General features: G+C 42.7%; 1 protein-coding gene across 3 annotated transcripts; it reads right to left on the bottom strand.

The window, feature by feature from the left end:
- Nucleotides 1-349: 349 nt before the first annotated feature.
- BNC1 (basonuclin zinc finger protein 1) lies at nt 350-37,642 on the bottom strand. 3 transcript variants are annotated; one of them, XR_009151994.1, is made up of 7 exons: nt 37,453-37,642; nt 24,173-24,317; nt 17,989-18,091; nt 15,207-15,442; nt 9,020-10,911; nt 1,961-6,449; nt 350-1,827 (listed from the first exon to the last, which is right to left on the bottom strand). XR_009151994.1 is itself a non-coding variant. In XM_058155948.1 (6 exons), exons 2-6 carry the CDS (start codon nt 24,194-24,196, stop codon nt 5,783-5,785), a joined length of 2,922 nt encoding a protein of 973 aa, XP_058011931.1. In that variant the 5' UTR covers nt 24,197-24,317; nt 37,453-37,642; the 3' UTR covers nt 350-5,782. The 3 variants fall into 3 exon arrangements, 2 of the variants coding, with proteins under 2 accessions (XP_058011931.1, XP_058011932.1); XM_058155948.1 differs by having other exon boundaries at nt 350-6,449; XM_058155949.1 differs by lacking the exon at nt 24,173-24,317 and having other exon boundaries at nt 350-6,449; nt 37,453-37,641.
- Between the last annotated feature and the right edge of the window lie 23,306 nt (nt 37,643-60,948).

Raw genomic sequence — 60,948 nt, 5'->3', positions numbered from 1 at the left:
CACCCCTGGCCACGCCCACCATGGCCACACCCACCCAGCTGGTCATTAGGGTAGAGAACCGGTTGTTAAATTATTTGAATCCCACGGGCATTATCAGAATTCCGGGAGTTGAAGTCCACAAGTTGACACGTTTGGAACTCCTGCTTGGAACTCCTGCTCTCAGATACTAATTTGATAAGCCATTCTGTTCTTTCCCTCACTATCCAAGATGCCGAGGCCACCTCTCAGAGAAAGCAGCTTTTGGATGGTATCTCCCAGCATGTGGACTACTCTGCGTACAACGTTCATCCATGTCCCTCACTTCTGTTTGCAGTGTGGCTTGAGCGAGTCTGGTTAGGATCAACTGAGAGACAGTGTTATACGTTTTTATTAACACATAAAAATTCTGGAGAAATACAAAACAGCGTTACTTTGGCCGAATAGTAAGAAAACGTAAGATGGGAGCAATACAGCTTTCACTTACAACACCCATTTCATTCACTGCATTTCAAAAAAAAAAATCTTAAAATTTAAGTAAGCACGTTTACAACAACATCAACAACAAGGGAAATTAATGAGAGTTGAAATCAATGGAAAAAGATACGATGGGCTTGAATTCTATGTCTAGCTACTTTGACCACGGATGGGGCACATATCGGTGCAATGTGGTCATTAGAAGTTGCAACATGGGGGTTGAGGTACCAATCCTCTTTGGAGTATGTGATTCAGTAAGGCAGGAATAAAGGAGAAAGTTTTTTTTTACTTTTAATCACGAAACAACATGAGATGAGATTGTCCCAACTGTCTTTCAACCGAAAGTCATACCCTGAAAAAAGGAATCCAACCTTGGAATGAATACCTATGTTTGTATACAACAAAACGTTTTAAATTATTCAGATTTATCCTGTTTATTCCTTTTTCTCTGGGTGATTTCTTTGTGATCCCATTTGTCCAACCATCAGCCTAGGAGAACAATGCAGGTTGAACCTGTCCAACTTCTTGTCAGTGCTACGGACAACAACTACACTTTGAGTATGTAGTTACACTCAACGTACACCGTTTCCTTAGATCTGTTTACTAGGGCTGTTGTGTTGAGTATCTGCTAAAGCAACTGTATGCAGTATGAGTAGGTAGTTACACTCAACTTACACTGGTTCTTTAGATCTGTTCACTAGGGCTGTTGTGTTGAGTATCTGCTAAAGCAACTGTATGCAGTATGAGTAGGTAGTTACACTCAACTTACACTGGTTCTTTAGATCTGTTTACTAGGGCTGTTGTGTTGAGTATCTGCTAAAGCAACAGTTCTCCACCAGAGTCACCCGAAATCCCCTTTTCACAGGTTGAGAATTGCCAAATTGTGTGTGAGTGTGTGTGTGGTTTATCTTCCTCTTGACAATGAGCTTTGTTTCCCTGAGATTTTTTTTTTAGGTACCCTTGGTGCATGGTACGGCTACACCCTATTTACAGCACAAATGTTAACTGGTTTTGCTTCATTTAGTCCAGGGGTCTGCAAACTTGGCTCCTTTAAGACTTGTAGACTTCAACTCCCAGAGTTCTTCAACCGAACTCAGACTTCAACTCCCAGGAACTATGAGAGTTGAAGTCTACAGGTCTTAAAGGAGCCAAGACCCCTGATTTAGTCTGTGAGCACTGATGAAAATCTGTGCATAGCTTGGCATATTTAAACAGGAATGGCATCAACCTGGCCACTGCCCATTCTATTCAGACTGGTTTTACTACATCTTCACACCACTTTATGGCAATGCTCTCAAAGTTTATGAAGAGGATTCTCATCGGTAACAGAGTTGGAAGGGACCTTGGAGGTCATCCAATCCAAGGGTCTCCAACCTTGGTCCCTTTAAGACTTGTGGACTTAAACTCCAAGAGTTCCTCAGCCAGTTTTGCTGGCTGAGGGACTCTGGGAGTTGAAGTCCACAAGTCTTAAAGGGACCAAGGCTGGAGACCCCTGATCTAGTCCAACCCCCTGCTCACACAGGAGACCTGTACTAGGGATTTGAACCACCGAACTTTCTGATTGACAAGCTCAGTGTCTTAGCCACTGAGCCACCTAGTCAGGCTGATCATTTGAGCTTTCCTGAGTAACTTCCAAGACCTCCTTTTGCTCACTTGCAGGAGAGAAGGCCTGAAATTCTACAGAATCCACAGTATCTGCTCCTTTTTAAAAAGATGTTCTTATTTATAACAAAACCCGCGGGAATGGGGAAGAGACCTGCCAATGTTATTAACCCTGTTGCAAGTCCCAACTCTTCCCTTGTGGCTTCTGCTAACCTGGCTTATTCACTCATTCCGTTCAACCTTCATGTCAATATCAATGCTGCTGCAACATTAGGATCTTCAAGTCTTGGATGAATTTCCATCCAAAATACACAAAACAGTCTTTGGATTTAAGCATATTGGATCCACACGATAAAGTAGGCGTGTCCAACCATGGCCAACTTAAGACTTATGGACTTCAACTCCCAGAATTCCCAAGCCAGCCCGGGGAATTCCACAAGTCTATAATAGAATAGAATAGAATAGAATAGAATAGAATAGAATAGAATAGAACAGAATAGATTCTAAAGTTGCCAAGGTTTAACATCTCATTGTTTTCTCTTATCCAGTCTTCAAAATCTCATCTTGGAATCAGTGCACAAATCCAATTTGGTTTGAAGGAATCAGTTTATAACTGACCATTTCTTTGGAAATTGCTCAGCTGCTAATACGAACAGTCCCCTTCCTTACGTATCTGGAGCCCCCACCCAATCTAAGTGTTGATTAGACTTTTTTTTTTTTAAAATAAAGCTTAGACTGGATCTGCAACCTTTACACGTCGGAGCAAGAATAATGCAACTGAGTGCAACTGGGTTTTATGGGATAGTACACACTTTCTGGTTTAGAATAAATTAATCACTGAGTATCCAAGATAGATTACCTTGCCCTGTTTATCTGATCTGCAATGTAAAAAAAAAACTATTTTTGTTTAACTTAATATTATTCAGACATTATATAACACGACGACAACAAATAACAGGTTTTCAAATGTAGCCAACTGGAAAAAGAGAGATCTCATGTCAAAGAAACAAACAAAAAGAATTGGAATGATTTTGGTATCATATGTACTTAATGTGCCCTTGGCATCATGCTTGCTGAATACAATGGGTCAACCCATGATATAAATATATATCATTCAAAGGTCTAGTGATTAAAAAAAAAATTGAATTGCTTTCATTGCTCATAGTTATTTCACCAAACATATTTGCACGTGGCGTACACAACCCCAGGAATGCATATCGCCTGATTGGAAATTAATTAGAACAAAAGTGTTCTTTCGATAAAATGTAAGACCAATTCCCATGTCATTAAGTGCATAAGACGTAACACCAAAGTGATGTGCATAATGACCAGGATGCGGAATATTATTCATTTATACTAAATAATGTGCTAATACAAAACAGAACATCATCCAAGTCAGTGGAAGATTCTTATTAAAGTCGTCATAAAATATCGGCCTTCTGCCCAGCCCGCCTGTTATGTACATCAACATAACAGGTAGATATCTATTCATATTCATAGATCCACCCTGTTTTGGGTCGCTTCCTGCTGAATTCTGGAAAATGTTGAATTCATTCCCCACCCCCTGCCCAGGATTTAATTTTGCTCAACGTAGCAATAAAAAAAAGTGCAGTAAAAAACTATACATTGCATTTCAAAATGTCTTACATGTGGTTCAAAATGTCTGAATGCATCTCAGGTGTCGCTGGTCCTGCATATAATTCATGCGATGATCTCAAAAGTCAATGGAGAGTCTTTCCAAAATAATAACCAAATAAAAAAAAAAAAAAAACTATTTTTGTTTAACTTAATATTATTCAGACATTATACAACACGACGACAACAAATAAAAAGAGAGATCTCATGTCAAAGAAACAAACAAAAAGAATTGGAATGATTTTGGTATCATATGTACTTAATGTGCCCTTGGCATCATGCTTGCTGAATACAATGGGTCAACCCATGATATAAATATATATCATTCAAAGGTCTAGTGATTAAAAAAAAAAATTGAATTGCTTTCATTGCTCATAGTTATTTCACCAAACATATTTGCACGTGGCGTACACAACCCCAGGAATGCATATCGCCTGATTGGAAATTAATTAGAACAAAAGTGTTCTTTCGATAAAATGTAAGACCAATTCCCATGTCATTAAGTGCATAAGACGTAACACCAAAGTGATGTGCATAATGACCAGGATGCGGAATATTATTCATTTATACTAAATAATGTGCTAATACAAAACAGAACATCATCCAAGTCAGTGGAAGATTCTTATTAAAGTCGTCATAAAATATCGGCCTTCTGCCCAGCCCGCCTGTTATGTACATCAACATAACAGGTAGATATCTATTCATATTCATAGATCCACCCTGTTTTGGGTCGCTTCCTGCTGAATTCTGGAAAATGTTGAATTCATTCCCCACCCCCTGCCCAGGATTTAATTTTGCTCAACGTAGCAATAAAAAAAAGTGCAGTAAAAAACTATACATTGCATTTCAAAATGTCTTACATGTGGTTCAAAATGTCTGAATGCATCTCAGGTGTCGCTGGTCCTGCATATAATTCATGCTATGATCTCAAAAGTCAATGGAGAGTCTTTCCAAAATAATCACCAAATAAAAAATAAAAAAAAAAGAACTTGGATTGTTTTCTAGGGTTTGTTTCCTTGCAAAGAAAAATACGGGGTTGCTTGCAGAGGTGGGTTTCAGCAGGTTCTGACCAGTTCTGGAGAACAGGTAGTGGAAATTTTGAGTAGTTCGGAGAACCGGTAGTAAAAATTCTGACTGGCCTCTCCCCCCATCTATTCTCTGCCTCACTGATCGGGAGGAAATGGGGATTTTGAAGTATCCTTCCCCTGGATTGGGGAGGGAATGGAGATTTTACAGTATCCTTCCCCTGGAGTGGGGTGGGAATGGAGATTTTACAGTGTCCTTCCCCTGCCATGCCCACCAAGCCACGCCACACCCACAGAACCGGTAGTAAAAAAATTTGAAACCCACCCCTGGTTGCTTGGAAGTAAGTTTCAAGAGACACCCAAGAACTGCTGAGTGGCTTTAGCATCTGGCAGTTCATAGGTCCATCTTGAAGCCAACTCTGACCTTCACATAGAGAAGAAAACCTAAGGAATTGTCCTGTTTTCAAATGTGGTGGGAACAGTCTACAAAAGCCATGGAGCAGAGCAGAACCCAACAACGGGTCTTCTTCAAACAGAATTTCTACTGCCACCAAGGACTCCAGAATCAAATGCTACAGTTTTTCTTAAATCTGCCACCTTTCTGTTCCCCAGGCATACAATAATAAATTATGGAGAAATTGCCGCATTAATTTAATACTGTCAAGTCAGCTGGAAGGAGGAGCTACGCATTAAAATAAAAGACAGGACTGGTGCCCAAAATGGCATCTGGGCGTCAAATGCAAAATATTGGTGTCACCAGGTGGACTTAGTTTTATAACGGAAGAGTGAAGAGGGGGAAAAAAAACCCTGACTCATTTTGTGGGCTAGCTTTGTATCTCGTTTATATTATAGTGGAGTCCACGTTTACAGTATGCAAAAAACCTAACCCACTGAGGTGGGTGCATATTGGAACGAGAATGGAATTGCACCTCATATTTTGAACAGGGTGTACGGACAAGCAAGTGAAACTGTGCCTCTTTCTAATACTTAACAGCAACGAAGAAGAAGAAGAAGAAGCTGAACTGATAAATAGAACACAACACAGCAACTGAAATACTGAGCTATTGTTACAGAGGGCTGTGGGACGACCTGCTCAAACTCTTGTGTAAATTGGGATTTTGGCTGTGTCGGTTCCTGCTACGAACGGAAGAAAACATTGTGTTGCAGCCCGGGATTTTGCATTTGTGCAGCTGACGTAGGTGCACGGTTTTGTAATGGGCTCGGAACGTTCCTTTATTGCTGTAGCTTTTTTGGCAGAGGTGACAGGTGATTGGCAGGCAGGAAGGTGCGGTTGGGAAATTCGGGTTAGAGGCTTCCACCGGACAACAGTCTTGGTAAAGTTCTTCATTGGGTGTCAAGCAAAGACTTTCACAGCTTTCGTTGCTGTCCTCTTCGTTGCCTCCATCCGAATCCCAGGAGGAGCGAGTTCCGCTCTCGGATTTAACGCTAGACGTGGTGCTTAAATCCAGAATGGCCCCCTCGTTGGGGTCGTGCCCGAAGCTCTCGGGACAGCCTTGTGCGATCTTGCTCATTGGGAAAACCAAGCTACCAGTTCTGTTTGTGCTTTTGAAAATGACCGAGGTGTGTTGCTCCAGATGTCCTTTCAGGCAGGCTTCTGGGCAGACGTCTTTGGCCATGTCCTTCAAGAGATCGATCGCGTTGAAATGGTTCTTGTTGATGTCCAAAGGATCTTTCGTTAAAAGTTTATGGTGAAGGTTTAAATTGGAGCTGTGTCTGGAGAAGGAAAAAAAAGAAATATCTAGAGTAAAAAAAAAAAAGAGGAGCAGGGAAGCTTCCTGTTTAGGAAAACAAAATAAACAACAGTTAAAAGTTGTTAAATGTGAAAAAGGGACCGGAGGCTAAAACATACAATGAACAGTGGCAGGAGCTGGGCATGGCTGGTCTAGTGAAGAGAAGATCATTAAAACATAAAATTCTGCAGCTAAAGGCAAACAGATGTGATCCTGAACGGTAATCATCTTCCGTGTTAATATTATTTCAAGCCCTATTGCACGAAACCGGTAAAGTGACTTGTTGCATTTTATAAACACAATCATTCCAGACAAAAATACTGTTATCAGCTGCACAAAATATTATCTTCAAGGAGGGGAAAATGTCGCTGAAGAACTGGAAAAGAATAGGAGCTGTGACAATTCTGATTGTCAATGAACGGTTGCAGGAACCGGGCATGGCTAGTCTAGTGAAGAGAAGGACCAGGGGAGACTTGATAGCAGGGTTCCAATATCTGAGGGGCTGCCACAGAGAGGAAGAGGTCAAGCTATTTTCCAAGGCACCTGAAGGCCAGACGTGGAATAATGGATGGAAACTGAACAAGGAGAGATTCAACCTGGAAATAAGAAGAAATTTTCTGACAGTGTGAACAATCAACCCATGGAACAGAAGTTGCCTTCAGAAGTTCATCACTGGAGCCTTTCAAGAAGAGACTGGACTACCATCTGTCAGAAATGGTGTAGGGTCTCCTGCTTGGGCCGGGAGTTGGACTAGATGACCTACAAGGTCCCTTCCAACTCTGTTATTCTGTTTTAAGTTATTTTTGAAACGAGTGGAATGGAAAAGAACAGGGTGTGTGGAGCTCTTCCTGTGAATGCTGTGCCAGGTAGAAGCACACCACAGCGACAGAATTGTAGGAATCAGAAAACCAGGGAAAAAAAATGCAAGCTGGGATAGGAATACAAAACTAGCATTGAAGATCACACGGAGGTGGTTGATTTGCAACAGTCATTTGTTTAGTGACTGTTTGAAGCTACCACAGCACTGAAAATAAGTGACTTACGGCCGCTTTTTACACTTACGATTGTTGTAGCATCCCCATGATCACCTGATTAAAATTTGCACACTTGGCAAACTCATGTATTTATGATGGCTGCAGGGTCCCGGGGCAGTAGTGGGTTTCACTTACCTTCACTACCGGTTTGGAACTGTGAGCGCACTTGCGCGTGGCGCTTCTGCGCATGTGCAGAACCCTCCCGCCACTGCCGCTACCGGTTCACGCGAACCGCGGTGAACCGGTAGAAACTCACCACTGTCTTAAGGTCACGTGATCCCCTTTTGAGACCTCCTGACCAGCAAAGTCAATGGGGAAGCCAGATTCACTTACCAACCCGTGTAACTAACTTAGAAACTGCAGTGTTTCACTTAACAACTGTGTCGAGAAAGATCATAAAGTTGGGGCAAAACTCCCCATTTTATGCAACTTCCATTGCTTGGCAATGGAAATTTGGGGGTTAATTGTGGTCGTATGTTGAGGACTACCTGTAACCTATTGGCTTAGAACTAGAAACACATGTTCTTTTATGTAGAACAGGGATGGGGAACTATGGCTCCTTTATGATCCGTGGACTTCAACTCCCAGAATTCCTGAGTCAGCCAAGTGAGAACTAAAAATAAATAAAAATACAGAGGAATCTTCCACTGTGATTTCTAGAAGGACATTATTCTTCATCCTTACTCGATAACATGGATAGAAAACTTGGCAAGGAAAAAGAACCCCCATAAGTAAAACAAGGCAGAATATGAAGCAGTACTTAACCTCCTTCATCTTAATCTTAAAAATGCATTTCTCTTCTAGTTTCATCATCTACCAACAATATAGCCACCTCCTTGCTTTCTGAAAAGAAGAATTTAGTTTAACGATGAGATGTTGAAACTCTAGAAAGAGTGCAGAGGAGAGCAACAAAGAGGATTAGGAGACTGGAGGCTAAAACATATGAAGAACGGTTGCAGGAACTGGGTATGTCTAGTCTGATGAAAAGAAAATATGATAGCAGTGTTCCAATATCTCGGGGGCTGCCACAGAGAAGAGGGAGCCAAGCTATTCTCCATAGCACATGAGGGCAGGACAAGAAGCAACAGATGGAAACTAATCAAGGAGAGAAGCAACTTAGAACTAAGGAGGAATTTCCTGACAGTTAGAACAATTAATCAGTGGAACGACTTGCCTCCAGAAGTTGTGAATGCTCCAACACTGGAAGTTTTTAAGAAGAGATTGGATAACCATTTGTCTGAAGTGGTGTAGGGTTTCCTGCCTAAGCAGGGGGTTGGACTAGAAGACCTCCATGGTCCCTTCCAACTCTTTTATTCTAAGAGACAATTGGATTTTGATAATGGATTTTCATTTTGATGCTGTTCTGACAAAAGAGTGTAATGGGCCCAGTATAGCAGGCATGAACAGATTGTTGCTTCCCTCCCCAAAACATAAAATAAACCCTCTTGTGTAAACCCATTTATTTTAAACACGAGGGGGGGGGGGCGGACACATTGATTTTGTTCCCACCCATCCTTACCTGTCTCGGCTTCTACGCGAGGGAAACGCGGCATTGCATCCCTCCACAACGCAAGTGTGCATTTCTTTGAGATGCACGTTTTTAAAATGCATTTTGACACTGTAAGGGTTTTTAAAGGTCTTCAGGCAGATGTCGCAACGAAAGCGGGCGTCTTCCTGCGGAAGGCCCAGGGCCTGGGGAGGGCCGTGTTCCATCTCTTTGCATGCTTCAAACTCAGGAAGAGCCAGACTCCGGTTGGATAGCGTGCTGAAACTGCTTCCACTCAACAAGTGGTAATGCAGTTCGGGCCAGCTGTTCATTGGGATCCTGTAATTCAATGGTTCTCTAAGGTAGCTGTAGGGCTCAGGTGCTGCTTTGGTCACATCGTGGCATTGGTTGGGTGCTTCGGCTGCACGCTCGCAAGAGGCTATTCTCAGCGATGGGTCTTGGTCCGGCTTATGCAGTTGGTCCATTGCAGCGCACTGGTTATCTGCCTCGACAGCCTGCAACGTTTTGAGCCCTCCAACCTTGGAAACGGACGTCCCCAACGCCTCTGAGTGCGTCTGCTTTTCCATGAGATGATTGGCATTTTTTTCTATCCTAGACACCCCCATCTCCACAGGCCCTTCACTTACCGCCTTTGAAGTCCCATCATCTTCCGAACTGGCCACTTCGTTAGCTGGGCTAGTGGTGTCAACGGCTTCTGTCTCTATCTTGATGGGCATGCTAGACTTACGGGATTTTTTCTTAGGCAATGGGTCAAAGGGCAACTCGCTGGACCCCTGCGGTTCAGGTACCGACGAGGAAACCAGAGGTAGAGAAGGAAGCGTACCTGGTGTGTTTGCAATTTCGGCCGGGGTGACCGGGCTGCGGTAGAAGGGAAGCACTGGTTGCACCGTCTTCAAATTGGGGAAGAGGACACCGTTGTGTCCGCTGGGGTGAAAACCCGGCTGGATTTTGGCCTCGGTACCAGAACTCCCATAGATCGGAACTGATCTGTGATCGGGAGGCAAAAGGGTAAAATCGGTCCTTTTGTTCTCCTCCAGACCTCGGAGGGACAACCCGTTGCGGAGATCTTTATCCCGGTTGTTGCGGTTCATGGGCATGTGTAGTCTGGGGTTGGGGTTGGCACTGTGACGGTTTCGGCTCCTCAACGAGCTGAAGACCATGTTGCAGCCTTCGATGGTGCATTTATGCTTGATTTTCAGATGGACGGCGTTGTAGTGGATCTTCAGAGTGCCCTTATCGTAAAAGGTCTTCTCGCAGGCCGTGCAGAAAACGCGCCCTTTCCTTATTCCGGCCCCGTTTTTGTCAACGGACTTCATCTTAGTTTCTTGAGATACCTGGCTTGTTTCCAGCTTGGAGGACACGGTCTGAGTTTTCAAACCCCTCGGTGAAACGTCCTCTTTCAGTTTCAAAGGGAGGTCCGGGCTGATGGTCCCCTTCTCCTTTTCTGGGTGAAACGACGGACTGGAAGTTAAGAAGCCGTTTTCAGCCAACGGCATGTAGTTGTCTTGTTTTAAGTCAGGGCTGTGATCTTGAGAGGGCTCCATCAAGAGCCTCTCTGGGAGCGAACCAATCAGAGGTGGAGGAACGGGGCTGTAAAACTGAAACGGCAACATAAACGCCATGTTGTTGACCACATTTTCAAAGTGATGGACGTGGATGGGGTGCATTTTGTCTAAAGAAGTGGAAAGGTTGGAGTTTCTCTGATTGCAGCTTTCGATGAAGGCTCTAATATCCATACTGGCTGTGGTCGTGGGGACAGTGATGGATTGCCCTTCTTTCTCCTGAATGGCCATCAGCTCCACAATGGACTTGGTTTCCCCAAAACGTAGAAACTGCTGCAAGGTAGCCAGCTCTTCTTCGCTGGACATGATACTCCAGTGATCCAGGACTTTTCCTGAAGCATCCTTCAAAAAGACAAATAACAACAGTAACAATACACTTGAAAGGGAAACATTCTAGCCTCAAAAGAAAAGTAGATTAGTTCATTGAATTGGGTTGACTTCTCCAGGGTGACCAAAGGGAGAAATGTTCTGTTTAGTTTCTAACAAGTAGAGCACTCTCAATTACCCTGTAAAAGAGGAGAGAGACTAGATGTTGGTCTTATACCCAAGCTGCTCTTCTTCTTCTTCTTCATTTATCTGGTCTACTTGCTGTCCAACATAACTGATTGTCAGGAGTACAGCAGAAAGAGAAGTGAAGACAACTGGGCAGAGCATGAGAAAGAAGAATTGGGAGACCCTCCATGTGCTTCAATGACCCTCTAAAAGGATGCAAATGACGAGCTGAAATCCTTCCATTCCCCACCATCCAATCAGAGCTGGAGAAACTTCTTGGAGAAGAAGCGAAACGTCTTCAAAGAAAGTGCAAGAAAGATCAGTTGCCTCCTGAAAAAGCACTTTTGGGACAACCATGACCTGGATGACTGAAAACCTCAAGAATTGGGAGATCTTCTCTCTTCTTTTTAAATAGCAATAGCACTTAGACCTATATACCGCTTCACAGTGCTTTTACAGTTCTCTCTAAGTGGTTTACAGCAGGGGTCTCCAACCTTGGTCCTTTTAAGACTTGTGGACTTCAACTCCCAGAGTTCCTCAGCCAACTCTGGAAGTTGAAGTCCACAAGTCTTAAAGGGACCAAGGTTGGAGACCCCTCATTTATAGAATCAGCATCTTGCCCTCAGCAATCTGGGTTCCTCATTTTACCAACTTCGGAAGGATGGGAAGGCTGAGTCAACCTTGAATCCGAACTGCCAAACTGCTGGCAGTCGGCAGAGTTATAGCCTGCAATACTGCATTCCAACCACTGGGCCACCACGGCTCTGAAAATCCTTGGCCTGGCATCAAAAGGGCAAGATGGGAACTCTAAATGTGGCCCCAAAATGTGGCAATTACATTTCTGCGCTTCTTTTTCTGCTTCTTTTTCCTTTTCAATCCTGACTTTATAAAAAAAAATCAGGGATGGGATTCAGCCTGTTCCGACCGGTTTAGGCGAACCGGTGCCTCCGACGATCAGCTGAGAGCGAATCGGTTCACTCCGACGATCAGGTGGGCCCGCTCGCCCGCCCCCCGTGCTATACTGACCTGTATTTCCTTTGTTTGAAGCACAGGTGATTAGCGCGGCAGAGCGGATCGCCGCGCGTCAGCTGTTTTACTCACCGGGGCTGCAGTAGAAGATAAGTTTTAGAGCTGTTTACAGTGGCTGAATCCCACCACTGAAAACAATCAAGTTGCAAACGGCTTTGGAAGCCTTCCTTCGTATATAGATTTGTTCCACAAAGCTGTTTCAAGAAATCCAGCAGGAAAGGAACAGAAGGTTGCCAGCCAGACCCCATCCAAACAGCTACCCTTGTCTTAGGAGCCAGTTTAGTCTCTGCTAGTTGCTGACCTCAGACAGCTTTCTGCGAGATCAGGACTTCTGTCTAGCACAATCCACATAATTGATCTACCTGCGGGCAGGTTGCCAGCACACCTTTGCTGCATGTTATTCTTGGTTTTCAATCACCTTGGCCCGAGTTCTTTCTACAGTCATCCTAACAGATGATTGAAAAGGTGTTTTTTGACCATCCCAATAATGTTAGGATATGTGCCGGCGGAACAAAACCCAAGTACAAGGCAACACGGTGGAGCAATCGAAAGGAGATTTAGCCTCACTTCTAAGTTGAGTATTCTTTCTTTGCAACTTTAATCATATTCTGCGCTAAGATCAGAAGAGCAAATGAACCCGAATCGATCTGTCTCCGGTTCACAGAGCACAGCTGTAATTACACTAGAGTGTTGGAGTTCTTTCAAGCTCCCAACCTCTACCAAACTTTTCCCAATAACTACAATAAATATTTTATTACAGAACATGTATTTGATGGCCCACTGAGAAATTTCACTGGGCATGCAAGAGGTTTTCTAAAGACAAACGTATCGTCATCAATTTTTCATGCAAAAGAGGTTCAAGGTAATTGAACCCGTGTTTTTTTTTCATCTTAACACTAAAAAGCAAGATTATCAAGTGGCATTAAATATTTATTGAGGGCATAATGTAAATCATAGTTTACATTAAAGGAAGGAAGCACAACGAGCAGAGAGTTGGGCAATGGGTATTGTGTAGGAGTGGACGTCTATCCTTGATGCAGGTCAAATCTAAAACGATGTCACTTGGGCAAGAGTGAAATCCCACAGGTTCTGACAAGTTCTGGAGAACCGGTAGCAGAAATTTTGAGTAGATCGGAGAACCGGGAAATGCCACCTCTGGCTGGCCCCAGAGTGGGATGGGAATGGAGATTTTGCAATATCCTTCCCCTGGAGTGGGGTGGGAATGGAGATTTTGCAGTATCCTTCCTCTGCCACACCGACCAAGCCACAGAACCGGTAGTAAAAACATTTGAATTTCACCACTGCACTTGGGTCAGTAATTACGCAATGAATGAATGACATTTGGTAATGAAGCCTGTGACATCCTTGGTTATTGCTGCTCTGATGCCATCAAGAATATCGCATGGACTCTGCACCAGTTCAGCAAACAAAGTGCTAAAACTTTGCAACAGAGCATCATCTGTAAAGGAGGACAAAATCACCAATGCAAGTCATCCTCGACTTACGACTGCTGTGGAGCCTCCCCTTTATTGGTTGTAACTCAAGATGGTCACAAAGCAGTTACCCATGCAACCGATCCAATTTTATAAAGATGCCTTTTTTCAGGAGACAATTGGACTTCCTTGCTTTTCCTTTGAAGACGTCTCACTTCTCATCCCAGAAGCTTCTTCAGCTCCGACTGGATGGTGAGGGAATGGAAGGATTTATATTCCTCGCAGACAGCTGGTCATTTGCATCCTTTTAGAGGGTCGCTGAAGCATTTGGAAGTTTAGCTGTGCCCTCAGGGTCACCTGAGTGGTACTCCTGGTTCCTGCAGTCTGCAATTTTTCTCTGGAAATCCACTCCTGCTCCCACTGTTGGATTGGGCGACGGAAGAGACGGACATGGTTCTTCAGTAACAAGCTCTTTATTAGCAGACCAGTACAACCCAACAACAGGGCTTGTGTGACAGCTTGTCCTTTTATAGGGAGCTGCCAGGTGGCCTAACCAATGAGCTTCCAGTATTTTCCCGCCAGTTTTTTGGCGGACCTGAGTGAAGCCTACAGCTCACTCCTTATTTGATATGTAATACACACCATTCAAAGGGTGTTCATGGGAGTAGGGAGGGATTTCCAGAAAAAAAAATGCAGACTAGAGGAACCAGGAGCACCACTCAGGTGACCCTAAAGACAGAGATAAACCTCCAAGTGCTTCAACGACCCTCTAAAAGGATGCAAATGACCAGCTGTCTTCCATTCCCTCACCATCCAGTCGGAGCTGAAGAAGCTTCTTGGATGAGAAGCGAAACGTCTTCAAAGAAAAAGAAAGAAAGACCCGTTGCCTCCTGAGGAAAAAAAAAAAAAGCACTTTTGGGACAATGATGAACTGGATGACTGAAAATGTTTACAGACATATATATATATACATATGCGGTGGTGGGTTTCAAGTAATTTAACAACTGGTTTTCTGCCCTAATGATTTCTTTCAACAACCAGTTTGCCAAACTGCTCAGAAAGTTAACAACCGGTTCTCCCGAAGGGGTGCGAACTGGCTGAATCCCACCACTGTATATATCTATATTACAATCCTATTGGTCAATCATCCGTATATATTTTAATTTGCATAACTCTAGCTAAAGGCCTTGCAATCCCAATTTTTTTTTAAGATTGCCTTGTATGTCTCCCTACCATAGTAAAAATTGTGCTGCGGTGGAGATAATATCTGGTTCCATCCCTGTTCTTCAAGAACCCTATGGCGGCATGTCTTCTACGTGTCCTGATACCCTGTTTCCCCAAAAATAAGACATCCCCTGATAATAAGCCCAATCAAGCTTCTGAGCACATGTGCTAAAATAAGCCTTCCCCCCGAAAATAAGCCCTCCCCGAAAATATTTAAACAGAGAGCTGAAAATCAGGTAAGACGGCAAAAGGAGTCCCGTCTTGCTCCACGCACCCCAAAATAATAAGACCTCCCCAAAAATAAGGCCAAGCGCTTATTTTGGGGTCCCCAAAAAAATATAAGACAGGGTCTTATTTTTGGGGAAACACGGTATTTTGGATTCCAATGACTCTGTGCTGGCTCCCTTCCTATCCGCCATTTTTTGTCTGTTTAGGAAGAACCGTGAATTTGACCCTTACCTGTAAAACATAACCCCGGATGTAGTCCTGAAGTGTCCAGTCCAGAGCATGGAGGATGTGTATGACCTCTTCTTGCTTCAAGACACTGAAAAGACGATCTAGGAGGATTTTGAGACGGACAGGAACGGCCTGAGTTCCATACAGCATGAGGCTGCTTATATCAAAGACCACATTGGATTGGACTATTTCCACTTGGCTGGTTGGGTACAAGGTTGGGATCCGTAGTTTACTTAAAGCTGAAACGATGAAAAGAAAATGCAGCCACCGATGAATAAGTGCCAAATAACCACGCTAGCAACAGCGGTTCAGCAACTAGGGATTGTTATCCATCTGATCGTTCCGTAATTAATGTTTTAACAGCCATTCCCACATCTGTTCCCTATGGTCTGACAAATTAGAAATATTTGATCAATAGGCAAGAAATTTGGTCTTCCTGCTATTTGCTGAACTACAACTCCCAGCAACCCTAGGAAATGGCTAATGACAAGGGAAACTGGGAGATGTAGTACCATAACATCCGGGCCAGGGGTGAAATCTACTTACCTTCCTTACCGGTTCGGAAGTGCACGCGCCATACAAGCTCGCTTTGCTTGCTTGTGTCACATGCACCCACAAAACCTTTCAGTGCATGCACAGAGGGTACAAAACACATTACTTCCTGGTTAAAACCAGGAAATAATGACAGCTGGGCCGGTGGGCAGAGCCTCGCACCGCGATTGCTACTCGTTCTCTGAACCACTGGCCAAGATTGATACCGGATCAAGCGATCCAATCCGAATTGGGAACATTTCACTCCTGATCTGGGCCCAAGATTGATACCGGATCGGGCGATCCAATCCGAATTGGGAGCATTTCACTCCTGATCTGGGCCCATAGATTGCTCACCCTTGCAATAAATCAGATGCTACAATCTATATAATTTAGCAATAACACTTGGATTTATATACCGCTTTACAGTGCTTTACAGCTGTCTCTAAGCAGTTTAAAGAGTCAGCATATTGCCCCCAACAATCTGGGTCCTCATTTTACTGACCTGGATGGACCTGGTTGAAAATATACAAAGAAATATGTAGAAACCTATACGATTTAAGTCAGGTAGATTTGCATGTAACAAAGATTCTGATAGCTTGGTGGTGGTGTTTTTTAAATCAATCAGAAGTGATAATTTGGAATGCTTGGGAGACAGAAGTCTTAGACCAGGGGTGAAATGCTCCCGGATCGGACGGGATCGCGCGATCCGGTAGCGATGGCGGGTGCTGGTTCGGAGGACCGGTAGCAAAAATCCCTGGCCCCGCCCTCCCTGCCTCTGCTGAGCTGCACCATCTGCAGAGGTGTTTTTTTTTTACTTTTAAAAGCCGGTTTTGCTTCAGCCGAAACAGGCCTTTAAAAGTAAAAAAAAGCCTTTGAGGATCCCACCCCTCAGCTGAGATCGGCAGCCTTTAAACTTAAAAATTAAAATTAAAATTAAAGGCTACTCTGGGGATCTCACCTGAGTTCCTCATCAGCAGAACTTTAAAAAACATGTTAAAAAACATCCTTTTAAAAGAGTCTAAGCCACTTACCTGATTACTGATTACTGATTACTAATTGACCTCATGGCTCTGCTCACAGCCCGAAAGCCCCAGTTTCACTTTTAGCACAAGACAGAACTAATCTAAACTTAGCTAATCTATTTCACCACTGAGTGATTAATGCTGTCTGGCTGAGGAACTCTGGGAACTGAAGTCCACAATAAAATAAAATAAAATAAAATAATAAAATAAAATATTTGTGCAGCTTTCTGAGATTTGGTGTGTTTCTGTAGTGTTTCACTCTAACTACACAAACACACAAAATCTCAGAAAGCTGTATGTGGTATTTTGTGTGTATGTGTGTGTGTGTGTAAAGTGTGAAAGTTGGTTTTTGAGCTTTTTGTGGCTGTGTGAAGTGTGAAGTGCAGCTGCTTTTACATTGTGTGTGAGTCAGCTGTGTTGTGTTGTGTTTGTGTAAAGTGTGAAAGTTGGTTTTTGGTACCTCTTATTGTTTTTTATACTTTGTTTATTATTTTTATTATTTATTGTTATTGGCCACGCCCACCCAGTCATCTGACCAAGCCACGCCCACAGAACCGGTAGGGACAATTTTTAGATTTCACCCCTGTCTTAGACCAATTTTTTCTTTACCTGTCGTCGTCTTTTCCAATCTAAACCCATAGTTTCACTTGTAATAGTTAATGCAGCACATGTTGAACTACAAAGCAGATTACAAAGCAAATTGGCAAATTTGGATAAAATAAAATGTATACCAATTTCCCCTCAAATGAGACAACACCAAATCAAATCAAATTACGTAGGAGAAATGTTCTAGGTTTTTATTTCTTATTCTTATCATCAGCTCTGCCACGCAAAATGGGGATTGGATTTATATATTTATCTAATTGTACGACTAGCTGACAGCTAGACAATAGAGGTGTACAAATCAGCAAAATTTGATTTAATTTGGAAACTAGATCTGATTTCATTCAGTCATCTTAATCCAGTCTTCAAATTGAACTTATTCAATTCAGATTTTTAAATAAGTTTAGGGGAAAAAAACATGTACATGCTTAGAGACAAAACTCATTCAGAAGGATCAATTATACTGTTCAATTATTCAAACAGACTGGCCAATTTGCTTCAGACAACAGTTTTCTAGTTTTAATTTGAGCTGACTTTAAATTAAAACTCCAAATGAAGCTTTCTTACACAGATACATCAACAGCCCCATTACAAAGAATTTTAGTACATCATACTATACTACCTACCATGAGCTACCCATCCATGCCGACACTGATCACAAAGTCGTTGGTTTATTTTTCCAGTCTTAAAACACTGGCAGCTACAGTTTACCAGAGTGCATCGGATGGCCTGCAAGATCAAGAAAACAGATGCAAAAATCAAGAGTTTAGTAAAGATCTCATCAGAACTTCACCCAGCGTGTAGCAGTAAATCTCTTTCTAGAAACTCAACCAATACTTGAGGGTCAACAGATGAGTTGAAGACAAGATTCAGAAGTAGCCGTAAAAGAAGCAAATAAAGACCTCCATTCCTAGGTAAAGGTAAAGGTTCCCCTCGCACATATGTGCTAGTGGTTCCCAACTCTAGGGGGCAGTGCTCATCTCTGTTTCAAAGCCGAAGAGCCAGCGCTGTCCGAAGACGTCTCCGTGATTATGTGCATTGTTACCTTCCCACCAAAGGTTGTTACCTTCCCACCAAGTATTTTTCTACTTGCATTTTTTACGTGCTTTCGAACTGCTAGGTTGCAGAAGCTGGGACAAGTAACGTGAGCTCATCCCATTATGCAGCACTAGGGATTCGAACCACTGAACTGCCAACCTTTAGATCGACAAGCTCAGCATCTAAGCTGCTGAGCCACCACGTCCCTGCCTATAAACCCATTCCCTAGAGGTTTTCAAAAATAGACTGGACAAACATTTGACCAGGATGGAATAAGGTCTCCTGCCTTGAGCATGGGGTTGACTATAAGACCTCCAAAGGTCTCTTCTAGCCCTATGATTCTTTAAACAAGTTCCTTCAAAGCTACTTCAAAATTCAGGAATCTAGCATATAACAAAGCCAGGATTTACACTATTTTATCCTATCTTTATAAGAATACGGGATTCTGATGTCTCACTTCTTAATGCAGAAGGCATCTCAACATGTTTTGATAATCATGATTCTGCCCTTGCAAGCTTCAGTCCTTGAAGATCCAGCTCCCCAGCCTGAAGCCCTCCCAAATGTGTTGGATTGCAGCCCAAATCCCCCCATCTCTCTATCCCAGCTTGTAAAACAGCATGGATTGGATATCTAGCTTAGCAGATTTTCGGTGTCATGAAACAAGATACATGGTTAGTCACTACTGTACTTAATGAAAATAAATCATTAGTACCTTAATATATCATAATTACATTTTTAACTGTCACAGAGGGAATCTGGTGTGCTTTTCTGCATTCAGGTGCCAAAATAATAATAATAATCCAGCCTTAAAACTCCCATCTTTGACGTGGGGAGGAAGTAGGACTCACCGTTCGTAACTTTGCTTGAGGCAGCAATATTTCCCAAGTTGGCCCACCCCTTCTCTTAATAGTTATTACATTATATTATTCTTGCTGAATTGTATATTTTAATTCCAAGGGATTCAATGAAGCCTTCGGGCTTCCTATACACCTCGGATGAGCCGAGGTGGTGCAGTGGTTAGAGTGCAATACTTTAGGCTACTTCAGCTGACTGCTAGCTGCAGTTCGGCAGTTCGAATCTCACCAGGCTCAAGGTTGACTCAGCCTCCCATCCTTCCAAGGTGGGTAAAATGAGGACCTAGATTGTTGGGGGCAAGAGGATGACTCTGTAAACTGCTTAGAGTGGGCTGTAAAAGCACTATGAAGCGGTATATAAGTCTAAGCGCTATGGCTATTCCTATTCATCCTCATGACAAATTTGCCAAGTTGCTACAGATAGCTGTCTTCGACTACTTGAGGATCTATCACAAAGAAGAGACGATTGACTTATTCTCTAAGCAGGGATCCCCAACCCCAGGTCCGTAACATGTCAGCCACTGACAACATAGCAGCATAACATCATATATTTCTCCTTTTTGACCTTTCCAAATGAGATTCTCACTTGTGTGCAATGGAATATTGTCAGGATTCCCAAGCGAGAGGGTGTGCATTATAGAGAAGCAAGAGACAACTCAGTTCTGATAGTCTGTGTGTGAGAAAGAGGGTGAAGATGGTGCTTCTTAGTAGTTCCCTTAATATATGCTTTATGGGGATGTTAGCATGCTGTGGTTTGGCAAGATTCTGTCTATGGGCAAGGAACAATAAAGAAATCTGCTAGGAAAAAATCACCCTCTGGAATGAGCTTCCCCCAGGACTTCAACAACTTCCAGACCTCCGGACCTTTCGCCGCGAGCTTAAAACATATCTATTCTTTTGAGCAGGATTGGCTTAATAGGGTTTTAAATATGGATTTTATTGGGGTTTATTTTATATTTTGTATTGTATTTTAAATTTAGGCTATTGGAATAAGTTTTTTAAATATTGTTTTTATTGAAATGTATCGTTTTTATTTTATCTGCCTGTTCACCGCCCTGAGTCCTTCGGGAGAAGGGCGGTATACAAATTAAATTATTATTATTTATTATTATTACAATGTATCTTTCTTGCTTTGGGGGGGCCCTCCCTCCCTCCTTCCTATATAGTCTGGACATCCAGGAGGGAGCGGCTGCATTCCAGAGGAGCAAGGGACCACTTAGTTCATAGAGTTTGTGTGAGGGAAGAGGGTGAAGATGGCTCCTCCCTAATAGTTCCCAGAGTATATGCCTGTGGTGGTGAACTTATGGTACACATGCCCGAAATAGCACACAGAGCCATGTCTGCCTGGCCGCCTGTTCCTCTTCCGAGTTTCCGGCGCACATGTGTACACGACGAACTAGACTAGAATGATCTTCCGTGTGTGCAGCAGTGCCGGAAATTGGAAGAGCTGGTGCCGGTTCCATTTTCCTGCATGAGCATGTGCACTGGCCAGCTGACCGGAAGACTAACTGGCCAGTGCGCATGTGCTCGCCGGAAACCAGAAGTTCATTTTCAGGTGCGCGCATGGGCCTTGGACAGCTTCTCTTCCAGCTTGTGGGCCAAACAAGGGCACACACTCCCTTTTTGGCCCTTGGTGCCGGTTCGCCAACACTTGTATATGCTTTATGGAGATGTTAGCATGCTTTAGTTTGGCAAGATTCTGTCTATAGACAAGGAACAATAAATATATTTGGTTGGAAGAAGCACAACGAGCCTCTCTTGGTTTTTGGAGCCTAACACTGAGCTCCACATCTGCTTGTAACAACATGAGATTTTATGCACAGGTGGCTCTCTCTATTTTGGATAAAATACATGTCTTCTTTCGTAACACTGGTCCACCCCACCTTCAAAGAACAAGACACCCTTAGAAAAAGGCAAGCAAATTTCACCATCTGCAACCGCATTTCAGAGGGCCCTAAGACATGAAATATCTCAGCGGGAGAGTAATCGAGTACAAATGTTGTAAGATAGATTACATCAAAAGTTGCAAGATAGGATTAGCACGGTTGGTTTATTCATTGGGTGAATTTGCGCAGAATGCTAAGCCAGGAATTTTTTTTACTTATGATTTATTGAACAAGCCATTAAGTGGCTTACTTTGAATCAGAATGTTAAATCCAGACAGGGGCTTTGTGTATCCTACTGTGCCAAAAACTTACACATTTGTTCCCAAGCCAAGAGATTCAAAGGCCTCTAAGTGGTATTCTAAGGGTATATTTCCATGAAATAGTAGGTGGATGCAGCCAGGGCAAAAATGGGATTTCATTCATGACTGATTTCCTTTATATTGTAATCAAATTAGGATTATAACACATGTTATTTTTCTTCAGTAGTGAATTTCGGAATATTTCTCTTCTTAAATATTGCAACGAGGAGTAATGCAACTTGTTCAGGCATCATATACCCATCTAAGATTGTACATCTAGGATTTGAAGAGGAATTGGGGGGGGGGAGATGAATTATAGAAAGGAAAACTGGTTTGGGGAAAGATTATTGATCATGAGCCACAGTGGTGCAGTGGTTAGAGTGCAGTACTGCAGACTACTTCTGCTGACTGCCGGCTTGGCAGTTGACTCAGCCTTCCATCCTTCCGAGATGGGTAAAATGAGGACCCAGATTGTTTGGGGGCAAGAGGCTGACTCTGTAAACCACTTAGAGAGGGCTTTAAACGAAGTGCTATTGCTATCTCTGACTTGTCCATCAGAGATGGCAGAGATAAACAAAGCATAAAACATTTCACGAAATTATATTTCTCTGCCCCTTCAATTTAGTGTTAAACCAAGAAATTTCCAGCAAGCAAGGCTGCCTCTATAAGAAGTAGGGTCTTCCTGGTATAAACTCTGTTCTTTCACAAATAATTGGCCTACATCATCTCATTAATATGATTCCATAAACAAAGGAAGAATAATCTAAAGCAAAGCTTTAAGAGCTGAAGGTCAGCTAAGCTTTCGACTTTCAGAAATAGATTTGGATTTGGGATATACTGTATTGGGATATACCTTCTTGTAATAATAAATCTCTACCATTTCAGCAGGCTAAATCAGTTGTAGGTTTTTTGGTTGGTTTAGGGACAGATTTATATGCTCTTCAGCTGGTGCCCATTTCAATATTGTAAACGTTGTGCCTAGAGATTTTATCATCTGTGCAGAAAACTCTTGCTTAATTATTCCTTTTCATTTTTATAGTGTCTGGCTGCTGCTTTATTATTTTGTACTTTTGCTACTGAATGTATTGATTGGTATGTTTGTTTTATTTCATTTTTGAAGCTGTTTAATTCCTGACTTTATGATATGTTAGACGAAGCACTCAGCACTCTAAATGCAGAGTATATAGCAATTATTTAGATTACTCTTGCTACTTTTTTTTCATTTCAAATGGCCTGATTCTGAAATTTAGTATCTTAATTCCTGGCAAATAAGATGGGAAAGAAATGGAGGTAGTGACAGATTTTATTGTCCTGGACTCCAAGATCACTCGCAGATGGGGGACTGCAGCCAAGAAATTAAAAGACACTTGCTCCTGGGGAGGAAAGTTAACTCCTTGCAAAGTTAGACAGCATACTAAAAAGCAGAGACATCAGCCTGCAAACAAAAGTGCGGGGATAGTCAAGGCTATGGTTTTCCCAGTTGCAATGGATGGCTGTGAAAGTTGAACCGAAAGGAAGGCTGAGCCCCAAAGAATTAAGGCCTTTGAACTCTGGTGCTGGAGAAGACTCCTGCAAATCCCTTGGACTGCAAAGCAATCAAACCGGTCAGTCCTAGAGGAGATCAACCATGACTGCTCTTTAGAAGGCCAGATCTTGAAGATGAAACTCAAATACTTTGGCCACCTAATGAGAAGGAAGGACTCACTGGAGAAGAGCCTAATGCTGGGAAAGATGGAGGGCAAAAAAAGAAGGGGACGAACGAGGTGGCTGGATAGGCGTGAGCTTAAATGGACTCTGGGGGATAGTGAAGGATAGGAAGGCCCGGAGGAAGTTGTCCATGGGGTCACAGACTAACAGCAATAAATAATATTTATCTTAATTGTTTTGATATGGTTATTTAACTAGAAAGAGTTTGCTAATGTCACATGCTGAAAAAGAACATGAAATGTGTCTGTAGTTGACAAGAGAGAGTCACAATAGAAAACAAGAAAGAATGTTCTAATCGGGTCAACAACCACACAGTATTTGGGGATTTTTCATCCCATTATATTTGCGTCATTACCACCCAGTCTGCAGTTCCTCCCTACCATAATGAAATATTCTGTCAAGATGAGTTCAACTCCTAGTAAGGGCATGGACATAACATTCTGGTTTGCAAATGCCTTCTTCAGGGATTTACTTCCTAACCCATTCTACAATCCCAGGATTTCCTAGACAACAACCTCCATCCAATTATTTTTGTTTGGGTTAATAATTTAAGTATTTAATAAATACAGGAGGTCCTTGACTTACAACCACAACTGAGCCCAAAATGTATGTTGCTAAGCCAGACAGTTGTTAAGTGAGTTTTGCCCCATTTTAAGGCCTTTCTTGACACAGTTGTTAAGTGAATCACTGCAACTGTTAAGCCACAGTCGTAAGTGTGAAAAACGGCCATAAGTCACTTTTTTCAGTACTATTGTAACTTTGAACAGTCACTAAATGAACTTTTGTAAGTCAAGGACTATTTGTATAGTAAAAACTAATGCAAACTAGTTTAGCAGAAAGTCCATTAGGTGTTACCAGAAATATCAAAACAAATACTTTATCTCTGGGCAAATAATCCAACTTTACATTCCTTTGTTTTGCTCTGCACAATCTTGACTTTTAAATCATTCCTGTAGCATCGCAGGATTTAATATTTCATCACTCTTTGATATTTAAAAGGAGTCTTCAAAGCTTTCATTAGCTTACTTTATAAAACCCACAGAAAAGCATTGTCAAGGATTTCTTCTCACAGCTATTCCATGTCGAGATCTTTTTCTTGATTTATCTTTTGTATTCACATTTTGGTAATCTCAAGTTTGTTGTCTTCCATGCCAGTCAAACTCTATAATGTCTATGTCAGGTAAAAAAAAAATTTTAAAAAAAAATTCTCATCAGTTTTTAATAGTTTATCCATTGAAATCTATATCCTTTCTTAGATATAAGTTATCAATATCTCAGTCTATTTTTCAAAGGATACTTAACCACAAGAACAAATTATATCTGGTTTAGCCATTGTAATTCTCTTCTATCTGGTCCTTTAGTTTCATCTAGTGCCCATTTGCAACCTTTATTAAACCTCAGTTCTTGATAGCGTTTAGTTCCATTTCAGTAATTTCTCAAGATTATATAGTTGTTTTAGAGCAAAAATTATCAATATCCCAAAACCTCCTGGTTTCTAAATCTATTTCAATCTTTCTTAAATCATTTTGTTTTGTTTTTTTATCAATGGTATATTATTTTAGATTTTTTTGGTCTCTGCTTAAAATTTCCTAACTCTAAAGAAGGTAAAACTTACCAGGTATCAAATTAAACTCACTGTTTTGAAAGTCTCTTTTATCCATAAAGTGACTAAATGGAACATGTGATTAGAAAGTTAGTTTGACTGGCTTAGTATCTTTAGGAAAGGCTCTAGTGCTGCTGAGAACGGAAGATATGTGTTCCCATTCCCCCCAGCTCCTAGCGCTGCTTTACAGTCTCCTCATGAGAAGCTATGATTCAGAGCACTCATGGATGATCTCCCAATCTCTCCTTCTCCAGAGAGATACGAAGGACCTCCTCTCCAGAGCCAGTCTTTCATTCTTCACATTGGGTCATTATCTCACTTATTCATGGAGATGTCTTCAGTCAGCCATGACTCAGATTGGAAGCCCCAGATATTCTATCCAAGTATTAACCAGATACAAAGTCAACTGCAGCTTTTGGACACTCTACAAGCAGCCTATGGCCTTGGAAGCAAAGTTCATCAAGGTAGTTCAATACAAGTAAATTCTGGAAGTGACAGTCCAGCAGCAATCTGGAAGGAGGGCATCAAATTGTCAATATTACAATATTAATCTAGGAGAACCTCTCCAATTTACCATTATTATTCATCTTACATTCCTACTTGGGCAAACCAATAGCCATGATTTGTTGGCTAAGCCACAAGGGCTAGACCTGCACAATGTTACAACTGTCTACCGTGGACCTTTCATGTTTCTTAAGTGGTCCCTAAGGGGGCGGTGCCTACCGTCCCTGTCCTACTGTCCCCATTTATATGTAATCATTCTATGTGTTTATGGCTATGTTTTGCCATAAAGAAGAAGGACTCCCTGGAGAAGAGCCTAATGCTGGGAAAGATTGAGGGCAAAAGAAAAAGGGGACTGACAGAGAACCAGGTGGCTGGATGGAGTCACTGAAGCAGTAGGCATGAGTTTAAATGGACTCCAGAAGATGGTGGAGGACAGGAAGGCCTGGAGGAATGTTGTCCATGGGGTCGCGATGGGTCGGACACGACTTCGCAACCAACAACAGCAACAACAACAACCCTTTTATTTGTGCCAATTTTTTTAATGTGTCCATGTCTATGTCTATACTGTTATAATATCACAACAGAGTTGGAAGGGACCTTGGAGGCCTTCTAGTCCAACCCCCTGCCCAGGCAGGAAACCCTACACCATCTCAGTCAGATGGTTATCCAACATTTTCTTAAAAATTTCCAGTGTTGGAGCATTCACAACTTCTGCAGGCAAGTCGTTCCACTTATTAATTGTTCTAACTGTCAGGAAATTTCTCCTTAGTTCTAAGTTGCTTCTCTCCTTGATCAGTTTCCACCCATTGCTTCTTGTTCTACCCTCAGGTGCTTTGGAGAACAGCCCGACTCCCTCTTCTTTGTGGCAACCCCTGAGATATTGGAACACTGCTATCATGTCTCCCCTAGTCCTTCTTTTTATTAAACTAGACATACCCAGTTCCTGCAAACGTTCTTCATATGTTTACTTGTTTCCTTGTACTTGCTGACAAATAAATAAATGTATCCAGCCATAAAACATAACCAATAAATCATAATAGCTAGACTCTCACAAATGAAATTTACCACGATGTACAAACTCACTTATTTTTGGGATTTGGGGAATTTTATTAGTTATGTTAAGTTTGTTGATGGAGCATTTTTAATGTTCCTTTTACATTTCTTAATTTTAAAGGATAATTAAAATCTGCCATATTGTATTCTCAGGCCTATCTTTTGTTTGCTTCTTGGACTTGATTCAGAAAGTGTTAAAAATATTTGAAGAAAATACAGTGATGGGTATTTTTATTTTAAAAATGGTTGTAGTGAACACTTGCATAGGCCCCAAATTAAAATTGGCCTGAAGAAGTGAAAAAGCATAAGGGTTTAACAAAACTCTTCAGAAGAAACTTGCAGACTAACTTTTGAAGATGAACTAAACACTTCAGATACCTTCAGGCTGGATAGTAAGAAAAAAAGCAGATCCGAATAGCTCATGTCAGTGGTGAAATCCACATTTTTTTCCCTACCGGTTCTATGGGCGTGGTTCTGTGGGCGTGGCTTGATGGGCGTGGCAGGGGAAGGATACTGTAAAATCTCCATTCCCACCCCACTCTAGGGGAAGGATACTGCAAAATCCCCATTCCCTTCCCACTCCTGGGGGAAAGATATTGCAAAATCTCCATTCCCACCCCACTCTGGGACCAGCCAGAGGTGGTATTTCCTGGTTTTCCAAACTGCTCAAAATTTTTGCTACCGGTTACCGGCTGGATTTCATCCCTGGCTCATGTTTACCTTGTTGGAAAGAGAGAGCACATCTTCACTTTGGTGCAGCAGCTCCACTTTTCCTACAAGTTCTACATTTCTCCTACTTCTTAAAAAAAAAAAGCAGCCACCAGAAGAAGAATGTAACTTAAAAAAAACTTGTCTATTATCTGAGGTTTGGTTGGTCTTAAGGAAAACTTTACATGTCTGCTGATTTTGCATTTTATTTTCTATCAGGCCTCCACGAACATCTTGCAGTGTTTTAAAAGTATATCTAGAGGAGGAACAAGGCGGCCTACAGATACACAAGCTATACCCAAAAGTGAAGTGAAGTGAAGTGAACTTTCGCCGTGAGCTGAAAATGCATTTATTTATTCAAGCGGGACTGGCTTAAAAGTTTTATTAAATTTTAATTGGGGTTATTTATGAATTTTAGGGTTTTAAATTGTTTTAAATTTTGGCCATTTATGTAATATGCTTGGTTTTAAGTTTTTGTTTTAATGTGTATATTGTGGGGTTTTTATTATTTGGCTGTACACTGCCCTGAGTCCTTCGGGAGAAGGGCGGTATAAAAATCTAATAAAATAAATAAATAAATAAATAAATAAGCACCTGGAGTAATAAGTAGCTTTGCCCACATTTCTCACTGGCTAGTAAAACAGCTTAATCCTCTGAACAATAAGACTGGTTTCCTCCTGCTATTAGTAAGGAAAAATCAGGAAAGTCTTCCCATTGGTTTGGTGATCATTTACATAGCCCATGGGGAAACCATTAACCTAACCTCTTTCTTGGTTCATTTATTAGATTTATTTTCCATCACTTTGGGTACAGAGGTGGGTTTCAGCAGGTTTTGACCAGTTCTGGAGAACCGGTAGCGGAAATTTTGGGTAGTTCAGAGAACCAGTAAATACCACCTCTGACTGGTCCCGCCCCCATCTATTCTCTGCCTCCCAAGTCCCAGCTGATTGGGAGAAAATGGGGAGTTTGCAGTAACCTTCCCCTGCCACGCCCACCAAGCCACACCCACAAAACCAATAGTAAAATTTTTTGAAACCCACCACTGGTTCAGAAGACCGATCCAAAATGTCTAGGGAGATTCTTAATCATCCAGGTTATGGTTGTAACAAATGTGCTTTTCCAAAAGGCAATTGGACTTTCTTGGGGGTTTTTTCCCTTGGAAATGTTTTGCTTCTCACCCAAGAAGCTTCTTCATTTCTTCACTTCTCTGATGTGAATGAGAAGCAAAATATTTTCAAGGGGGGGGGAGAAACGCCAAGAAAGTCCAGCTGCCTTTTGGGACAATCTATCCCAAATAGGGCTTAGAAGCTGAAATGTTTTGAGGAAGGAAGACCCTTCAAGAGACACCAACCAGATCACACTAGAATCCCAAGTCTTATTTTGGATTTCCTCGTAGAACATTTTCCCACTTCCTGGTTTGTTAATTTCCATGGGCAAAAGAAGAAAGGAGATGGGAAAGTACATAAGGAAATGAGTGGGGGGGGGGAAATGGAGGGAATCCTCCAACGAAGATTCAGCCCCCAAGCCTTTCAGAGTATGAATAGAAGTTGATGAACAGCTTATTATTGGCATGTCAGTCCCATTTTAATAATGCATTTTCTAAGTGCTCTTTATTTCTTATAGGTTTTTTTTTTAATTGATGTTCTTCCAGTGACAGAGATGAGAAGTAGGGAAAAAAACCCAACAATATAACCATTGCATGCACCTTATCTAATTCTTATTTTTTTTTTCATTCTTTTTCCTATGGGTACTCAGGAAGGTACCCGGTAACCCAACAGTGGTTTAGCAAATCTCAGCAAATCTTTGAGAAATGTTGAAACGATGCTTTCCTGAAAAATAATCTTCATGGCAGGTTTGCTCCACACCTGACTGAAATTAAAAGAAGGGGATGCTTTGCAGTCCCACATTCAAAAAGAGGTAAATATTCCAACCGTACAACACGCAGTGGGAAATAAGATTTGTATAAAGATCCATCCAGGTTCTGGATTAAGACTGAAATTTTCTTCACTACATGCAATTTATTTAGATCATTAGAATAACTATATATAAAAATTCTTTATTTCTATATGAAGTGGAATGGCAGCTGAATCTCGCTCTGTCTCTCTCTCTCTGTGTCCCACTCTCTGTCTGAAATTATTAAGTAACCTTAGAGAGAAACAGTAAAATATAAATTAGTGGAAGTCACTTCTTTAGACCTTCCCTTCCCTTCCCTTTCTCCCTCTACAATCATTAGCCTGGAAGGGACCATGGAGATCTTCTATTCCAGCCCCTTGCTCAAGCAGGACACTTTTCCTTTCCTTTTCCCCCTACCCCTTCCTTTCCATTCCCCATTCCCCTTTTTCTTTTTCCTTTTTTGATATTTTACTTTCTAATTCTTTCATTCAAACTCCGCACTGTTTTTAATTCTGTTGAAAAACTACATCAAAATTTTAAAAAATACTCAAAATCTAGCTATTTCCATGAAGTTGAAACACAGACTTTACAAAGAAAATTCCAAATTTGAAATATAGAACAAATCCATGTATTCGATTTGAGAGTCCAGGAACAGTTTCTAATTATATCAGACTTGCTTTTAAGATTTGAAGCTATTCTGAAGGTCAAAGCAAAACTCTCCTCTCCCAGCTTGTTTAACCATTCTTCTAAAGACTAAGGAATCAAACATGAAGACAAACTTTCTTCCAGTAATACATTCCTATTTCCAGGAATAGGAATAGTTTTGTAGCCAAGCTTAGGTTTGGGGAAAATGGAATAAATTTTCAAGGAGAAAAGTACTTCCTCTTCCTCAATTTTCTCTTAACTTTTTATGAACCTGTCCAGTTTTTCCCTGTAAAATATTTTCCAATAGTCCTTATTTTTAAAAAGAACTTTTCTATTTTTTTCTATTAGGCCCATCCATACCTCTGATCCCTAGTCAAAATTCACATATTCTAAACAGTTCACCTATAGATAACTGTAATTTAAACCTGTGATAATGTCTATACAAATAGTGCTGAGCCATAAACTTTCTCAAAATATAAAACATTAAAAAAGTAGAAAATGAAAAAAAACAAACCAGCCCAATTCTAGCTGGATTATAGATTCCTGAGATCAAACAAGACAATTCTTAATAATTTCCTTTAAGGGTTTTTACATACAACAACTATTTGAAGGTTATTCAACGTAGAATTAGAAGTAATTTCAATTTCAAGGTCTTTGCTAAATATTTTGTGGCATAGATACAGAATTATATATTTACAAGTCAGATGATTTGTTTGAGAAAAGTTTAAGCCCGTCTGAATTAATTTGGAGCTAATAATACGCCACCAGTAGAAAACAGATTTAGGAGACAAAAATGTTAGAACAAATATATATTATTTGATCTATATCCACAAAATTCATTTCAGGTCACCTGGTGACCATAGCAATCATGACCAGTTGGAACATATTGACGGTAAAATGGTAGCCATCATTATTCAGGCCAAAACAACTGCAAAGTTTACTGACTTGTTAGGTGGATCTACAGATTTTTTCTCAAGATATTCCAAACTGATGCAGATTTGGGAGGAAGCGGGAACAGAAACACCTTAATTCCAGATAGGCTGCTCATGCCAATTTAGATTTCACTGGGATCTCCTTTGACCTTCATATGGCTGCTTCATGAATGAGAGAACCTCAGTACACTAGAATCCTTTGAACCTTTCATCCCTAGTCCGATCTGGCCTTCATTGTGATAGCCAAAGGACAGCATGCTTGCACAAAAGGGTTTGAGATGGAAATATCTCGCTGACATTCTAAGACAGCTGTTTAGAAGATTGTTGGCACAGCTGGAAGGACAAAGTATGAAGGACTAGTTAAATGAGCAAGGACAACCCTCTATTTCAAAAGCTGCCCGAACCATAGGCGAGTTAAAAATAAGATATTCTCCAAAGCACCTGAGGGCAGAACAAGAAGCAACGGGTGGAAACGAATCAAGGAGAGAAACAACTTAGAACTAAGGAGAAATTTCCTGACAATGAGAACAATTAATCAGTATAACAACTTGCCTCCAGAAGTTGTGGATGCTCCAACACTGGAAGTTTTTAAGAAGAGGTTAGATAACCATTTGTCTGAAGTGGTGTAGGGTTTCCTGCCTAAGCAAGGGGTTGGACTAGAAGACCTCCAAGGTCCCTTCCAACTCTGTTATTCTGTTCTAAAGAAGTCAGAAGAAGGGAAAACTGCTGGGAATTTTGAAAATTTTGCTCATCAGATATGGGATTAAGTATTGATGGATCACAGCCTTCTATATCACGATGAAGCGTTTTTGCATTTGAAATAAAATGACCATACCTGTAGATTCTCCAGATTTGAAACAAATGCATTCTCTGTTTCAAGCTTTTTATTTTTTAAATGGGCAGGAGCATTTCCTCTCCTATCCCAGCATCTCATAACAGATTGTTTCACCTGTTGGGAGATTTACAGTGTGTGTTTCTTTAGGCTGCAGTCTGTTAGATTAACTATTTCTCAAAACTCAGGAGAAACAACTGGACTCTCAGAGCTGAAGAAGCTTCTTGGGATGAGAAGCAAAAAGAAAAACCAGAAAGTCCAGTTGCCCTCTTGAAAAAGCACCTTTGGGATATCCGGCTTTGGAATGTTACGGGAAACTCCCTTAGGTAAAGGTCAAGGTTTCCCTTGCACATATGTGCTAGTTGTTCCCGACTCTAGGGGGCGGTGCTCATCTCCTTCAAAGCTGAAGAGCCAGCGCTGTCCGAAGACGTCTCAGTGGTCATGACTCATGGAACCAAAGGTGGTCCCTATTTTTCTACTTGCATTTTTTACCTGCTTTCGAACTGCTAGGTTGGCCCTGTTACGGCACAATCGACAAGCCCAGTGTGTTAGCCACTGAGCCCCTTACAAACCCCTAAAAGAAGATTCCCAAACTATTTCTACCGTGACAAGGTGTAAATGTTTTAATGCTAGAGGTTTCCAACCAGGGAGCCCATCATCGGTTTAATACTTCAGTTCTCCCAATCTTCAAATCTACAAAATTTAGAGAGTTGCTCTGATTTAGAGAGTTCTGAGAAGGCACAAACTTATCCACAGTCCAGTTAAGTTCGATGTTAACAGGAAAGAAAGCATTTCAGGGATCATTTGAGAAATCAGGGATCCTATCTGTCAAATGATAGGATGCTAAGGGGTTAAAAAATGCTTCGGTCCGGTTGGTGGGGTAGTTTTTCTAATCAAATCCCTTGTGACTGCAATAAAACCCCCCGAAATTTGTTGCTGAAATGAGCATCTACAAGATGCTTCATTTAATCAGGCAACCTCTAGGTGTGTTAGGTTACACAGCCCACCAAACTGCAACTAGTTTTGATCAGTGGTTCTGTTGGTTGGGGGGGCAGACAATGGGCTCGCTGCCTTAGAAGAGTCTCAGGGACGACTCTCATCCTGGTTCCCACTTCTTCATCCTCCTACCTTTGGGATAGCCAGCGGTACAAACAGGCTGAAAAAGAGTTTTTATCCATGGGCTGCCAGACTCCTGAATGAGAAATAACTTCATAACTACATAGTATGATGGGCTTGCAGGGCCCGTGGCAACATGTAACATGTTCACATTGGTGCAATAGGACTGGGTGTTTTGTTAATATGATTTATTGGGTTAGGGATTTTCTGTCTTCACTGCAGTTGTATTGTGTTGTGGGGGGTACACTGAGGGAGCTCAACCAATTAATTGCACTGCACTGGCTACCTGTGGCCTTCCGGGTGCGCTTCAAGGTTTTGGCAACCACCTTTAAAGCGCTCCATGGCATAGGGCCGGGTTACTTACGGGACCGTCTACTGCTACCGAATACCCCCGTGCGGTCTCACAGAGAGGGACTCCTCAGGGTGCCGTCAGCTAGACAGTGTCGTCTGGCGACGCCCAGGGGAAGGGCCTTCTCTGTGGGGGCTCCCACCCTCTGGAACGAACTCCCCCCAGGACTCCGTCAACTTCCAGACCTCCGAACCTTCCGTCGCGAGCTTAAAACACACCTATTTATCTGCGCAGGACTGGACTAGTTTTTAAATTTTATAGGGGTTTTAATTGGTTTTAATATTTATACTATTTTTAATAATTTGGCTTTTTTGAATAAGTTTCTTAATGGTTTTCTTAATTTGTATATATATGTTTTTTATTTGCCTGTGAACTGCCCTGAGTCCTTCGGGAGATAGGGTGGTATACAAATACGAATAATAAATAAATAAATAAATAAATCTCATTGTGTGCACCAACAATGAAGATTTGAATTGAATTTGAATTGCCCTCCATGCTGGCTAGGAAAAAGCATTTGGATGTTACAGGTGTGTGTGGAGGAGGAACAGCTGGTTTACGTCCTTCATAAGGAGGAATTGAGATAAGGACTGGTTTGGGTTGTCTGTTGCTCACATAACCCTATCCTAACTGTGCTAAGGGCCAGATTAAACTAATTGACTGAACAAATTAACTAATTGGTCATCTTCTCTTATTTATCTCCACTATCTAGCAACCTCGGTTGGAGTGCTCCGGAACCTTGAAGAGCTCCTCAACCATCATTGTTAACAGTCGTTTTTTCAGTCTGTCTCTCCTCTAGGAATCTTTTTTTTTTGGAGGGGTCCCCTGGCAGCCTAGAGGGGCCAGTCTGGGAGGAAGATGTGAAAAATAGTAATTTTACACCTTCTACTAAAGAGGATGGATCTTTTCTCTTTTATCTGTAGGCTCAATTCATGCTAAAACGATGACTTGGATTCTGTACCCTACCGTCAATCAGCAAGACACCTAATTGAAGGTAGCAGAGGAAGGTGACCTGCTTCTTAGCAGGCTGGATTCAGGAGTAAAGATTCAATTGTACCAAAAAGCATGAGGACACCATCCCATTGCAAGGGATGCTTTCTAAAACACCGTCTATAAGGTGCATAAGTGCACAAAAGTGCCTATCGTTCCTGTCCTATTGTTTTCTTTCATTATATGTGCTTGTATATAATGTTGTGACCAAAATAAATAAATAAATAAAAATTTTTTGCTTTTCAACAGCCAAGGAAGACAAGGGATTTCAGAAACTGTCCCAATCTTGAAAATCCATCTGAAGAAGATGGGAAGAGGGATAACTCCCGGAAGGAAGATCTTCTGGAGAGAAGATCTTCTGGAATAATAATAACAACAGTAACAGTTGGAAGGGACCTTGGAGGTCATCTAGTCCAAGCCCTGCTCATGCAGAATAGAATAGAATAGAATAGAATAGAATAGAATAGAATAATAGATTTTTTTTATTGGACAAGTGTGATTGGACACACAAGGAATTTGTCTTGGTGCATACGCTCTTGGTGTACATAAAAAATAGAATAGAATAGAATAGAATAGAATAGAACAGAACAGAATTTTTTAATTGGCCAAGTGTGATTGGACACACAAGGAATTTGTCTTGGTGCATAAGCTCTGAGTGTACATAAGGAGAATAAAATACATTCATCAAGAATTCTAAGGTACAACCCTTAATGATAGTTACAAGGTACAAATAAGCAATCGGGGAAACAATCCATATCAATAGGAGACAGGCAACCAATACTAGGGATTCGAACTGCTGAATTGCTGACATTTCTGATCGACAAGCTCAGCGTCTTAGCCCCTGAGCCACCTAGCCAGGCAGACACCCTATTTCCTGTGTCACAATCCTAACAGTGGATAAAAACAGCCTGGCTTGAACCAAGACACCAACACTTTTAGAAAAACCTATACATTCCACCTTTGAGTGGCCGCAATCTGTATTTTTATAGGGGTGGCGGGGGGAAGAGAGAGAACAAGAGCAACTCTTTTCCCATCCCCTCCACCTGAAACTTTCATCTTTTGAGAATTAAAACCAACAATCGCTGGCAATCTCTTCCCTGACTGTTGAAAGTGCACAGTGGCATATATCTGTAGCCACAAAAAGGAGCGCACTCGATGCGAAGAACATGTTTCTACACTGCATTTGAGAAAGTTTGGCTCCGAGCTATGCACTGATTAATATCAGATCTCTTCCTTGACTCGCTCCTTGATCTTGTCACATCTGGCTGACAAATCCTTACAAGCTTTTCCAAACCAGGGCAGCCCCGTCATGCTCGCGGGAGTTGCTGGAAGGAAATGACAAGACCAGCCGAGCGCTGATGTGCCATCACTGAAAACTAATGAAGTTGACTTTTGCTTCCAGGCTCCAGGAAAAGTTCTTTTTTTAAAAAAATAAAATAAAAATAAAATAAAATCAAGGCAACACAACATGCCTCGAGGTTTTGCAACAGGGCAACAGCTCACCAGAAAATAAGACAAACGATCCACCTCCCAAAATTCACGCTGCCAAGCTATTGCATGATCTTAAAAACAGAAAAGGAATGAAAAAGCTTTCTAAACTCCTTACGGGGATAACCTGAACCAAAAACAGCAACCCCTGTATGCGCAATTAAAATGAAAAGAGAAAAGAAATAGCGGAATTGTGCAAAAAAAAAAAAATCTATCTCCCCCTCTTTGGAGAAGGTTGTTTCTTTTCTTTGCATTTTCTTCTTCTTTTCCTCTTTTTTTTGGGTGTATTTTTTAAGAGCGTAATGTTGGATGCTTTTAAAGATATTTTGTTTTCATTTTCTCCCCCCACTGTTGAAATATTCTTTATAGCCCCCCCTTATGCCACATGGACTAATCTCACTCCCTGCTCCCCTCTGCAATGCATTTTTAATATCTCAAAAACAGAAGAAGTTCCACCTAGGTTTACTTCTTTAGAAACATTTCCCGCCCCCCCCCCAATTTGCTACCTTCAGCAATTTAACAGTGCAGACAAAAACATGCAGAGACACAGGGTACACATGAATGTACATTAAACATTGCACCCACATATGACGAATAAACAGAGAACATGCTTGGGACCTTAGATCTGTTCTTTTCTGAAGCATGGTAAATAAAACTTTTAAAAAAATAAAATAAAAATAAAATAAAATCAAGGCAACACAACATGCCTCGAGGTTTTGCAACAGGGCAACAGCTCACCAGAAAATAAGACAAACGATCCACCTCCCAAAATTCACGCTGCCAAGCTATTGCATGATCTTAAAAACAGAAAAGGAATGAAAAAGCTTTCTAAACTCCTTACGGGGATAACCTGAACCAAAAACAGCAACCCCTGTATGCGCAATTAAAATGAAAAGAGAAAAGAAATAGCGGAATTGTGCAAAAAAAAAAAATCTATCTCCCCCTCTTTGGAGAAGGTTGTTTCTTTTCTTTGCATTTTCTTCTTCTTTTCCTCTTTTTTTTGGGTGTATTTTTTAAGAGCGTAATGTTGGATGCTTTTAAAGATATTTTGTTTTCATTTTCTCCCCCCACTGTTGAAATATTCTTTATAGCCCCCCCTTATGCCACATGGACTAATCTCACTCCCTGCTCCCCTCTGCAATGCATTTTTAATATCTCAAAAACAGAAGAAGTTCCACCTAGGTTTACTTCTTTAGAAACATTTCCCGCCCCCAATTTGCTACCTTCAGCAATTTAACAGTGCAGACAAAAACATGCAGAGACACAGGGTACACATGAATGTACATTAAACATTGCACCCACATATGACGAATAAACAGAGAACATGCTTGGGACCTTAGATCTGTTCTTTTTCTGAAGCATGGTAAATAAAACTTTTTTTTAAAAAAACTACGTCTTAAACTTTTTAAAAAAACTAGGTCAACAAAATAATATTCGGAGTCCTGTTTTTGTAGGAGGATAAAGGGCAGAATTCCCATCTCATCCTCAAATTAATGTTCCCAAATCACTTCGGTCTGGTCTCAACATCACCACAACATCATCACCACACAACTGTATCACCACAACCGCGTCGTGTTAAGCGGCTTAAGAGCCCACTCGACTCGGAACCTGCGGGAGACCCAAATCAAGCCTTTCGCATCTACTAAATGCTCGTGCAAAAAACTCGGTAAGGATTAAACGCCGCCAATTTACAGGTGCTTCTGCTTCTCCGGCAAACAGGGACCAGCGAAACTTTGAGCGAAGCGGGTTTTTAAATCACCTGGAAGCAAAAAAACGAAAAACAAAACCCCCCAAGACGTGGGTTCTTTTTGGAACCCACGTGTGCAAAAAAAATAAAATAAATCAAAATCAAATCAAAACCCGTTTTTTCTTGGCCATCCGTGCCCTTGAAACAAATCGGATTTCCACCCTCCACAGCAAGAATGAAAAAGCTGCTGCTACTCCCGACAAATTATTCTGCAAATAACCTGCCGCCGCCCCCCCCCCCCAGTTCAGTAGATCGTTGCAATGCAAGAAGAAGCCACTTTGAAATCTTGCTAGTCCCGGACACTCAAGCTATTGCAAGGAAGGCGAAGGAGGGAGAAAGAGAGAGAGGATCTCGAAGAGGGGTGCGGGAGAGCGTCCCCTCCGAATCCATGCAGGGGCGGTTAAAAAAACAACAACACCCCCCCACCCCCCAAAAACAACTTTTCTTACCTCCGACATTCTTACGCGGCATAGGTTGGAAGAGCTACACAAGTCTTTCCCATCCCCTCCGCTGCGGGTTATACGAAGAGTCACCGGGAAACATTCTTGTCTGTACAAGTAAAAGAGGCAGAGTCATCCTTAGCCTTTGGTCTCTCACCCTCGTCTGAAACGGGGCACCTCCACGCCTGTGTAGGCTCAACGCAGGGGAGTGAAATCAGATCTCTTCCAACACCACTCCGCCTCCCCCCCCCGCACCCACTCCTGGCTCTGCTTGGAGGGAGCCCCCAGTCTGAAGTTGGGACTGCTCGCTCTCCCCCTTCCTTCCTCCCTCCCTCCCTCCCCCTCCCTCTCTCTTCCCCCTCACTTTCTCTTTCTCTATCTCCCTTCCTCTATCTCTCTTTTCTCCCTCCCTCCCTCTCTTTCTCTTTCCCTCCCTCTCTCTTCTTTCTCTCCTTCCTCTCTCTTTTCCCTTTCTCTTCCTCCCTCTAGCTCTTTTCTCTCTCTCTTCGTCTCTTTCTCTTTCTCTTCCTTCCTTCCTCTAGCTCTTTTCCCTGTCTCTCTTCTCTCTCTCTCTCTCCCCTCCCTCCCTTTCTCCCTCTTCTCCCTCCCTTTCTCTTTCTCTCCCTTCCTCTCTCTCTTTCTCTGTCTACCTTCCTCTCCTCTCTTTCTCTCTCTCTTCTCTCTCTCCCCCCCTTTCTCTTCCTCCCTCTAGCTCTCTTCTCTCTCTCCCTCCCTTTCTCTCTTCTCTCTTTCTTCCCCTTTCTCTTTCTCTTCCTTCCTTCCTCTAGCTCTTTTCCCTGTCTCTCTTCTCTCTCCCACTCCCTGCCTCCCTTTCTCCCTCTTTTTTTTTTTGTTTACATTTATATCCCGCCCTTCTCCGAAGACTCAGGGCGGCTTACAGTGTATAAGGCAATAGTCTCATTCTATTTGTATATTTACAAAGTCAACTTATTGCCCCTCCAACAATCTGGGTCCTCATTTTACCTACCTTATAAAGGATGGAAGGCTGAGTCAACCTTGGGCCCAGTTGCAGCCCCTGCAGTCAGAAGCTTAGACCCCTCACAGCTGGCTAGAAAAAGGGCACGACACTCATCTTTCACACAGGTTGGATCAAAAGGAGACCGGAGCACACACACACCCCCCCCAGCTCTGAATGCTGCTGCTGTGTGTGGAGAGAGAAACCCCACCGCTCTTCCAGACCAAGAAGCCATTCGGTCAATGAAGCTAACCTAAGGCCCAAGTTACCTTCCCCTCCCCTCTTTTTTGGCGAAGGTGGGGGGAGGGGGACTTTGCAAGAATCCATAGATCTCTCTTCAAAGTTCTGCGGGAGGACGAGGAGGAAGATGATGATAAAATGATGACGATGAAGATCACTTGGGGGTTTTTTTGGTTTTTTTTTGAGCAAGAAGCACAGCCGGCTAAGCCAAATGTATCGGTAAGGAAAAGTGAAATAAAATGGAGAATATCAATACCCAAATAGCTCACATGAACCCTGCTTTATAGCTATATATATATATATATATTGTTAAAAGTTCCGCAAGATGATTTAAAAGAAAAAAGGAGAGAAGGAATGCAAGGAAACCATCTGCATCAGACCTGACCCAGTTTGGGATAATGGTACGTATCAATTAAAAGGGGGAAAAAAAATAAGAGTAGGTAAATTCAGCTATGGCGCCCCAGACACAAATCTCTACCACATACAGGGTTAAAAAAAAAATGATTTGCCAATGAAAGAGAGATGCAGTTTCATTATCTCCAGTGAAACCTGGATCCACTTAAGAAACCCTCCCCCATTTAGGCATATGACCTGTGAAGGTGTTTCTGCATCAAAAGCATCAATTCTGTTTTCGTGCCTTGAGACTCAAAATGTTTTAGGAGTAGAAAGAGGGATGTCGCTCAGTGATCAATCCCAGGCTTTGTGGTCTAATATCCCAGGTTCAAATCTGTAGCCTCTCTAGATAAAGATGGGAGAAAAGAAGTGTTTACCAGCTAAAGTAGTCTTTCAATGTTTGTCTTCAAGTCACTCCTAGGGACTGCATGAAGTTAGTCCCTGCAGTTTTCTTGGCAAACTATTTCTGGATGTGTTTTGCCATTGCCTTCTTCCTAGGACGGAGAGTTATGGCTGGCCCAAGATCACCCAGCTGGCTTTGTACCTAATAGCTGTGGTGGTGGAGTGGCTAGAATGCAGCATTGCAGGCTAACTCTGCCGACTCCCAGCAGTTCGATCAAGGTTGATTCGGCCTTGCATCCTTACGAGGTCTGTAAAACAAGGACCCAAATTGTTGGGGGGCAATATGGCGACTCTGTAAACCACTTAGAGAGGGCTGTAAAGCACTGGGAAGTGGTATATAAGTCTAGGTGCTATTGCTATACTCCCACCAGCTAAAGCAGGACTAGAACTCACTGTTTACCAGCTTCTAGCCTCATACCTTAACCAGTAGACCACACTATAGAGCAGGGGTCTCCAACCTTGGCAACTTTAAGCCTGGCAGATTTCAACTCCCAGAATTCCCCAGCCAGGAAAGCTGGCTGGGGAATTCTGGAAATTGAAGTCCGCCAGGCTTAAATTTGCCAAGGTTGGAGATCCTTGGTTTAGGGTATGTAAAACAACATCAAAGCAGTCTACAAATAATTTTCAAGGTATCTATAGCACACTCATCTTTAACAAGTGTGAATAATTACAGAGATAACAAGATAGGGTTGTTTTCTATGTTTATTTTAAGGCTATTGGGTGTATTGTTCTCCAAAAATGACCTTTTGTTTTTTTCTCTTTGGAAATGTAACTTAGCGCTATTAATTATCTAGCTTCAGGTAATATCTTTAGGTGTTCATCTAAAATTCTAGCTGAGTACAGGAAAATCTTCCACGGTATGTTTCAGAGCATATTTTTCACCCCGAGATAAAATTTTAAGTGATTCACGGAGAAAGGGGGTGGGAATAAAACGCATCAGAAAATATCAGGAACTGCTTATCAATCTCTCAATAGGTCATCGTTGCTTCCGACTATTTTGCAAATAAATAAATAAATAAATAAATAAATCTATACCATACCCACTGATGTCTGTTGGAGGAGGAGGAGTAAATGGCAACGCAGTGATTGTGGCATCATGATCAAAGCCATGCCCTTTGGGTGTGATGCAACTTTGATGTGTGTACAAATGAGGCCGGGCTTTGATGAGGCTGCCATGTTGCCTTTATTGACCCACTCTGTGGATGCCAGTGATCCTATACCTACATTATATATACAGTAGTGTCTGCCCCTGATATCAGTGAAGCTTCCCCACTGAGTTCGATAACATCTGGCATTTTCCATAAAGGAAGAAATTCAATGGAATGCAGTTACCTGAATCCCATGATTTTAAAATTCTGGCTTATTTTATTTTATTTTATTTTATTTTATTTTATTTTATTTTATTTTATTTTATTTTATTTTATTTTATTATTTTATTTTATTTTATTTTATTTTATTTTATTTTTTTATTTTATTTTATTTATTTATTATTTTATTTTATTATATTATTTGTTTGTCAAACTTGTACAGGATAACAAGTATAGGTACGAACAGGGGTGAAATGCTCTGAAGTCTGCTACCGGTTCGCTTCGCTACCGGTTTGCTTTGCGCGCACATGCGCGGTGCGCCCCAAATGCGTGCTTTGTGTGCGCATGCACACTGCTGAAAAAGGAGGACTAACAAGCCTTTTCTGGGTCTTCAAAGATAAGTAGAAAAGCGGGGGTGGGGGTGGGAACAGCTGTGCCGTGCGATTTAGATTTGCTAGAAAGCAGGATTTCTGGCTTTCTAGTGAATATAAATTGTGCGGCACAGCTGATCGTCGGAAATACCGGTTCACCCAAACTGGTAGCATTTATTACTACTGGTTCGGCCAAACTGGTCCAAACCAGTAGCATTTCACCCCTGGGTATGAACATAAACATGAACAAAGGAAGTAAATACAGATAAATGGGGACAGTAAGACAGGGATGGTAGGCACGCTGGTGCGCTTATGCACGCCCCCTTTATGGACCTCTTAAGAATGGGGTGAGGTCCATGGTAGACAGTTTGAGATTGAAGCTGTGAGGGTTTGAAATCCAGCAGGTTCTGACAGGTTCTGGAGAATCGGTAGCAGAAATTTTGTGTAGTTTAGAGAACCAGCAAATACCACCTCTGGCTAGCCCCAGAGTGAGGTGGGAATGGGGATTTTGCAGTATTCTTTTCCTAGAGTGGGGTGGGAATGGAGATTTTGCAATCTCCTTCCCCCAGGAATGGGGAGGGAATGGGGATTTTGCAGTATCCTTCCCCTGGAGTGGGGTGGGAATGGAGATTTTGCCGTATCCTTCCCTTGTCATGCCCACCAAGCCACACCACACCCACCAAGCCACGCCCACAGAACCGGTAGTAAAAAAAATTTGAATTTCACCACCGGTTTGAAGATGTATCAACGGAATCAGGTAGAGCATTCCAGGTGTTGACCAGTCTGTTGCTGAAGTCGTATTTTCTGCAGTCGAGTTTGGAGTGGCTTATCTTGAGTTTGTATCAATTGTTTGCCCTTGTGTTATTGTGGTTGAAGCTGAAAAAGTTGTTGACAGGCAATTTTGTGTGCCAAGCTTAGAATGGACCACAGGCAGCGCAGTTCCAGATTGTCTAAGCCCAAAATTTCAAGCCTGGAGGCATAGAGAATTCTATTGTGAGTAGAAGACTGGAGTACTCATCTTGAGAAATACCTCTGAACCCGCTCAATCGTGTTAATGTCCAATATACAATGTGGGTTCTAGGCGGACGAGCTGTATTCAAGAACTGGTCTGGCAAAGGTGAGATAAACTCATTTTGTAAAGCGCCAAACAGGCTTCCTTAAAAGCTGTGAATGAAGCCTAATATTGAGCGAATGTCATTCAGTTTTAATTGTCTTTATTTTACATACATTTGATATGAAATGTATATTTTTATTTTTTATTGTGTCACAACAGTATACATAAGCATAAGCATGAAGTAACTATATAATATATAAGCATATACATGAGTATAAGTATGTAATAACTATATAAATTGGATATAATGAAAGGAAACAGTAGGACAGGAATGGTAGGCACGTTTGTGCTCTTATGCACGCCCCTTAAAGACCTCTTAGGAATGGGGTGAGGTCAACAGTAGACAGTTTTTGGTTAAAGCTTTGGGGATTTTGAGTAGATACCACACAGTCTGGTAGTGTGTTCCAAGCATTAATAACTCTGTTACTGAAGTCATATTTTCTGCAATCATGATTGAAGCGGTTAACATTATGTTTAAATCTATTGTTTGCTCTTGTATTGTTGTGATTGAAGCTGAAGTAGTCTTCAACAGGAAGGACATTGCAATAGATGATTCTATGAGTTAAACATAGGTCCTGTTGAAGGTGGCGGAGTTCTACGTTTTCTAAACCCAAGATTTCAAGTCTGGTGGTATAAGGTTTTTTGTTATATTCAGAGGAGTGGAGAACTCTTCTTGTAAAATATTTCTGGACACGTTCAATTGTATTGATGTCTGAAATGTGGTCTGGGTTCCAGACAGGCGAGCTGTATTCAAGAATTGGTTTAGCAAATGTTTTATAAGCTCTGGTTAGTAGTGTAGTGTTTCTGGAGAAGAATGTGGAGAAGAATGTATGTGAAATCAATAGGCTTAAAACTAAATGACATTCACCCAGTTATCGGGCCACATCGACTGCATTTAAGGAAGCTTGTTTGACCCCTTACAAGAGGACTCCTCTCAGTTTCCCCTTCTGTTTATCCAAAAGTCAGAATTTTAAAATCATGGGATTTGGGTAACCGCATTACGCTGAAATCTTCCTATATGGAAAAATGCCAGATGTTGTAGAACTCAGTGGGGAAGCTTCACTGAATATTCGTATATGCTTTATTTCCATGACCTATTTAATACTTATTTTACTTGCTCAGTGTTGAATGTTGTAGGACTATAATTTGAAGGTGCTTCTGATATGAAGCAATAAAACCAACAAAATAATAAAAAGGAAAATGGCATACACCTTCAAAGGGCCTCTGGTGGCTCAGACTGGTAAGACAGTCTATTAACAGCAGCTGCTTGCAATTACTGCAGGTTCTAGTCCCACCAGGCCCAAGGTTGACTCAGCCTTCCATCCTTTATAAGGTAGGTAAAATGAGGACCCAGATTGTTGGGGGCAATAAAAGTTGACTTTGTATATAATATACAAATGGATGAAGACTATTGCTTGACATAGTGTAAGCCACCCTGAGTCTTCGGAGAAGGGCGGGATATAAATTCAAATAAAAAAGAAAAGAAAAGAAAATCTACTGTGGGAGGAAAATGCATGCTGGATAGGACAGTTGGCTGAGACAATTTCCCCTTTTGACGTCTCTCCCCTCTTTGTACATTGGTTCTGGGTTTTTTTAAAAAAACTACTCAAATAGGTGAATACAGGGAAAGAGAGCACACTTACAAGAGCTCTGAATTAAAATCTTGCAATTAGGCTAAAGGTAAAGGTTCCCCTTGCACATATGTGCTAGTCACTCCCGACTCTAGGGGGCAGTGCTCATCTCTTCAGCACTGTCTGAAGACGTCTCCGTGGTCATGTGGCTGGCATGACCAAAGGTGCAGGGAACGCTGTTGCCTTCCCACCAAAGGTGGTCCCTATTTTTCTACTTGCATTTTTTTACGTGCTTTCGAACTGCTAGGTTGGCAGAAGCTGGGACCAGGAACGGGAGCTCACCCCGTTAGGCGGCACTAGGGATTCGAACCGCTGAACTGCCGACCTTTCGATTGACAAGCTCAGCATCTTAGCCTCTGAGCCACCGCGTCCCTCTGCAATTAGGTTAGGATCATGCAAAATAAAACCTGATTTCACATACAGCTTCAACTGCATAAGATGGCCATGTTCTTGAACTAAGTGGAATGCAGCCACCTCTAGAGATCAAAGGTGATGGAGACCAGTGGCAAAATGTTGGATGAAGAGTCTTGTCTGCAAACTCAAGGGATGGTCTTTATTGCAGACGATAACCTGCTGACCTTAGAAAGGTGCTGTCCCACAGATAGTGCTGAAATGGGACTCAACCACTCTTCTGGGGACTGGAGGGTTCCATTGGATTCCCCTCTGCCCTATGATGGGTGGACTTCAATACCCAGAATTCCAAAGAGTTTATAGAAGGTTGGTTGGGGAAATCTGGTCACTGGAGTTCACCCATCTTAAAGTTGCTAATATTAAAACAACAACAACAATCCTGGCCTAAGGAAATGTATTTGTTCAGCTTATTAGTTCCGTAGATATCTATCGCTGTGAACCAAAGGAGATAACCAGACATAGGTAATGTATAGAAATTATGCAATATATTTGGGTTCTTAACTTTTTCTTATTTAAACAGAGAGGAACTAATCTACCCAAAATTGGCAATGACAGTTCAATCTCTGATGCTTAATACTTGGGAGAACTTGACCATTTGGATAAGCCACCATGGATTGATTGATTGATTGATTGATTGATTGATTGATTGATTGATTGACTGCATGAATCTGATATGAGACACGTCAAGAAATGTAGCAATAGTCAAACAAAGTGGCACCGATCCAGTTGCAATATTAGAACAGCAGATGTATTACCAGGAGTAACTTGGTTTTGGGGTTTTTTTTCAGTTGTTCACTTTCCATGGCATTTCCTGGGGGTTTCATGCTTTTTATGGCAAAGTTTGCAGTTCGGAAGTTAATTCATCCCTGTGCCATAACAAGTTCAATGAGTAATCATTTGTCAGTGTGAGGTGACAATTTCTCTTTTGTCTTCCAGCTCAGTCTTTAAGACGCTTTCCCCAGTGACTAAGGCTGCATCAGTGACATTGGCAGGCTGACACAGAGAACAGGGTGTGTATGTGGAATCCTTTGGCACATCATAAAACTATTCGCTATTATTAAAAAAAGTGGCTCCTTATACCTAAAATGTAGGAGAGAAAATATGGAAACCTGAAGAAGGGATTTAAATATATATATTCCCCCAAAAAATATCTCAATTCATTCCATAATGTTATTTATGCTACCTGATGTATGTTATCTCTGCATGTAATGTTTATATTAAAATGAATTTATAATATGTCAGTCACTTTGGCCCAAAGTAACTCAGTTCAGGATGATGGTAAATGAAGAGGAATTCGCATTAACTATGGAAGGGTTTTATAATTTTTTGGGCCTCTAATTGCTATTTAGTTTGGAGAATAGCACTTAGAAATAGCACTTTGACTTATATACCACTTCACAGTGCTTTATACCCCTCTCTAAGCAGTTTACAGAGTCAGCTTATTGCCCCCAACAATCTGGGTCCTCATTTTACCTACCTCAGAAAGGATGGAAGGTTGAGTCAACCTTGAGCCAGTCAGGATCGAACTCCTGGCAGTTGGCAGAGTTAGCCTGCAATGCTGCATTGTAACCACTGCACCACCATGGCCCTTCCTTCCTTCCTTCCTTCCTTCCCATTTAGCAATAGCACTTATATACCACTTCACAGTGCTTTATAACCCTCTCTAAGTGGTTTACAGAGTCAACGTATTGCCCCCAACAATCTGGGTCCCCATTTAACCCATCTCGGAAGGGTGGAAGGATGAGTTGACCTTGAGCCGGTGAGATTTGAAGTGCTGACCTGCAGCTAGCAATCAGCTGAAGTAGCCTGCAGTACTGCACTCTAATCACTGCGCCACCTCGGCTCTAAGTCTTGATTTGAGAAACCCAAATTAAGTTTTGCAACCTCGTAGAAAGTCTTTAGTTAGGCTGATTTCAGAGAGGTGACATAATAAAGAAAGATTTACGGGTTTACTTAGAAATAGGCACTACCATTAGGAATACTCGAGCTAGGGGAAATGGGGAGTGGATCATTTCAGCCTCTAATACCTGCTACGACGGAAAGGGTGCGCAACTTGGGCGTTCTCCTGGATGGACGGCTGTCGTTTGAAGACCATGTGGCGCCCGTCTCCAGGAGAGCTTTTTACCAGGTTCGCCTGGTTTGCCAGTTGCGCCCCTTTCTGGACTGGGATGCCTTATGCACGGTCACTCATGCTCTCGTCACTTCTCGCCTGGATTATTGCAATGCTCTCTACATGGGGCTACCCCTGAGGTGCACCCGGAGACTTCAGCTAGTCCAGAATGCAGCTGCGCGGGTGATTGAGGGAGCACCACGTTGCTCCCGGGTAACACCACTCCTGCGCAGTCTGCACTGGCTACCTGTGGTCTTTCGGGTGCGCTTCAAGGTTCTGGTTACCACCTTTAAAGCGCTCCATGGCTTAGGGCCCGGGTACTTACGGGACCGCCTGCTGTTACCTTATGCCTCCCATCGACCCGCACGCCTCACAGAGAGGGTCTTCTCAGGTGCCGTCCGCCAAGCAATGCCGGCTGGCGGCCCCAGGAAGGGCCTTCTGTTGGAGCACCTACTCTGGAACGACCTTCCCCGGTTTGCGCCAAATATCTGACCTTCGGACCTTTCGTTGGGAATTAAAAACTCATTTATTCATTCAAGCGGGACTGGACTGATTTTTTAGATTTTTTAAATTTCTAAATTTTAAATTTTAAATTTTTAAATCTTCTGTAATTTTATATGGGGTATTTTAGGTTGGTCAATTTGATGGTTTTAATTCGGCCACTATTGAATAGGTATTTTAAATTGATTTTTAACTTTGTATACTTATTGCTTTTTATCTTGGCTGTACACCGCCCTGAGTCCTTCGGGAGAAGGGTGGTATAAAAGTTTAATAAATAAATAAATAAATAAATAAATATGTTTTTGTTGCTGTTTTAACCATTTAGCCATATCCGACTTTTGGTGACTTTATAGGCAAGGGGTTCTCCAAGCTGCTTAGGGATGCATCCCATCCCTCCATTCTTCTGGGAGTTGAAGTCCGCTCGTCTGAAAGTTGCCCACTTTGAAAAAAAATTGGTTTTGCACCTTCTGCTGAAAATAAATAGCATCTTTTCTTTTATGTACCTTGAGAGCGTATGCACCAAGACAAATTCCTTGTGTGTCCAATCACACCTGGCCAATAAAAAATTCTATTCTATTCTATTCTATTCTATTCTATTCTATTCTATTCTATTCTATTCTATTCTATTCTATTCTATTCTATTCTATTCTATTCTATTCTAAATGGAAGAACAGTCAAAGAAAACAGAGCGTGTCTGCCTGGATTCAAAATGGTACATTTTTTTATTATTATTATTTTGCAAAGAATTCTGCCTTGATTGCTAACAGCGAGAGGAACTTTCACCTGACGTCAGAAGAGACTGCCTTTCACTTTTCCCATCTTCCTTAGAGTTGAAATACACGTTGATAAATTTTGGGAGGTAAAGATCTGTCTGCTTTTCTTTGCTTCTCTATAAAATAGCACTTACGTTGAAGATGTCTGACTAAACAAGACTGAATGCTCCTTTACCAGGACAGCTGCTAAAAGCCAGCCGTCGGCTATCCCCTTGTGTTTCTCCTTTAGAAGTGTGATTAATTATTTCAACAACATTCTCTGGCTCAGTCAGCCTTCAAAGCAATGTACATTAAACTGGTTGGACCAGAAAGATACCACCTCCTAGACACACCTATCCATCTTAGACCAAGTGTTTTATATTTTATTTGTATTGCTGGCTGCATCCATCTCCAATCTGTTCTTTTCTAGGTGCGCTATTCTAGGTGCAATTGATATAAAGAACGATGCATTCTACATCGGTGTGGCTCAGGCTGTAAGAAGCCTGTTATTAAACACAGCTGCCTGCAATTACTGCAGGTTCAAGCCCCACCAGGTCCAAGGTTGACTCAGCCTTCCATCCTTTATAAGGTAGGTAAAATGAGGACCCAGATTGTTGGGGGGGCAATAAGTTGACTTTGTAAATATACAAATAGAATGAGACTATTGCCTTACACACTGTAAGCCGCCCTGAGTCTTCGGAGAAGGGCGGGATATAAATGTAAACAAACAAACAAAAAAACAAACGCGAGTCATTGGCCCCGATGGAAGGGGTGCGCAACTTGGACGTCCTCCTGGATGAACGGCTGTCTTTTGAAGATCATTTGATGGCCGTCTCCAGGAGAGCTTTTTACCAGGTCCGCCTGGTGCGCCAGTTGCGCCCCTTTCTAGACCGGGATGCCCTATGCACGGTCACTCACGCCCTCGTGACGTCTCGCCTGGATTACTGCAATGCTCTCTACATGGGGCTCCCCTTGAAGGGCATCCGGAGGCTGCAGTTAGTTCAGAATGCGGCTGCGCGGGTTATAAAGGGAGCCCCTCGTGGCTCCCATATGACACCAATCCTGCGCAGACTGCACTGGCTACCTGTGGCCTTCCCGGGTGCGCTTCAAGGTTTTGGTGACCACCTTCAAAGCACTCCATGGCATAGGGCCGGGTTATTTACGGGACCGCCTACTGCTACTGAATACCTCTCACCGACCCGTGCGCTCTCACAGAGAGGGACTCCTCAGGGTGCCGTCAGCTAGGCAGTGTCGTCTGGCGATGCCCAGGGGAAGGGCCTTCTCTGTGGGGGCTCCCACCCTCTGGAACGAACTCCCCCCAGGACTCCGTCAACTTCCGGACCTCCGAACCTTCCGTCGCGAGCTCAAGACACATTTATTCATCTGTGCAGGACTGGCTTAGATTTTAAATTTATAGGGGTTTTAAATTGGTTTTAATACTTATATTTATATTTTTAATGATTAGGCATTAGAATAAGTTTTTTAATGATTATCTTAATTTTGTATATAAATGTTTTATGTGCCTGTGAACCGCCCTGAGTCCTTCGGGAGATAGGGCGGTATATAAATATGACTAATAATAATAATAATAATAATAAAACAATTCCCTCCTTCCCATTTTCTTTCTTTTTGAAGTCTGCGAATTGGATGTCTTCCCGAAGTTTGCATAGTTTAAATATATATATATCTTCTCATCAGTGGTGGGTTGCCCCCGGTTCGGACCAGTTCTTGCAAACCGATAGTAAAACTGGGGGGGGGAGGCTCCACCCACCGACCCCGACATCATCAGGAAGTTTCTGCATATGTGCAGAAGCAAGCGTGCAAGTGCGATCCCACTGCGAACTGGTAGTAAAGGTAAGTAGAACCCAAGCCTGCTTCTCATCAGTAAAGAGCATATATCGAACGACTAGCCTTGTGGTGCAACCAAAACAATCTGGAACTGAACACACTCAAAACCGTAGAAATGGTGGTAGACTTTAGGAGAAACCCTTCCATACTTCCACCTCTCACAATACTTGACAACACAGTATCAACAGTAGAAACCTTCGAATTTCTAGGTTCTATCATATCGCAAGATCTCAAATGGACAGCTAACATCAAAAACATCATTAAAAAAGGACAACAAAGAATGTTCTTTCTGCGCCAACTCAGTAAGCTCAAACTGCCCAAGGAGCTGCTGATCCAATTCTACAGAGGAATTATTGAGTCTGTCATTTGCACCTCTATAACTGTCTGGTTCGGTTCTGCAACCCAATAAGAAAGACACAGACTTCAGAGGATAATTAGAACTGCAGAAAAAATAATTGCTACCAACCTGCCTTCCATTGAGGACTTGTATACTGCACGAATCAAGAAGAGGGCCGTGAAAATATTTGCAGATCCCTCGCATCCTGGACATAAACTGTTTCAACTCCTACCCTCAAAACGACGCTATAGAGCACTGCACACCAGAACAACTAGACACAAGAACAGTTTCTTCCCGAAGGCCATCACTCTGCTAAACAAATAATTCCCTCAACACTGTCAGACTATTTACTGAATCTGCACTACTATTAATCGTCTCATAGTTCCCATCACCAATCTCTTTCCACTTATGACTGTATGACTATAACTTGTTGCTGGCAATCCTTATGATTTATATTGATATATTGACCATCAATTGTGTTGTAAATGTTGTACCTTGATGAACGTATCTTTTCTTTTATGTACACTGAGAGCATATGCACCAAGACAAATTCCTTGTGTGTCCAATCACACTTGGCCAATAAAATTCTATTCTATTCTATTCTATATTAAGCTTGGACGCAGACAAATGTCTCTTGACCTACACTTCTGTCCAATTTGTCATTTTCAAGTTCCTTGTATGGTCACAATGGAAAATGGGATTCTAGATCAGGGGGGTCAAGTCACTTTCTTGAGAGGAGTCACTTGAGAGTAAGATGGACAGTATATTAAACAAACAAACAAATGTAATGGGCTTTCTCTTAAATAGCTAGATTCCACTGTCTTGTACTTTTACCCCTTATTTTAAGTACCTATAAGAAGCCCACCAGTAGAACACAAATGCAGTATTCATTAATTAGCAAGTAATTAGTAAGAACTAATTTATAGCAACAAACCATGGTTAGCTGAATTTGCTCTCCATTGTTTACAAATTGTAGGGACTGAACTCACAACGCTTACCGGTACTTAGCTCATGTCAAACAACCAAATTGTGGCTTAGTATAATGATGCTAGGAAGTTTATCAACCATAACCATTGTTTTTCCTCCATTAATTAGTCTAATAAATTCTGAAAACAATTCATGTTTATCACCGTAGGTAATGGCAATGAATTCTGTTTATTAACCACACATTGTAAAGTATTTTTAGTTGTTCTCAATATTCCTGGTTTCAGCCAAATTCACTGGAATAATATGAGAATGCTAATAATAAGAGAAATGGACAAAAAAAGTTTTCTACGTAATATTTTAACAGCTCTATCATCTCCGATAGAAGAGAACATTTGTAACTCAGGGGTAAACTGTGGGGTCCTTGGTGCTCTCTGAACTTGGTGACTTTCTTGCAGATGTTTCATTACCCAGCTAGGTAACTTCATCAGTGTTAGAAGTGAGTGGAGTCTGAGACCAAAAAGTGCTATCACAAAAATGTTTTGCCACCCTTGTTTCATTAGATTGCTGTTGGTTTCTGAGATCTTCTTGAATTTTCAGGGTTTTTGTTATGACCCAGGCCCAAGTAGGTAGTAGGAAACTCAGTCAGTGTAAAAACAAACAAATTTTATTCAAACAGATGAGAATTAACTCATTCTCAGTGTAGTTCAACTAAATTAAATCAAATTCCTCCCAACACAAATTCCTCGGTCCTATCGCAAACCTTGGTCCAATTAGGCAAACTGCCAAAGGCCTTTCTTGGCAAACGTTTAGAAGTCACAAAAATAAATGCAAGACATAGACGAAGCAGAAGACGAAGTTACCAACGTTGTTTTCCGGCAAAGCTCAAATGCCGTTGCTGGTCTGTTTTAAGTCTTATGGGAGGGGCCAATCATCTCTTGGCCCTACTCCCAAGTCGTCCTCTTTGCTTGAGCTGCTCTTGCCTTCTGGCAGCTCTTCTCATGCGTGCATTAGGAACAGGCTCCTCCTGTTCCTCTGCCTCACTACCATCCACCTCTGGAGGCTCTGGAGTCCACACATCACTCCCCGATGGCCCTGGCCCCACCTCTGCCTCCGACAAAGAGCCCTCATCCAGGCCTTCCCCAGCCTCCAGGACTGGCCCATGCTCTTCCTCAGCCTCATCGCTGTCCAACTCCGTTGCCAGCTCCACAGGCTGCTGGTGGACCACAACAGGGTTTTTTTTTTCCTTTTGAGACATGGCATCTTGAACTGTACACAGAAATTTCCACTGGCGCTGTGTCATAGCTCAATCTAACCTAATCGATTTTATCTATTTATGCATTAACATATTGGAACGGCTATTTTGCACAGGGAGTTAACTCTCCAGGGATAGGCATGTACGTGTGTGGTATACTGCAAATCTGTCTCACAGGCCTCAGGGGAACATTAGCACATATTGATGTAATGTCATAGGTAGAGGTATTCTTGGGGAGCAGGGGAGTTATCTGTTTGCTGTCTTGTCAAGAGCAAGTAAACACAGCTCAAAGTGCTTTGGGATTATGGAAGAACAAATAATGTAGCATACATGTTCCATAAATAAGGAAGTGGGTCAGTGTCACCCCCCACCACCACCACATACATCCAAGTCCATTTTAGAGATGAGATGAATGCTGATAAACTGAGTTATATAATTTTTAATTTGACCCAAAAAGGAAACACAAATCCACGAAACTTTTAGAATATAACCATGTTAAGTGTACTTAGTTTTCACCATAGAGTGTAAGATCGTGTTTGCGAACCTATGGAAAGCGTGCCAGAAGCGGCACACAGAACCATCCTGTGAGGAATGCACGGCCTCGCTGGCTCCTCTTACCTGTTCCTGTGCACACACACGCGCCGGTCAGCTGGCCATTGCATGCGCAGGAGCGGTGACACATGGAAGAGCGATGTTCCGTTGCACATGCGCAAGCCGGCACCCAAACCTCCAGGTCTACGTCACACGCATGCGCGATGGGAACTGTTCATCGGGCACGTGTCTGTGCCAGAAACCGGAAGTTCAGGTGCCAGCTCGCGCATGCGCAATGGACCACCGCTCTTCCAGGTATCGGCACTCCCATGTGTGCGAAGACCAGCGGGGCTGCGTGGTCCAGGCGGGATGGTTTCACATGCCAGAACTGCTCAGAACCTGCTGAAACCCACCTCTGCACTGCAGCCAGGCCAAAAACAACCAGGCCAAAAAAAAAAAAAGGTTGTAAAATTGAACCCAACTCTCTCTCGAAGTGCTGTCCCGGTGTTTGGAAGCCGTACGGGTCTGGATGGGGAGGAACACGCTCAAACTTAATCCCTCCGACGGAGTGGCTGTGGATGCCGGCACCTCGGTACAGTCAGCTGCAGATGCGGCTGTCTGTCGGGGGTGAGTCATTGGCCCCGATGGAGAAGGTACGCAACTTGGGCGTGCTCCTGGATGGTCGGTTGTCCTTTGAAGATCACTTGGCGACCGTCTCCAGGAGAGCTTTTTATCAGGTTCGCCTGATCCGCCAGTTGCATCCCTGGGATAGTTTGGACCAAGATTGCGATGATACAGCCGGGACGACAGAGACGCGTCTTGTTGAGGTTATTTGGGATGAGTTTGATTCTGTGGCTCCCGAGGACATGGACAGGTTGCTGGGGAGGTTACATGCAACTACATGTTTACTGGACCCGTGCCCTTCCTGGTTAGTGCTGGCTGCTCAGGAAGTGACACGAGGCTGGCTCCAGGGGATTATAAATGCTTCTTTGATGGAAGGGGTTTTCCCCGCCGCCTTGAAGGAGGCGGTGGTGAGACCTCTCCTCAAGAAGCCTTCCCTGGACCCAGCTATTTTGAGTAATTATCGTCCAGTCTCCAACCTTCGCTTTGTGGCGAAGGTTGTTGAGAGTGTGGTTGCATGGCAGCTCCCCCGGCACCTGGAGGAAACTGTCTATCTGGACCCGTTCCAGTCCGGCTTCCGACCCGGTTATAGCACGGAGACGGCTTTGGTCGCGTTGGTGGATGACCTCTGGAGGGCCAGGGACAGGGGTTGCTCCTCTGCCTTGGTCCTATTAGATCTCTCAGCGGCTTTCGATACCATCGACCATGGTATCCTGCTGCGCCGGTTGGAGGGATTGGGAGTGGGGGGCACCGTTTATCGGTGGTTCTCCTCCTATCTCTGACCGGTCGCAGACGGTGTTGACAGGGGGGCAGAGGCCGCCCTCGAGGCGCCCCCCTTGTGGGGTGCCTCAGGGGTCGATTCTCTCGCCCACCCTGTTCAACATCTATATGAAGCCGCTGGGTGAGGTCATCAGTGGTTTCGGGGTGAGTTATCATCTGTACGCTGATGATACTCAGCTGTACTTTTCCACCCCGGACCACCCCAACGAAGCGGTCGAAGTGCTGTCCCGGTGCCTGGAAGCTGTACGGGTCTGGATGGGGAGAAACAGACTCAAGCTCAATCCCTCCAAGACGGAGTGGCTGTGGATGCCGGCATCCCGGTACAGTCAGCTGCATCCGCAGCTGACTGTTGGGGCAGTTAGTGGCCCCAAAGGAGGCGGTTCGCAACTTGGGTGTCCTCCTGGACGGACGGCTGTCTTTGATGAACACCTGGCGGCCGCCGCCAGGAGGGCCTTTACCAGGTTCGCCTGGTTCGCCAGTTGCGCCCTTCCTTGATCGGGATGCCTTATGCACGGTCACCACGCCTGGTTACGCCTAGGCTGGATTATTGCAATGCTCTCTACATGGGGCTGCCCTTGAGGTGCACCCGGAGGCTGCAGTTAGTCCAGAATGCGGCTGCGCTGAGTAGTAACGGAGCCGTGGCTCCCACGTGACATCGCTGCTCCGTAGCTTGCACTGGCTTCCTGTGGTCTTCGGTGCGCTTCAAGATTTTGGTAACTATCTTTAAAGCGCCCATGGCTTAGGACCCGGTACTTACGAGACCGCCTGCTGTTACCTTTTGCCTCCCACCGACCAGACGCTCACAGAGAGGGTCTCCTCAGGTGCCGTCCGCCAAACAGTGTCGGCTGGCGGCCCCCAGGAGTAGGGCCTTCTCTGTGGGGGCAGTGACGCTCTGGAATGAACTTCCCCCCGGTCTGCGTCAAGTGCCCGATCTTCGGACCTTCCGTCGTGAGCTCAAAACATATTTATTCATTAAAGCGGGACTGGCATAATTTAGTGATGTATTTTAATTGGGGTTTTAATATTTTTTAACTTTTTAATTTAAATTTTAATAATCGGCCTTTAAAATTTGCTCTTTTTAATTGTTGTTTTAAACTGTATATATCTTTGTTTTTACTTTGGCTGTACACCGCCCTGAGTCCTTCGGGAGAAGGGCGGTATAAAAATTTAATAAAATAAATAAATAAAATAAATCCCTTCCTGGACCGGGATGCCTTATGCACGGTCACTCATGCTCTTGTTACCTCTCGCCTGGACTACTGCAATGCTCTCTACATGGGGCTCCCCTTGAAGAGCACCCGGAGACTTCAGCTAGTTCAGAACGCGGCTGCGCGGGTTATTGAGGGAGCGGTTCGGAGCTCCCACATAACACCTATCCTGCGCAGACTGCACTGGCTACCTGTTGTTTTCCGGGTGCGCTTCAAGGTATTGGTTACCACCTTTAAAGCGCTCCATGGCTTAGGACCGGGCTATCTACGGGACCGTCTACTGCCAGTCTCTTATCTCCCATCGTCCGGTGCGTTCCCACAGAGAGGGACTCCTCAGGGTGCCGTCAGCCAAACAATGTTAACTGGTGGCCCCCAGGGGGAGGGCCTTCTCTGTGGGGGCTCCGACCCTGTGGAACGAACTTCCCCTCGGACTTCGACAATTACCTGACCTTAGGACCTTTCGCCGCGAACTTAAAACTTATTTATTTCGTATGGCTGGACTAGCTTGATTTTTACCTTTAAATTTTAATTGAATTTGATGGGTTTTTAAAGTTTTGTAATTTTATGGGGGTGTATGTTATTTTAATATTTGGGCAAATTTAAATCAGTTTTTTAAGGAATGTTTTAACTATTGTGTATATCTGTATTTTATCTGCCTGTTCACCGCCCTGAGTCCTTCGGGAGAAGGGCAGTATACAAATTAAAATATTCATTCATTCATTCATTCATTCATTCTTAACAACTGCCATGCTTACCAATGAAAATTTTGGTCTCAACTGTTTTCATGAGTCAAGGTGTGCAGGCTTGGAAGCCATCTTTTGCATTAGGTCTTCAGCAGAGGTGGGTATCAGCAGGTTCTGACCAATTCTGGAGAACCGGTAGCGGAAATTTTGAGTAGTTCGGAGAACCGGTAGTAAAAATTCTGACTGGGTTTTTTGAAACCCACCACTGGTCTTCAGGCCTGCCACATTTCCTACTGTGGGAAATTGGGAGGGGGTGTTACTTGGAAGTCTTCTTTGAACTAAAATGCAAGGAAGGCAGGTATGAGCAGGGATGTTCCTCCTCTGCTCTGTGCAGACCATCCCTTCCCCACTTTCCTGCCAGCTGAGGAGCCGGTGTGTGTGTGTGTGTGTGTGTGTGTTTTCCCCCTGCAAATGAGTGTCATTCAAAATAATGTCTTTCTCAAGGACTGGATTGGAAAGCTGCCTGAAGATTAAGTTTTATCCTGATGTTCACTCCCATTCTTGGCCTTTGTACTCCAAGGACTGACATTCTTGGTGCCTGGAACAGCCTTTCCCTCTCTGTCTCTGTCTCTCTCTCTCCCAACTTTTCTAGTCAATCCCTTGTGTTATTAGAAGAGAATGGAATAACAGAGTTGGAAGGGACCTTGGAGGTCTTCTAGTCCAACCCCCTGCTTGGGCAGGAAACCCTACACCACTTCAGACAAATGGTTATCCAACATCTTCTTAAAAACTTCCAGTATTGGAGCATTCACAACTTCTGGAGGCAATTTGTTCCACTGATTAATTGTTCTGACTGTCAGGAAATTTCTCCTTAGTTCTAAGTTGCTTCTCTCCTTGATTGGTTTCCACCCATTGCTTCTTGTCCTGCCTTCAGGTGCTTTGGAGAATAGCTTGACAACCTCTTCTTTGTGGCAGCCCCTGAGATACCAGAACTCTGCTATCATGTCTTCCCTAGTCCTTCTTTTCATTAAACTAGACATACCCAGTTCCTGCAACCGTTCTTCATATGTTTTAGCCCCCTTATCATCTTTGTTGCTCTTCTCTGTACTCTTTCTAGAGTCTCCACATCTTTTTTACATCGTGGCGACCAAAACTGAATGCAATATTCCAAGTGTGGTTTTATGAAGGCATTATGAATTAAAATGTCCACTTTTTAAAATGTTGTTTTGAAAAGCTATCTCTTGGAGTCCATCCAGCCTCAAAACCTTCTCCCAATGAACTTTGAGTACATTCTTAAGGGCATCAAGAGATCCCCGATTTTGGAATGCTGGTAAGAAGAGAAATAAATGTTCTGGCAGTGATTGGTTAAGCTTCTGTGATGTCACAGAGGGAAAAATCAGCAAAAGGACCCCCCTACGCTCAGCAATGATAATGTTACCTAGTTGATAATGAAACATCTGCAAGACAGCAACCAAGCTCAGAGAGCACCATGGACCCCTCATTTCGACCCTGAGCTACAAATATTCCCCTTTATTGAAATGCTCAATTTTCTGCCACTACAGATGGTCACTTTACATTACTGTACTTATGGAGAACCCACTGGGGGGGAGGTTAGACCATATGCGTCACGCGCTGGCCACGCCCACGCCCAGTTTAGCAAAGGGGAAAAAAGTCCCAATACATCACATGATGCCACTGTAACACCCCTGGGTTAGAGGAAAGGGATATATATATATATATGTTTTCGTAGGTTTTCACAGGTATAGGTATGTAGGTCTTGGCATATTTGGGTCTTTTCCCATGTAAGGTTGAGAGTATCTAGGCGATGTTTCGACGAGGTCTCACTCATCATCTTCAGGCTGGTGCTTTTGGTTTCGTGCTTGTGCGAGCAAAGCGTGGTCGGAGCTGCCGTCTCTCTATAAATACTGGTGGGGAGTGTTGCTCTAAGCGGGTTGGTTGGCTGTGTAGTACCACAGGCACCAGCCTGAAGATGATGAGTGAGACCTCATCGAAACGTTGCCAAGATACTCTCAACCTTACACAGGAAAAGATCCGAATATGCCAAGACCTACATATATATATATATTCCTGTACTAATGTTCCCTTTGGTTGTATTCATTTTGTGTGGTTATTTCATGCTTATACTTATATATTTGTTGTTGTTAGTTGCGAAGTCGTGTCCGACCCATCGCGACCCCATGGACAACATTCCTCCAGGCCTTCCTGTCCTCTACCATCCTTTGGAGTCCATTTAAACTCATGCCTACTGCTTCAGTGACTCCATCCAGCCACCTCGTTCTCTGTCATCCCCTTCTTCTTTTGCCCTCAATCTTTCCCAGCATTAGGCTCTTCTCCAGTGAGTCCTTCTTTCTCATTAGGTGGCCAAAGTATTTCAGTTTCATCTTCAGGATCTGGCCTTCTAAAGGGCAGTCAGGGTTGATCTCCTCTAGAACTGACTTGTTTGTTCGCCTTGCAGTCCAAGGGACTCACAGAAGTCTTTTCCAGCACCAGAGTTCAAAGGCCTCAATTCTTTGGCGCTCAGCCTTTCTTATGGTCCAACCTTCACAGCCATACATTGCACCTGGGAAAACCATAGCTTTGACTATACACACTTTTGTTGGCAGGGTGATGTCTCTGCTTTTTAGTGCGCTGTCTAGATTTGCCATAGCTTTCCTCCCCAGGAGCAAGTGTCTTTTAATTTCTTGGCTGCAGTCCCCATCTGCGGTGATCTTGGAGCCCAGGAAAATAAAATCTGTCACTACCTCCATTTCTTCACCATCTATCTGCCAGGAATTGAAAGGGACGGATGCCATGATTTTAGTTTTCTTAAAGTTGAGTTTCAAGCCAACTTTTGCAATCTCCTCCTTCACCCGCATCAAGAGACTCTTTAGTTCCTCTTCGCTTTCTGCCATTAGAGTGGTATCATCTGCATATCTGAAGTTGTTGATATTTCTTCCGGCAATCTTAATTCTAATTTTTGATTCATCTAGCCCTGCCTTTCTCATGATGTGTTCTGCATATAAGTTAAATAGGCAGGGTGATAGTATACAGCCTTGCCGGACGGGTGTTTGTATGTAGGTCTTTGGTTGTTCGGGTTTTCTCCCGTGTAAAATTGGAAGTGTCTTGGCGACGTTTCGACGAAGTCTCATTCGTCATCTTCAGGCTTCAGCTTCGTGCTTCTGGGAGCAATGTGTGATCGCAGCTGTTTCTTCCTTTTAACTGCTAGTGGGGGTTTGAACTGATTGGGTGGGAGCTTGGCTGTGCTCTGATTGGATGGGGGGGGTTTGTGCTCTGATTGGCTGGGGGTGTGTCCTGTGTTGGTGGGGGCTTGTTTGTGCTCAGTTTAGTCTGTGTTGCAGGGGGATTTGAGCTGGTGAGCTGCATAGCTGTTGTTTGGCTTTGTGGTCGTGCTACATCTTCATAGTGGGTGTCAGTCTGCTGCATGTATGGATTGGAGGGGTTTGAAATGGCTAATGTTGCAGCTGCGGTCTGGCTTCTGGTCCTTGGTCGTGCTTCATGATCAGTGTGGGTTTGGGTCTGCTTTCTGGGTGGATGTGTGGTGGTGACATCCTGTGTGGACCTCGTGAGTGTGGGTCTGGTGTCATTCCTCGTGTTAGGGACTCGTTTGTCAATAAGGGCGGGTTTCCAAATGGCTGGTAGGCGGGAGGTGTCATCTCGTTTGTTCATGCTGTGTGGGCGTTTTTATATATATATATATATATATATATATATATATATACACACGCTATGGGGTTTGTTTTTTTATTGTCTCATCACATTTTAGAGCCCATTCCTAATCTGAGCATTCTGAACCTGTAACACACACCACAGAGGCCATATGTAATTTGAGAGTCCTGCCTGTAGTCATTAGTAACTTGGGAGGTGCAGAATTCCACGATAAACACACATTTTAACTCTGCTGATTTGCTACTGATGTCATCTAGCAATTGCTGTCGGCTGTGCCTGTTTTTCTAATTGTGACTGGCTAGTCGTGATGTAATTCCTTAATTGCTACGTAAAAACTACCTACCCATTCCTCTGCAAACAGAGCCTTTGTGTATGGTACTTGCTAATTAGATTAAAGCAGTGTTAAATAATAACATTTTCCTCTAATGGGGTTGTGCAGTTGCTTATTTAGCTCTGTCTCTCTCACACACACACACACAAACACACACACCTGTGTGCAAACCTCACTTTCTCTGCAGCATTCAACAGGAATAAGGTTCGTGTGAAGAGTTTGCAAAAGTCACCTTCTCTTTCTAGCTTTAAAAACAGGTACTCTGCACAATTTTTAAAAGGGATCTGCTGGCAAAAAGGATGTTGGCCAAATTTGGATACCCAATGGTGTATATCTTTCCTATTTGTATTTGTACAGAAGCCAGTGCAACCCCTAGCTTGCATTAACAGAGGGATAGAATCAGAAGTGAAATGTAAAATTTGCTACTACCGGTTCTGTGGGCATGGCTTGGTGGGGCGGCTAATGTGACTGGGTGGGCATGGCCAACTTTTTTTTATACTTTTAAAAGCATTTTTCCTACAACCTCTTCGACCAAAGAGGTTGTAAAAAAATGCTTTTAAAAGGCTCCTCTGATGATCCCAGCTGAGTTGCCTGATCATCAGGGGCTTTTCTTTTAAAAACATTTTTTTTGCCTTTAAAAGAAAAAAAAGTCTCTGATGATCAGGCAACTCAGCTGGGATCGCAGAGCCTTTTAAAAGCATTTTTTCTACAACCTCTTTGGTCGAAGAGGTTGTAAAAAAATGCTTTTAAAAGCCTCTGACGATCCCAGCTGAGCTGCATGATCATCAGAGGCCAAAGAAAAAATGCTTTTAAAAGTAAAAAAAACAAAACCCTCTGATGATTCCGCAGCTCAGCTGGGCATGTGGGGGGGGGGGAAGGAACCAGGAGCATTTCACCCCTGGATAGAATCAAGTTCACATGAAGTATTAGTACCACTTTCAAAAGCCTCAGTAAGATCACATTTAGAAAACTGCATCCAGTTTTGGTCATCAAATTATTTAAAAAAAATGTTAAGAGACTAGAAAGAGCGCAGAGAAGAGCAACAAAGATGATTAGGGGACCAGGGGCTAAAACATAACCAAAAACAGTTGC

The sequence above is a fragment of the Ahaetulla prasina genome, chromosome 13, assembly GCF_028640845.1.
Source record: "Ahaetulla prasina isolate Xishuangbanna chromosome 13, ASM2864084v1, whole genome shotgun sequence".
Classification (NCBI taxonomy): Eukaryota; Metazoa; Chordata; class Lepidosauria; order Squamata; family Colubridae; genus Ahaetulla; species Ahaetulla prasina.
The sequence above is the reverse complement of the archived record's forward strand: the minus strand, read 5'-3'. Positions and strand labels throughout refer to the sequence as shown.

What these genes read in the sequence shown, in the direction of transcription:
- BNC1 (XM_058155948.1), bottom strand. Translation starts at nt 24,196, where the DNA reads ATGCTTTTCTGTGGGTTTTATAAA. An exon ending in TTTTCTGTGGGTTTTATAAA is followed by an intron (nt 18,092 to 24,172) that starts GTAAGCTAATGA and finishes TTGATCTTGCAG; the next exon opens with GCCATCCGATGCACTCTGGT. An exon ending in TCCGGGGTTATGTTTTACAG is followed by an intron (nt 10,912 to 15,206) that starts GTAAGGGTCAAA and finishes GTCTTTTTGAAG; the next exon opens with GATGCTTCAGGAAAAGTCCT.